The sequence below is a fragment of the Bufo bufo genome, chromosome 1, assembly GCF_905171765.1.
Source record: "Bufo bufo chromosome 1, aBufBuf1.1, whole genome shotgun sequence".
In the NCBI taxonomy this organism is placed as follows: Eukaryota; Metazoa; Chordata; class Amphibia; order Anura; family Bufonidae; genus Bufo; species Bufo bufo.
Window position 1 is genome coordinate 91,473,509 of NC_053389.1, and position 72,089 is coordinate 91,545,597.

Sequence of the window (72,089 nt, forward strand, 5' to 3'; positions counted from 1 at the left end):
CGCTAAGTATACTGGCCGTAAAGTCGGGGTCATGTGCATTCATGGGGACTTGAAAGACTATCCCACCGCCCTGGTGTCTCTAACCACGGGGGCCGGCAAGTGGACTCACAAAATGGCAGTTGCCACAAACTTACACTACAAACTTATAATCGGGAGAGACTTCCCTGCTTTCCCGGCACTGTGGCCTGCTACGAGGGTGACTGGTGCCCATGAGACAGGGGTAACCCCAGCAGAGTGGCCTTGCTCCGGAGGGAGGCCAGAACCCTGAGAACCCGAGGTCGAAGGGCCAGCGGTAGGGGTGACCGCCACTTCGGTGGAAGAGGGGGAGACAACCCCACTGAGTGAAATGGTGGGAGGCATGGAGGACTAGCAGCCGGGGCCTGAACTGGTAGACCTCAATGTCTCTGGGGTTAATTTTGGTACTGCCCAACACCGGGACCCAACCTTTTCCCAAGCCTGGGAAAATGTATTAATAAAAGATGGTGACCCACAACAACCGGGGGCCATGTCTATGTTCCCCCTTTTTGTGGTTCAACAGGAGATGCAGTACCGGGTAAATCAACTACGGGCTGAACATATTAATGCCCAAGGCGTATAGTGTTAGAGTTAGCCCACCAATATGTTCTTGGGGGACACCTGGGCCAGCAGAAAACGCAGGACTGGATTCTTTTACTGGCCCAGTGTGTTCAGAGAGGTAGAAGAGTATTGCAAGTCAGCAATAACCAGCCCCCAGCCACATTTTCGTAGTCCCCTGGTCCCTCACCCGATTATTGAGGTTCCATTCGAGCGGATCAATATGAATCTCATAGGCCCAGTACCGAAGTCCGCTAGAGGGCACCAACACATCTTGGTAGTCCTGGACTATGCCACCTGGTACCCGGAGGTGATGCCGCTGTGAAATACCTACGCCAAACTCATAGCTAAAGAGTTAATGGAGATGTTTTCCGGAGTGAACCTACTGTGAGGATTTGCTCTGGTAGGCAGGGTAAGCGGACGCAGTACAGAGGCAAAACAAGTTTGTAAATCAAAATGTCAGTGTTTATTCACACAAAAGGAAAAAGAACATAACAGTCTTGGTATTAATTCACACAATCAAAGTCCATAGAACAGACAAGTAACCTTGCTAGCCGTTTTATCCCCGGCAGTCCACAGCAGGCTTTAGGGGCCTGTTTCCCAGCATAAAGCCCTCATGTGGCTCTGAACCTTCCAGCACAGCACCATGCTTCAGATCCCAAGAGAGAGACTAGGATTCTGAGCCCAGCTGCCTATTTTAAGGATAGCCAGGTGCTGCCAAAACCCGGACCGGCACTTAAACTCCGGTCCGAAATTTGATCTCATCTGGCTGGAAATCAGCCCAGCCACCCATGTTGGGAGGAAAATACCTGCCTTCCCAAGCAAAACCCCTTGCTATGTCACACTACCTAAAGAGATTCGGACCCCTTTTATGTCAAAAGTCATGAGGGAACTCGGTAAACTACTACAGATAAAGCAGTTACGGACGTCCGTCTATCACCCGCAAACGGATGGCCTGGTAGAGAGGTTTAATCAAACCTTGAAAAACATGTTAAAGCGGGTAGTGTCTAAAGATGGGAGGGGCTGAGATCTTCTACTGCCCTATCTCATGTTTGCAGTGCGAGAAGTGCCCAAGGTCTCTACTGGTTTCTCGCCCTTCCAACTGCTGCATGGCCGACATCCGCATGGTCTGTTGGACGTAGCCAAAGAGGCGTGGGAACAACAACCCACACCGCATAAAAGTGTGATTGAGTATGTCACTCAGATGCAAGAGCGGATGGAGACAGTGTTGCCGCTGGTTAAGGAACATATGGAAGCAGCTCAGCGAACCCAGAGTAGAGTCTATAATCGCCAGGCTCGGGTTTGGAATTTTAACCCGAGTGATCGGGTTTTGGTTCTGGTATAGACCCTGGACAGTAAGTTTCTGGCCAAGTGGCAGGGGTCCTACAGACGGATCTCCAGTTGGTGTGCGGGGTCAGCCACTGATCCACCTGTGCGTTCAGGGCGGACAGGAGTGCTGGTCCGGTGTGACTCTCTGCTTTCAGGCAAGTCAACCCAAAGATGGCGCGACACTGTCGTATCCAGGATGTGGAATAGCCCCTGGGGAGCTGGGGGGTGCAGTTGATGTGGAGCAAGACTCAGCAGCAGAAGAGGACTCAGCCGAGGAGGCTAGCGAAGAGGATGGAGTAGAAGGAGGTGGCAGCAAGCCTGCCTGCAAGTCGTGGCGGTGTCACCAACTCCGCTGCAGAGCCACGCATTCCATGCTTGGCAGCCGTCAGTAGGTTTTTCCCAATGCGCAGTGTACGTGATATACCTGCCCTGACCGTGCTTTTCAGACCAGGTATCAGTGGTCAGATGGACCCTTGCCCCAACACTGTGTGCCAGACATACCATGACTTCCTTTTCCGCAATAGAGTACAGGTTGGGGATTGCCTTTTTTTGAGAAAAAAATTTGGCCGGGTACCTTCCACTGCGGTGTCCCAATAGCTACAAATTTTTTGAAGGCCTGAGACTCCACCAGCTTGCATGGTAAAAGCTGGCGGGCTAAGAGTTCCGACAAGCCAGCTGTCAGACGCCGGGCAAGGGGCTGACTCTGTGACATTGGCTTCTTACGCTCAAACATTTCCTTGACAGACACCTGACTGTGGGCAGATGAGCAGGAACTGCTGAAGGTGAGAGGCGGAGTGGCGGGTGGTTGAGAGGGGGCAAGGAGGACAGCAGTGGTTGACGTGGCTGAAGATGCTAGACCTGAAGGAGGATGGTGGCTTTGAGTTTCTGTGCTGCTTGTACTCATCATGTGTTGATCCCATAGGCGTTTGTGATGTGAGATCATGTGCCTTCGCAAAGCAGTTGTACCTAGGTGGGTGTTGGACTTCCCACGACTCAGTTTCTTTTGGCACAGGTTGCAAATGGCATCGCTGTTATCAGAGGCAGACACACAAAAAAAATGCCACACTGCTGAGCTTTGCAATGATGGCATTCTGGTGGTGGCAACAGCATGCGTTGATTGGCGTGCTGTCTGGCTGACCCCGGGTGCCGATACATGCTGTCTGACTGTGCCACTAGCTCCTTGCGATGACCTCCCCCTGCTTCCAACTCGTCTCCTCCTCCTCTCTGTCTCCCCATCTGAAATTTCCCCCTGTTCTTCTTCTCTTCGAGCGGGCACCCACGTGACATCCACGGACACATCGTCATCATCAACCGCTTCACTTGTATCTGACAACTCAGCAAAGGAATCAGCAGCGGGTACAACATCATCATCATCACACCGTACGTCCATGTGTGTAATGCTGCCTGACTGAGACATATCCCTGTTATCTTCATCCTCTGGCAATAATGGTTGCGCATCACTAATTTCTTCCAACTGATGTGTAAATAACTCCTCTGACAGATCAAGTGAAGCGGCTGTGGTGCTAGTGTTGGTGGTGGTGGCGGCGGGCGGGTTAGTGGTAACTTGAAAGGTGCCCGAAGCTGAGCTGGAGGAGGATGGTGCATCAAGGTTCCGAGCGGAAGCTGTAGAAGATTGGGTGTCCTGTGTAAGCCAGTCAACTATGTCCTCAGAATTTTTCGAGTTCAGGGTACGTGGCTTCTGAACACTGGGCATTATTCTAGGGCCAAAGGAAATCAGAGCACCAAGACCATGACGGCCCCTGCGGGGTGGCCTGCCTCTGCCTGTCATTTTTTTTTAGATTAGTGGTACTATGCGTGCAAGGTACTGTGCCACCCTATATGAGTGGTGGGCAGTGGGCACAGTACAGTCTGTGGGCCTATCACTCACTGGCAGGCAACTGCAATTATATTACAGAGGAAAAATTAAATGAATTTTTTAACAGCAAGGTACTGTGCCACCCTATATGAGTGGTGGGCAGTGGGCACAGTACAGTCTGTGGGCCTGACACTCACTGGCAGGCAACTGCAATTATATTACACAGTACAGTCTGTGGGCCTGTGGCCTCTCACACAATATATATATATATATATATATATATATATATATAAAAAATTAAAAAAAGCTGACTGATGTACCAGCCCTAAAAAGGGCTTTTTGGGGTGCTGTCAGGACGCTGTCCTTACAGCAGATGAGTCTTTGAGGACTGGAGTAGAAACAGAACACTGGCCTAACTAACGATTTCCCTATTAATTCAGCAGCAGCACTCTCCCTGCTCTAACTAACACTGCAGCTTCAGAATGAATCTAAGAGGGCTGCCGTCCTTGATTTTTTAGAGGAGGTGGGAGGGTCTGGGAGGGAGGGTCTGCTGATTGGCTGGAATGTGTCTGCTGACTGTGAGGTACAGGGTCAAAGTTTGCTCAATAATGACGTATAGGGGGCGGACCGAACATCGCATATGTTCGCCCGCCGCAGCGAATTCGAACAAGCGATGTTCGCAGGGAACTGTTCTCCGGCGAATAGTTCAGTACATCTCTATTCTGAAATGACTTCCGCAAACTTAATGAGGTTTCTAAGTTTGACGCATACCCCATGCCCCCAGTGGATGAGCTTATTGAGAAGTTAAGTCAAGCTCGGTATTTCTCTGTTTTGAACCTCACCAAAGGGTACTGGTAGGTACCCTTGACGGAGGCTGCCATGGAGAAAACGGCTTTCATCACTCCATAGGCGCTGTATCCGTATAAGGGCTTAATATAATCTGCAAAAAGGATATAAAATTAGCAAAGATACAAAACGAACAGCAGGTAGCAAAAGAAAGCAAAACAAATCCCAAAAAGTTTTTTTTAAATATATAAATGCTAAAAACCTAGGTCTGAGCAGGTAGGGTCCGCTTAATAATGGTAAAGGGGGGGTAGTCACTGAAGATAAGGAAAAGGCAGAGTTCCTAAATACCATAGGTTTTTTAGCTCTGTATATACAAAAGAAGAGAAAAGAGCTGATATCTGTGGCGCTGGGGTTGTTGGTACATCCAGTGATATACTCAATTGGCTAACTGTAGATATGGTCCAAGAGAAGTTAAATAGGGTAAATGTGAACAAAACTCCGGGTCCAGATGGATTATAACCAAGAGTGCTTAAAGAGCTCTGTTCAGTCATTGCTGTGCCCCTGTTTATAATTTTTAAGGATTCTGTAGGGACTGGTACAGTGCCAAAGTGATTGGCGCAAGGCAAACGTGGTGCCCATATTCAAAAAAGGATCAAGATCCTCCACAGGCAATTATAGACCATTTAGTTTAACTTCTGTTGTGGGAAAAATGTTTGAAGGAATCTTAAGGGACTATATACAGGAGTATGTGACTATAAATAATATTCTAAGTGATAACCAGCATGGGTTTACCAAGGACAGAAGTTGTCAGACTGACCTGATTTGTTTTTATGAGGGGGTGAGTAGTAACCTGGACAGAGGGGCGGCTGTGGATGTAGTGTTTCTGGATTTTGCAAAGGCTTTTGATACTGTCCCTCATAGACGCTTAATAAGTAAAGTAAGGTCTATTGGCTTGGAAAGTATAGTATTGGATTGAAAACTGGCTGAAGGACCGTGTCCAGAGAGTTGTGATCAATGATTCCTATTCAGAATGGTCCCAGGTTATAAGTGGTGTACCCCAAGGTTCAGTGCTGGGCCCTTTATTTATTTATTTATTAATGATATTGAGGACGGGATTAATAGCACCATATCTATTTTTGCAGATGACACTAAGCTGTGTCGAACTGTACGGTCTATGGAAGATGTCCACAAACTACAAGCTGACCTGAACACTCTGAGTGATTGGGCATCAACTTAGCAAATGAGGTTCAATGTGGACAAATGTAAAGTTATGCATCTTGGTAGTAATAATCTCTGTGCTTCATATGTCCTAGGTGATGTAGCACTGGGAGAGTCACTTATAGAGAAGGATTTGGGTGTCCTTGTGGATGGTAGATTAAATTATAGTATACAATGTCAAGCAGCTGCTTCTAAGGCCACCAGGATTTTGTCATGCATTAAACGAGGCATGGACTCGCGGGGCAGGGATGTAATACTACCACTTTACAAAGAGTTGGTGCGGCCTCATCTGGAATATGCAGTTCAGTTCTGGGCACCAGTACATAGAAAGTATGCACTGCAGCTGTAACAAAGTACAGAGGAGAGCGACTAAAATGATAAGGGGCATGGAGTGTCTTAGTTATGAAGAAATATTAAAATAATTGAATTTATTTAGTCTTGAGAAGAGACGTCTAAGCGGGGACATGATTAACCTGTACAAGCATATAAATGGGCCATACAAAAAATAGGGCGAAAAGCTGTTCCATGTAAAATGTGCTCAAAAGACAAGGTGGCACAGTCTCCAAAAGCGTCAAAGCTTCTTTACTGTGAGAACTGTGAATCTGTGGAATAGACTTCCTCAGGACGTGGTCACAGCAGGAACAGTGGACAGTTTCAAAAAGGGTTTAGACGAATTCTTAAAAGTAAAAAATGCTTATGAAAACGTGTAGAAATCTGAGTCTCACTTCCTTCTAGGATTCGCGTCCCCACCTATCCCTTGGTTGAACTTGATGTACGTTTGTCTTTTTTCAACCGTATTAACTATGTAAGGTATTACCCTTTGGTCCACATGGCGCTCCTGTCATGTTTCAAAGGCTAATGGACATTGTACTCCGTCCACATCATCGGTACGCTTTGGCGTACCTGGATGATATCGTTATATACAGTACCGACTGGTAAAGTCACCTACCTAAGGTACAGGCTGTGGTGGACTCCCTTAGGAAAGCTGGCTTGACCGCTAACCCAAAAAAGTGCGCGATAGGGTTAGAAGAGGCGAAATACCTTGGGTATGTCATTGGGTGCGGAGTCATCAAACCCCAAGTAAACAAAATAGAGGCCATACAGAATTGGCCCCGACCTGTCACCTCTAGGCAAGTAAAGTCGTTCCTGGGTATGGTGAGCTATTACATGAGGTTCGTCCCCTACTTTGCTATGATAGCCGTGCCATTGACAGGACTTTTGAAGGGACATAAGTCTGTGATAGTCCGCTGGCATGATCAGGCAGAAGAGGCGTTCTCCGCTTTGAAGTCGGCTCTGTGTGGTTCCCCGGTTTTGGCGACGCCCGACTTCAAGCGGGAATTTATAGTACAGACGGATGCCTCCGAGGTGGGCCGAGGTGCTGTACTGTACCTGGAAGTCAACTGGAGAGAGCATCCCATTGTCTTCCTCAGCCGTAAGCTCACCCCAGCCAAGACCAGGTACAGTATAGTGGAGAGAGAGAGTGCCTGGCTATCAAGTGGGCACTCAAGTCTCTCTGGTATTTGTTGGGGAGAAAATTTTGCTTGGTGACAGACCACTCCCCTCTCAGGTGGATGAGCCAGGCCAAAGACAGAAATGCCCGGGTCACCCGATGGTTCCTGTCTCTACAGAACTTTAAATTTACAGTGGAACACAGGGCAGGCCGGTTACAGGGAAATGCGGATGCCCAGTCCCGGGTACATTGTCTGGCAAGTGTTCACTCCCTCAGGTTTGAACAAAGAGGAGGGGGGGGGGTATGTGACACAGTGAAGCGTATGGTCTGTGAGGACAGGTATTTTCCTCCCAGTGTGTGCTGCTGGGCTGATTTGCAGCCAGGTGGGGTCAAACAGCAGACTGGATTTTAAGTTCTGATCCTGGTTTTGACAACACCTAGCTGTCCTTAAAAGACAGCTGGGCTCAGCAGCAAGTGGTCTCTGTTTTGGGATCTGAGGCATGGTGCCGTGCTAAAGGGCTGAGAGCCACACGCTGGGAAACAGGCCCCCTAAATCCTGCTGTGGACCATTGGGGATAAAACGACCAACAAGGTGATATTTTGGTTCTGTGGACTTTGCATTGTGTGAACTAACACCAAGACTGTACAGAGTCATTTTACTTTTGCCTTATGTGTGAATAAACACTGAACTTTTTGCTTTACAAACTTGTTTTCGCCTCTGTACTGTGTCCGCTTACCCTGCCTACCAGAGCAAATCCCCACAGTACTATCTGCATGTCTTGGTGTTCCTATCATATTTTATCAATCAGAAGTAAAAGTTACATTTTAGCTCCCTTTCGCCACTCCCATTTGGGATCTCACATTTACAGTCTTTACTTCGGTAGTATAATTGCTATTGATTTTCAGTTTAGTTTGTTACTGTGCTATCAGAGCCAAGTTTAGCTCATCTACAACTGTATAACTTCAATTCACTAAATTGCGAAAACTCAACTCTATAAAAAACTAAGTAAATAAGTTACCAAATTTCAATGACAACAGGGCCAAGGTTGAAAACATCACTTTTATTTAGTATATTATAAAAATGGTCATGGTATAAACAGATTAGAAGTAAAGTGCATAAACATCAGTTAAGGAAGCCTCTGTGGACACCAGTACAAACAAAGTTGAAGTAATATGAAAAAAGTGGAATTAGTGGGTACTTTGAGGAGATTGCTAGTGGATTAGCTTACAATTCTTTCCTGTGCTTGAGGATTGGCACCAGGTTGTGGGGGTGGGGGGAGGAGGGAGGGATTGAGAAGTGATTTGTGTTATCAGTTGTGTAGCATGATTTATGCAACATTCTGATGTCTTTTCTAGATGATACTTACCATTATTATGTACACAGAACCTATGTACAACTCTTATGTATGATTTATGTCTTCTTTCTGGACGATACTTACCAATATTATGTACACAAAATCTATGTACAACTTTTATACATGATATCATACTATTTCATATGAATACTCAATAAAAATGTATATAAAAAAAAAAAGTGGACCATTCAAAGATTTTTCAGTTATCCTGGAGTCATCATTTTGTTTCTTGTCGGCTTATTTTCTCCAATAGAGCTCGTGGCTTTAGGGAGAAAGGCACCAGAGCTGTGCCACCCCAATGATGAAACTCTAGATCAAAAAGTGGTGTTAGATTTGAACCTTTAAATTTCACTCTAGTAGTGAGGTCTAATCAATGCATTGTCCTGTTGTGTTATGTAAATCATTTGAGAATGCACTCAAAGTACTAGGAAACTATAGAAACCAAGAAGAATATAAAAATAGAAGATCAATCAATGAAAGCTCATTAATGGTTTTCATTTGTGTTCTGCCAATACTCTAAACCTGGTTCAGATCTGCCTTTCATCTACCAATCTAGACACTTATAATTACAGTGTGACCTTCCATACCAGGGCCTCTGTGTAAGAACAGCACCTTGCTCTCCAGTAGCTCATTATAAAGCACCCTGGGTATTACAATCTAGGAATTGTAAACCTGAAAATTAGTTATTTCAGTCCTTGCAGTCAATCTAATAGACAGTGGATACAATGGGATAGAAGTGGTCTCCCTTACCTTCTAGCCCCATCCCAACCCCTGCTGTTTTGCCATATAGTATGTCGTATTATCTAATCAGCTTCACTGAACAGACCTTGCTCTTCGAAATTTCTTCATGTAAATCTTTATACAGTATCTTTATTTTCTTCTCACTTGGTTCCACTGTATTTAAGAGCTGTAGAATACAAATTGGGTTTCTATCGCCTTCTGTTGTGGAAATATTATGGCTCTTATTGCAGTCCATATGTCATCAGTATTACTATTGATCTCAGTCATGTCTCCGCTAATCAGTGGCACTTTTGGAGCATTTAAGATTTGCCTAATACAGAAAGATAGGAAGTCGATGGATATCATTTTGTTCTTGCAAACTTTTAAAAGGAATGTAAAGAATAGAGTTGTCTTGATGAATATACTCCAATATTTAATATTCTCTTTCCAAGAAATAATGCATGAGTTCAAAAGAAGATATAGGGAAACATATGATCAGTTGTACAGACAAATATCTAAGTATACTAGGCAGTCCAAGAAATTGCACAGTAGCAGAAATGTAACTTTTACCGAAAATCATATGACCAGGAGCAATAGAAATGCCTGTGTCCTGCCCATAGAGTGAATGACAGATTTTGTTGTATGAGTTTGTGTGCAGAAAGAGTAGTCAATCACTCTTTGTGGGGGTAGGGAAAGCAGGGTTCACAGATGTTCTCTATGAGTCTTGGTATTGTTTGAACAGGGCAATAATGCTGAGTGGCTACAGTGGTCTCATGACCAAGAATGGATCCCAATTCTGGGACGCGAGGGGGCTTCAAAGGGAACATGTCATGTTCAACATGGTGTTTGAGCTGCAGGCAGCATGTTATGGAGCAGAAGAAGTTGTTCAGATTGAAGTATAGTTTTAAGTAATTTATATATTTATATTTCTGCTCATTCCGGGCTTTGAAGACAAGGAGGTGGTCGTATCAGTGATTGACAGCTATTTCTGCATGCATGGTGAATCGGTGATAGATGGAAGGCTTTTAATCACTGATAGGACCACTTTTTTTTTACCTCAAAGCCCAGAATGAGCATAGATTTAATGTATAAATTACAAGTATCTTTTCCCATAAAACTATAAATCAGCCTGCTCAATAATAAGATGTCTGTACCTTATATTGTATTTTCATGGTGACAGGTTCCCTTTAAAAGTTAAATCAGGTTTACTCTTTATAATACACTACTATTGGCTATTTTAGAGATAAGCGGACCTTTCAAGATTCGGTTTACCGTTTTTTTTTTGTTGTTTTTTTTTTAAATAAGAGAGAGATAGAAAGAGAAAGAGAGAGAGGACCCACAAGGCCAGTCAACAAAGCAAAGCAGACATTCTGGTTCTTTTGTCCTTCTAGAAAGAGGACTGACTTGCCTTGCATGTTTATTGAGAGAAGTGTAAGCTTGGTGGGATGTTCTAGTTCTCTTGGCTCACATTTAGTGAGGGTCTCTCTCTGGCTTATCTGAAATTAATTCTAAAATGTTCAAGTGGAATTGTTGATTTTTAAAGGAGTTGTCTGTTTTGTTATACTGATGACCTATCCTCAGGTGAATAGAAAGGCGCTATATTATTAAAATGAATAGGGACAACAAAGCTACAATTTCACTAGATAAACAGTAAGGAGAACACAGCACTCATGGAGGGCTGCATTTGTTCATATAGCTGATCAGCGGGGGTGCCTTTCAAATATAATTATGTAACCAAACGAAGAGAATAGCTAAGCCAGCCTCACATATGCAACTAGCTCTTTTAGGTGAAAAACCTTTTATCAGAGCAATGCAAATAGAAACATCTTTTCTAGTTGCAAGTCCTTGTGGAGAACTTTTGGTGAGCACTATTTCTATTATGGAGACCAGTTAATATATGTGATGACTATTGTAAGCTAGACACCTCTTGATTTCTGGGAAAGCTATATGCAAATTATCATATCTAATATATGCTAGCATCAGATAGCTTAGGAAAGCTAATGTGAATATCTTTCCCAGAAACCCAGAGGGGCATCGGCTGGTCTACAATATTGTGCAAACCCTGCATAATAGGCACTCTCCATAATGAGAAAGACAACACATATATTGTTGGGAAACACAGAATGGTGTACTGTGCTATCTCTTTCTCATGTCTCCGCAATTTGCCTAAAAGAATCACAAAAATTTTGCTATTGAAAAAGAATTGTAACTTTTTGGGGAATTCAGAATGGATGTTAAACCGGTAGAATCAATTATCTCATCCTTAGGCTATTTGTTTTAGAATTATGCCAGACAACCCTTTTAATCAAATCACAGAGTTTAGCATTTCCATCTCTATCTGATGCTTCCCTCAAATTAGTTTGCCTGAAAGACAAAATCTGCTAAAAATTTTAATTTTTAAAATAAAAACATTGTGAAGTGATATTAATTATTCAAACTAATTTGTATAGACTAAAAATAATAATAAAGTAGTAATAATAATAATAATAATAATAAAAAAAAACATTGGCAAATGGTAGTTAAAGTGGTTGCTCACTACTGGGAATGTTTTCAAAAGAACACCCAGTGTGGCCAGACCCAACATTTCCACCACTGATTCCCTTCACTGAGTTTTGGCTTCATCACTGCTCAGCTAGTTCTGAAGGAGCTAGGTCTCCTTGCAGCAAAATTGCTTTGATGTGGGTCATGTGACCACTGCAGCCAGTGACTGAGTGACTGCAGCGATGATGCGTCACGCATGCATCATGGAATCCAGTGACCTGACACATGGGTTACAAATCACTGCTGCAGCCAGTCATTGGTTGCAGTGGTCACATGACCCAAGTCAAAAGAGCTGTTAATCCGGGACCTGCAGAGTTGGTGGGGCAGTGAAGGAGCCAGAATCCAGGAAACATGTATGTATGATTATCACCATGGCTCAGGTATGCTGTGAGGTCTGTAGAAAATATCCCCAACCCCTTTAATGTTCAAATAATTCAAACTGGCATGTTTTCAGGATTTTTCTTTTAAACTTAAAGGGGTATTCCCATCTTCAGTTTTAATACTTACCTTCGTCCAGCGTGACTTCCACTTCCTGGATTCAGCTGGGCTTGAGTGACGTCTTCTCCCAGCCATGCCGCGCTTGCGCAATGTCCTGAGCGCGCACGCACTCCGCACATGCGCCATGGTGACTTATTCCTGGCCTGTACTATACTGGCCAGGAAGAAGTCATCATGGCGCATGCGCAGCGGTGTGCGCGTTCAGGACATTGCCCGGCCGGGAGAGAATCTTCAGTCTTCTGCACAAGCGCGGCCCGGCGGGATTCAACAGGAGAGGTGTCTGTAACCAGGGGAGACGAAAGACAACATCATGTAAGAGGGGAGGACTTATTTTCTCAAAAAGGGTGGAAATTGGGTAATAAAATGTATTTAGAAAAAATGATCACTGTCAAATCATTAACAGATTTAACAGTGATTAAGATGGGAATACCCCTTTAATTCCCTAAGTACTTAGATGTGCCCATTTCATTGTACAGTATAATAACTCACTCACCAGTTTCATAATCATACTTGCAATTGAATTTCTCATATTTTATTTAATTTATTCTGGACTATTTGCATCTTAATTCTATTATCTTCATTACACAGCGTAATCTTTAAATCATTTTCTACAATTATGGCGTGTACCTTGATTAATATAAGACCTGATAAATGAATGACATGGATGTCATTCTGCTGCTTGTGTCTACAAGCTAATGTAATGCATTTTATGTAGCAGATAGAATGTTAATTTCAGCTGAGCATGCTGTGCTAATGTGAAATAATTAATCATCTGTTTTGGAGTATATTCTGTAGTAAAACTGTCACCAGCAGACATGAAATGTGTTGCCTCCACTCCATAACAGTGAATCTTCAGAGCTGTTACAAAAATAAATTGAGTCCTAAGGTTTAAGGTGTCTCCTATTGACACATATGAGGCATTTTTTCAATGATTGCATTTTACTCATTGTACACTAAAAATCATTTTTTTCCAATTAGTCTATTTCTTCAACTGTTTTTGTGATACATAGAGTTTACAATCACTTCTGAGTTCGGTCAGCTGCTCACATGAAGCTATATCTCCGACCTCATAAACACTCAATGTAGCTAGGATTGGGGGGCTACCATCTCTCCTTGCAGAGAACACTTTAATTGGCAAGAGGAGACTTACATACATGCTCCTCTGGAAATCTGGGAAGAAAGAGATGCAAATAAGCTCTAATGCCACCAGTAGAGATGTCCCGAACTATTCGCCGGCGAACATCGCTTGTTCGCGTTTGCCGCGGCGGGCGAACATATGCGATTTTCGGTCCGCCCCTATACGTCATCATTAAGCAAACTTTGACCCTGTACCTCACAGTCAGCAGACACATTCCAGCCAATCAGCAGCATACCCTCCCTCCCAGACCCTCCCACCTCCTATCAAAAAGCAAGGGCAGCATCCATCTTAGATTCATTCTGAAGCTGCAGTGTTAGTGAGAGCAGGGAGAGCGCTGCTGAATTAATAGGGAAATCGTTAGCTAGGCCAGTGTTCTGTGTCCACTCCAGTCCTCAAAGACTCATCTGATCTGCTGTAAGGACAGCGTCCTGACAGCACCCCAAAAAGCAATTTTTAGGGCTAGTACATCAGTCTGTTTTTTTTTTTTCTTTTTTCTCTGTAATATAATTGCAGTTGCCTGCCAGCGTGTGTGTCAGGCCCACAGAGTGTACTGTGCCCACTGCCAGTGCCCACCACTCATATCTGGTGGCACAGTAGCTTGCATTTAAAACAGTAAAACAATTTTTTCTCTGTAATTTAATTGCAGTTGCCTGCCAGTGTGTGTCATCCCCACAGAGTGTACTGTGCCCACTGCCCACCACTCATATTGGGTGGCACAGTACCTTGCACGCATAGTACCACTAATGACAGGCAGAGGCAGGCCACCCCGCAGGGGCCGTCGTGGTCGTGGTGCTGTGATTTCCTTTGGCCCTAGAATAATGCCCAGTGTTCAGAGGCCACGTACCCTGAACTCGAAAAGTTCTGAGGACATAGTTGACTGGCTAACACAGGACACCCAATCTTCAACAGCTTCCGCTCGGAACCTTGACGCACCATCCTCCTCCAGCTCAGCTTCGGGCACCTCTCAAGTTACCACTCGCCCGCCTGCCGCCACCACCAACACTAGCACCACAGCCGCTTCACTTGATGTGTCAGAGGAGTTATTTACACATCAGTTGGAAGAAATGAGTGATGCGCAACCATTATTGCCAGAGGATGTAGATAACAGGGATATGTCTCAGTCAGGCAGCATTACACACATGCACATACGGTGTGATGATGATGATGTTGTACCTGCTGCTGCTTCCTTTGCTGAGTTGTCAGATACAAGTGAAGCGGTTGATGATGACGATGTGTCCGTGGATGTCACGTGGGTGCCCGCTCGAAGAGAAGAAGAACAGGGGGAAAGTTCAGATGGGGAGACAGAGAGGAGGAGGAGACGAGTTGGAAGCAGGGGGAGGTCGTCGCAAGGAACTAGTGGCACAGTCACCACCAGAATGCCGTTATTGCAAAGCTCAGCAGTGTGTCCAACACCCACCTAAGTACAACTGCTTTGCGAAGGCACATGATCTGACATCACAAATGCCTATGGGATCAACTCATGATGAGTACAAGCAGCACAGAAACTCAAAGCCACCATCCTCCTCCTGGTCCAGCATCTTCAGCCACGTCAACCACTGCTGTCCTCCTTGCCCCCTCTCAACCACTCGCCACTCCGCCTCTTACCTTCAGCAGCTCCTGCTCATCTGCCCACAGTCAGGTGTCTGTCAAGGAAATGTTTGAGCGTAAGAAGCCAATGTCACAGAGTCACCCCCTTGCCCGGCGTCTGACAGCTGGCTTGTCGGAACTCTTAGCCTGCCAGCTTTTACCATACAAGCTAATGGAGTCTGAGGCCTTCAAAAAAAATTTAGCTATTGGGACACCGCAGTGGAAGGTACCCGGCCAAATTTTTTTTTTCACGAAAGGCAATCCCCAACCTGTACTCTATTCAAAGCATGTCTGGCACACAGTGTTGACCACTGATACCTGGTCTGCAAAGCACGGTCAGTGCAGATATATCACGTACACTGCGCATTGGGTAAACCTGCTGACGGCTGCCATGCATGGAATGCGTGGTTCTGCAGAGGAGTTGGTGACACCACCATGACTTGCAGGCAGGCCTGCTGCCACCTCCTCTACTCCTCCTACTCCATCCTCTTCACTAACCTCCTCGGCTGAGTCCTCTTCTGTTGCTGCGTCTTGCTCCACATCAACTGCACCCCCCCAGCTCCCAAGGGGCTATTCCACATCCCGATATGACAGTGTCACGCCGTCTTGGGGTTGACTTGCCTGAAAGCAGAGAGTCACACCGGACCAGCACTCCTGTCCGCCATGAACGCACAGGTGGATCAGTGGCTGACCCCGCACCAACTGGAGATCGGCAAAGTGGTGTGTGACAACGGAAGCAATTTGTTGGCGGCATTGAATTTGGGCAAGTTGACACATGTGCCGTGCATGGCACACGTGTTGAATCTGATCGTACAACGCTTTGTGCATAAGTACCCAGGCTTACAGGACGTCCTCAAGCAGGCCAGGAAGGTGTGTGGCCATTTCAGGCGTTCCTACACGGCCATGGCGCACTTTTTAGATATTCAGCGGTGAAACAACATGCCAGTGAGGCGATTGATTTGCGACAGCCCAACACATTGGAATTCAACACTCCTAATGTTCGACCGCCTGCTCCAACTAGAAAATGCAGTCTACGAGTTTTTGTATGACCGGGGTGCTAGGACAGCCTCTGTGAAGCTGGGTAGTTTTTTGCCATGTTACTGGACGCTCATGCGCAATGCCTGTAGGCTCATGCGTCCTTTTGAAGAGGTGACAAACCTAGTCAGTCGCACCGAAGGCACCATCAGCGACATCATCCCATTTGTTTTCTTCCTGGAGAGTGCCCTGCGAAGAGTGCTGGATCAGGCCGTAGATGAGCGTGAAGAGGAAGAGGAGGAGTTGTGGTCACCATCACCACCAGAAACAGCCTTATCATCATCGCTTGCTGGACCTGCGGCAACGCTGGAAGAGGAGTCTGAGGAAGAGGAGGTAGAGGAGGAATGTGGCTTTGAGGAGGAGGAAGACCAACCACAGCAGGCATCCCAGGGTCCTTAACATACCACTCATATAGGGTAGCACAGTACATTGCACGGCGCACGCGCAGTGCCCCAAATTGGAAGTAAGAGAACCGACCAACCATCTTTTTCCATCACCCGGTTCCTAAAATCTATTCCATACACCGGCCCCTGATAGGGGACAAATCAGAGATTAAACTGGTAAGAACAGAGGACAGCCTCTGCGGAGCTGGGTACTTTTTGGCCGCGTTACTGAACGCTCATAAACAATGGCTGTAGGCTCATGCGTCCTTTTGCGGAGGTGACAAACCTGGTCAGTCAAACCCAAGGCAACATCATCGACCTCATCCCATATGCGTTTTTTCTGGAGCGTGCCCTGCGAAGAGTGCTGGATCAGGCCGTAGATGAGCATAAAGAGGAAGAGTTGTGGTCACCATCACCACCAGAAGCAGCCTTGTTGTCGTCGATTGCTGGACCTGCGGCAACACAGAGAGAGGAGTCTGAAGAAGAGGAGTCAGAGGAGGAAGGTGGCTTTGAGGAGGTGGAAGACCAACCACAGCAGGCGTCCCAGGGGACTTGTTGTCACCTTTCGGGGACCCTTGGTGTTGTACGTGGCTGGGTGGAGGAAGAGACCTTCAGTGACGTCAGTGAGGACAAGGAACAGGACATGGCTAGCTTGTTATCCAACCTTGTGCAAATGGGGAGTTTGCGGTTGTGCAAATGGACTGTTTGCGGTTGTTTGCGGTGCGTTAAACGGGCAGTTTGATCTGTCAGAGTTTGGTCTGTCACTGTGAAGTGGGCGTAACCCTTACACTACCTGATCGATACAACATCATACCTGATCGTATACACACACTGGATGTTTTAAAGCACGTTATTCCAAACAATTTAGGAATGTTATGTGATTTATGCCCTTTGTGTCAACTACGTAATTTTCCATGGGAGTTTTGCCATGGATCCCCCACCGGCATGCCACAGTCCAGGTGTTAGTCCCCTTGAAACAACTTTTCCATCACTATTGTGGCCAGAAAGAGTCCCTGTGGGTTTTAAAATTTGCCTGCCTATTGAAGTCTATGGCGGTTCGCCTGGTTCGCCTGTTCGCGAACATTTGCGGAAATTCGCGTTCGCGAACGGAAAATTTTATGTACGCGACATCTCTAGCCACCAGGTGTAAGACACCTATAAGCCTTCTACGGCTGATAAAGGTGTTCTCTGCAAGGAGAGATAGTTCCCTCCAAATCCTGACCTAGTCCTCTCACCCAGCTAAGCAAGTACTCTCTGCTCTGCATCATTGCTGAATACACACGGCTGAGTACATGATGACTGGATACATAAAAGCTGAGTACATAAGATGGCTGGAGGCAGACTTGCATACATGCAGTGCTGACATAAGTGAAAAGGCGATGGCCGTTTTACGCCTAAGCCTGAAGAAGCGCTTAGGCGTGAAACGACCGTCGCCTTATCACCTGTGTCAGCACTGTATGTATGTAAGTTCGCCTCCAGTCATCTTATGTACTCAGCTTTTATGTATCCAGTCATCATGTACTCAGCCGTGTGCATTCAACAATGATTTATTCAGCTATGATGTACCCAGCTCTGGAGGAAATAAAAGAAGATGGAGAGCACCCGACAGGGTAAGGAGGGTGATGAGGGACTGTTGGTGCCCCCCTCCCCCTCCCTTAGTTTCCCTGGGTAGGGGTTGAGGAATAGGCCCCGGGTTTATGGTAGTTGAAAGGAAGGTAGGGGGTTAAAGGAAATGTAGGTGGAGAGGGTATGGAGGAGGAGATGGTGGTAGGAGGAGTAAGGCAGGATTATATAGAGGAGGACAGTGGTTAGCACTTCCTCTTGTCAGGGTAAGCCGAGTTGGTAAGTGCTTACCTCCGGTTTGACTCTTCAGGATGTCCGCGGGTGACGAGGCGCTGCGCGCTTCTCTCTTGGCGCGGTTTCAGGCGGAGGGGGAAGGATGGCTGCGCTCCTTTTTGCGCAGCTTTGATCCTTCCTCTGCCTCCGCTCCTCTTGCTTCTGCTCCATCGGTTCCTCCGGAGACGCCGCTGGGTGAGTGTCACTCTGGGAGGGATCGGGGTCTGTGGCGCTCGGTGCGTAGTCACAGCCCCCCTGCTAAGTTGCGGCAAGTGTTTCCTGGCCGTTCCGAAGCGGCCGCTTCACGCGGTGGCTGTAGTTCAGGTCGGGGATTGGAGCCGGAAGTAGGCCGCAATCTAGCTCCTCCCCTTCCGCCTCCTTCATCTCTGGATATAGGAGTAACGGCGTGGCAGGCGAGCAATTTGGCGCTCATGGGGTCTAATCATTCTGGCGCTGTGTCGGCGGATGACCGCCCCATTACCCCACCGCCATCGCAAGCTGCCCCCCCCTTCCTTCCCCCTTATCTGCACCAATTATCTCCCTAGCTCCCTCTTATATTGGTGGTGCGGCTGGTAGCTCGGCCCCTCCTAATGGGGGTGCTTCTTTGGCGGTTGGTGCCGCAGTTTTGAGCACTAGTACTCTCTCCCCCCTTTTACAACCTCATCCCACTCCTACAGCGGCTTCTCCTGTTGGTCTGAGCAGAGTCAGGGAGAGATCTTTGTCCCCCACTCCCTCCAGAGAGGATAGGCGTCGGGGGAGGCGCAGCCGCAGACGGCGGCGTTCAAGTCGGCGATCCAGGTCATCCCGGTACAGTAGGCGGTCCAGATCTTCCAGGTGGCGTTCCCCGTCATCTTCAGAGGGATCCTCGGGAGCCTCGGAAGAGTCTGATCGTACACCGCGGTCCGGGCATAGACGACTGGTGATTGGTGAGAGTTCCAAGGCACCTAGCCTGGCTTCGGTGGCAGTACACAGGGATGCGGTGCCTGTACCTGCAGTAGCTCCGCCGGCGGTTCCGGCTTCTGGTGAGTGTCAATATGCGGGGGCATGGGGAAGGGGAGGTGTTAATGCGGGTTTAGAGTCATTATTAAAATCACTGTTAGATAGATTGCCTGTTCCCCCTGTCCCTTCTACGGTTCCGGTGATGGGAGTGGCGGAGATGCCAATGACAGCTTCTGGTCAGGTGACGAAGCCCTCAGTGGTTTTGGCTGGGATCCATAAAGATTCATGTTTTTGTGGTGTTAGTCCTTTGGGGGCTCATTTAGAGGAATCGGTGAGGGAGAAGATCTGGTCCCACCAATATGTAGACATATGGTCCCTGGTGTCAGTGGACCAACATGGAGTGGATAAGGAGAAATGTTTTGTGGACAAGCCTTATGATAAACGGTTTAAAGTTGCTAGAACTATGAATAATTGGTTGCAGGCGTTTGCGGTTTTGGGATGTGTGATGGGTCAGAGGCACCCGGAGCGGTGCGCTGAACTGTTTATTTATATGGACACAATTTATAGTGCGTATAAGGTGCATGGGGGTAGTGCTTGGTGGAAATATGACGAGGAATTTCGGAGGCGTCTTGCTTTGCAGCCAGAAATGGGTTGGGGTGTGAAAGCCACGGATGTCTGGCTACGTTTGATTACGGCGTCTCGGCCGCCTTCCTTTCCAGGGGTGGCCACTGGAGTCGGGGCCTCAGTCGCCCAGGCGCCAGTGGCCGTTAGACGCCCGGGGGCTTGTTGGTTGTACAACGAGGGGCACTGTAAATACGCAGGATTGTGTAGGTACAAGCATGAATGTTCAGCATGCGGGGGCCCCCATCCCGCGGGTAGGTGCCTTAGATCTCAAGGGAGAGGTGTTAAACCCCATATCCCCCTTGAACAGAAGGACTCCAGTCAGCGTGGTAAGGATGGCCCCTTGGTTAGACCGGTACCCCAATAAAGGGGCAGCGGACATTTTGCGGAAGGGTTTTTCGGAAGGTTTTTTCATACCGTTTATTCTCAATAGATCCCTGTTGTTTTCAGAAAATCTCAAATCAGCTAGGGAATATCCGGAGGTTCTCAGGGATAAGCTGCAGAAGGAAGTGGCAGCGGGTAGGATTATGGGTGCCTTTGTTCAACCCCCTTTTTCTAATTTGCGGGTTTCACCGTGGGGGGTCGTACCAAAGAAGGAACCAGGAAAATTTCGACTAATACATCATTTGTCTCATCCGAAGGGCGCATCAGTGAACGATGCGATACTTCAGGAGGAGTCATCAGTGTCGTATGTATCATTTGATCAGGCGGTGGCGCTAGTAAGGGAAGCTGGGAAAGGGGCTCTGTTGGCAAAATCGGATGTGGAATCAGCGTTTAGGCTCCTGCCTATTCATCCGGATTGTTTCCATTTGCTTGGGGGTTGTTTTGAGGGTTTCTTATATTACGATACCTGTTTGCCTATGGGCTGTTCCATTTCGTGTCACTATTTCGAGTTGTTTAGTTTATTTTTGGAGTGGGTGGTGCGTTTTGAGTCCGGTTGTTCGTCGGTGATTCACTACCTCGATGACTTCTTGTTTGTAGCGCCGGGGGGTATGGGAGTCTGTCAGGCTCTGTTATCTGCCTTTTTGTCGTTGATGGAGCGTTTTGGGGTTCCCATATCTGCTGAAAAGACGGAAGGTCCAGTGACGCGGTTGTCTTTCTTAGGTATTGAAATAGATTCAGTGGCTATGGTTTTTCGTTTACCGCAGGACAAGTTAGTTGGGTTGAAGGCTTTGATTGAGGGGTTTCTGGTGGTAAGGAAGGTGACTCTTAAGCAGCTTCAGTCGCTTTTAGGTTTGTTGTGTTTTGCTTGCCGGGCGTGTTTTTTCGCGGCGGTTATCTTTGGCAACACGGGGAGTGGTTTCCCCTCGGCATCGCATTCGACTGACCAAGTCGCTCAAGGCTGATTTGAAAGTGTGGCGTGAATTTTTATGTTCTTACAATGGCCATACGTGTTATATTTCACAGGAAATATCTAGTTGCGAGCTGGAGCTGTGGTCGGATGCAGCAGGCTCCTGTGGATTTGGTACGGTGTTGGGTAAGGAATGGTGTGTTTCTCCGTGGCCGGATGAGTGGAGAGATTTGGGGTTGGTGAGTAACCTAACATTGCTGGAGTTGTTCCCTATTGTAGTTGCAGTTGAGATTTGGGGTGACAGACTAGAGAATCGTCATGTGTGTTTTTGGTCGGATAATTTGGGTACGGTTCAATGTATTAATAGGTTGTCTTCTTCATCATTGCCGGTCCTAGCATTGCTTCGGCATTTGGTGCTAAGGTGCTTGGAGCGCAATATTTATTTTAGGGCACGTCATGTTCCGGGGGTGGATAACAGGATCGCTGATGCTCTTTCTCGATTCCGTTGGCAGGTTTTTCGGGACCTTCTTCCGGAGGCGGAAATGGATGGACGAGCGTTCCCGGATTTCCTATGGCGTCTAGTTCTCAACAATTGATGCCGTTGGTCAGCTCTTCGGTGACTCCGGCCACCTGGCAGGCGCATGGTAAGGCCTGGGCTGAGTGGTTGACGGTAAAAGGTAATAGGGAAGTGTCGGCAGGAGATAGAGTGTGTTTGGAGGTTACAATGGAGTGGTTGTTAAGTTTGCGGGGTCAAGGGGTTTCTGCTCCAGTTGCGCGGCGTAAATTGGCCGGGGTGGGTTTTTATTTTAAGCTGCGAGGATGGCCTGATGTAACGAAGAATTTCTTGATCAGGCAGGCGTTGAAAGGGTGGCAGAAGGAATATGTAGTGCGGGAGAGTAGGCGGCCGATTTCGTTTAGCTTGCTGGGAAGATTGGTAGAGGTGTGTCGAGTCGTGTGTTCTTCAGGGTTTGAGAGGGCTTTAGTGACGGCGTGTTTTAGCGTTGCCTTTTTTGCGGCTTTACGGGTGGGGGAACTGGTGGCGCCTTCCAGCTCGCGGCAAGGAGGTTTGTTATTGTCGGATGTGATTATGAATAATAATGCGCTGCGGGTCCGGGTTCGTCGTTCTAAGACCGATCAGTTCGGTAAAGGAGTATGGTTACCTATCCATCCAGTTGCTAGCGGGGCGTGCCCTGTTAGATTGGTTTCGGAGTACATGGCGGTAAGGGTGAGTGGGAGAAATTTTTTCGTTCATGCCGACGGGTTACCCTTGACGAAATTTCAGTTCGCTTCGGTGTTGCGTAGATGTTTGGAGCAGTTGGGGTTGGATCCGGGGGAATTCGGTACTCACTCCTTTAGAATAGGTGCGGCGACGGAAGCGGCTAGGGCGGGGTTGCCAGAATCGGAAGTTATGCGGATTGGGTGGTGGAGGTCGGCCTGCTTTGCGCGATACGTAAGGCCAGATTTGTTGGTGAGTGAGTTAGTTAAAAAAAAAAAAATATATATATATATATATATATATATATATATATATATATACAGTGGGGGAAATAATTATTTGACCCCTCACTGATTTTGTAAGTTTGTCCAATGACAAAGAAATGAAAAGTCTCAGAACAGTATCATTTCAATGGTAGGTTTATTGTAACAGTGGCAGATAGCACATCAAAAGGAAAATTGAAAAAATAACTTTAAATAAAAGATAGCAACTGATTTGCATTTCATTGAGTGAAATAAGTATTTGAACCCCTACCAACCATTAAGAGTTCTGGCTCCCACAGAGTGGTTAGACACTTCTACTCAATTAGTCACCCTCATTAAGGACACCTGTCTTAACTAGTCACCTGTATAAAAGACACCTGTCCACAGAATCAATCAATCAAGCAGACTCCAAACTCTCCAACATGGGAAAGACCAAAGAGCTGTCCAAGGATGTCAGAGACAAAATTGTAGACCTGCACAAGGCTGGAATGGGCTACAAAACCATTAGCAAGAAGCTGGGAGAGAAGGTGAAAACTGTTGGTGCGATTGTTCGAAAATGGAAGGAGCACAAAATGACCATCAATCGACCTCGCTCTGGGGCTCCACGCAAGATCTCACCTCGTGGGGTGTCAATGGTTCTGAGAAAGGTGAAAAAGCATCCTAGAACTACACGGGAGGAGTTAGTTAATGACCTCAAATTAGCAGGGACCACAGTCACCAAGAAAACCATTGGAAACACATTACACCGCAATGGATTAAAATCCTGCAGGGCTCGCAAGGTCCCCCTGCTCAGGAAGGCACATGTGCAGGCCCGTCTGAAGTTTGCCAATGAACACCTGAATGATTCAGAGAGTGACTGGGAGAAGGTGCTGTGGTCTGATGAGACCAAAATAGAGCTCTTTGGCATTAACTCAACTCGCTGTGTTTGGAGGAAGAAAAATGCTGCCTATGACCCCCAAAACACCGTCCCCACCGTCAAGCATGGGGGTGGAAACATTTTGCTTTGGGGGTGTTTTTATGCTAAGGGCACAGGACAACTTATTCGCATAAACGGGAAAATGGACGGAGCCATGTATCGTGAAATCCTGAGCGACAACCTCCTTCCCTCTGCCAGGAAACTGAAAATGGGTCGTGGATGGGTGTTCCAGCACGACAATGACCCAAAACATACAGCAAAGGCAACAAAGGAGTGGCTCAAGAAGAAGCACATTAAGGTCATGGAGTGGCCTAGTCAGTCTCCGGACCTTAATCCAATCGAAAACCTATGGAGGGAGCTCAAGCTCAGAGTTGCACAGAGACAGCCTCGAAACCTTAGGGATTTAGAGATGATCTGCAAAGAGGAGTGGACCAACATTCCTCCTAAAATGTGCGCAAACTTGGTCATCAATTACAAGAAACGTTTGACCTCTGTGCTTGCAAACAAGGGTTTTTCCACCAAGTATTAAGTCTTTTTTTGTTAGAGGGTTCAAATACTTATTTCACTCAATGAAATGCAAATCAGTTGCTATCTTTTATTTAAAGTTATTTTTTCGATTTTCCTTTTGATGTGCTATCTGCCACTGTTACAATAAACCTACCATTGAAATGATACTGTTCTGAGACTTTTCATTTCTTTGTCATTGGACAAACTTACAAAATCAGTGAGGGGTCAAATAATTATTTCCCCCACTGTATATATATATAAGGGGTTATTTTGGAAGGAGTTACATGTGGTTTAACGTATTGGTGTTTTTACTAATTCTTTTTCTTCGCAGGAGTCGGTCGTCCAGTGATTTGGTTGGTTGGGCAATCCTACATATTCTGGGCAGCGCAGAGGGCGGAATGCAGGCCTGGAGGTCGCAGCCTGGGATTCAGGGAAGTAGATGTGCAATGGAGAGGTCTTCGGGGGCTGAGATGGGCGCAAGTGTTACCAGAAGTGGTTGAGATTGGGCGTAGAACGGTGGGGCCGGTTATACTGATCTTACATGCGGGTGGAAATGACCTGTGTTCTCAGAGGATGTTGGAGCTAATGGCGTTGATAAGGTCTGATTTGGAGCGCTTCCCGGCGTTCTTCCTGGAGTTAGTGATAGTATGGTCAGAAGTAGTGCCAAGAATAGTTTGGCACGGTGCCAGGGACGGGGAGGCTATGGAGAAATGCAGGAGGACATTGAATGCCCGAATGTCCCGATTTGTGCGTTCAAAGAGAGGGCTAGTGGTCCGGCATTGGCAGTTAGAGGGCGATAATAGACCTCTGATGAGGCCAGATGGGGTACATCTCACAGATATAGGTCTGGATATCTTTTTGTCTGGTTTGTAGGATGGCATCGAACAAGCTTTTAGTTTGCTGGGTGGTGGTCGGAATCCCGTGTGAGACACGGTCCTCCTCCGTGGCGGCATTTGGAAATGAAAGATCGTGGTAAACAGTTATTGGCGAACGTACGCCCTGGGGACCCAGGGTGGTATACCGCATCGGAGAAATGGTTCGTGGAGGAGGTGGGGTTTTGATACTGTTTTTTGTAATAAGGAAACTATTTGCTGTGGCCGATCATAACCCAGTAAAAGATTGGTTTATAAACTAAGTTGTCCGAGTTTTATTTGGTCAAAGTTAAAAGGGGCCGGTGGCTTCCTTTTCCCAGTTTCCCTTGCCCCATCCTCATTTTAGTACCAGCAGTCTGGAGAGCACCCGACAGGGTAAGGAGGGTGATGAGGGACTGTTGGTCCCCCCCTCCCCCTCCCTTAGTTTCCCTGGGTAGGGGTTGAGGAATAGGCCCCGGGTTTATGGTAGTTGAAAGGAAGGTAGGGGGTTAAAGGAAATGTAGGTGGAGAGGGTATGGAGGAGGAGACGGTGGTAGGAGGAGTAAGGCAGGATTATATAGAGGAGGACAGTGGTTAGCACTTCCTCTTGTCAGGGTAAGCCGAGTTGGCCTCCCGCCCTTAGGTTTCAGATTTAAGTTTATATTATGTTTATTTTATACAAAGAAAAAAAAGAAAGAGAAATGGTAATAATGAGTATTGATGGTGGTTGTGGTTGAAAGACCAGTCTGGTTCATTATGTCTCTCTTTTGAGGTTCGTTGAAGGAGGAAGAGAAGTCACAGCTGGCGGCATTTGGAAATGAAAGATCGTGGTAAACAGTTATTGGCGAACGTACGCCCTGGGGACCCAGGGTGGTATACCGCATCGGAGAAATGGTTTGTGGAGGAGGTGGGGTTTTGATACCGTTTTTTGTAATAAGGAAACAATTTGCTGTGGCCGATCATCACCCAGTAAAAGATTGGTTTATAAACTAAGTTGTCCGAGTTTTATTTGGTCAAAGTTAAAAGGGGCCGGTGGCTTCCTTTTCCCAGTTTCCCTTGCCCCATCCTCATTTTAGTACCAGCAGTCTTGTGCCAATTGGTGAGTGCCACCTACACATTTTCTTTTTGTATTTTTTCAAATTCACTTTTGGGCAGAGCACCACGAGGTTGCTAGAGTAAATACACCACTTGCAAAAAGTGACATAGCCAGTACAGGCGGAGGAAGTTAAACGCAGTGCCACTCGGACTATTTTCTATCACGTTTCGTTCACTCTTTGCTCTGCACTGATGTGGGGCAATCACCCTGAAGCAACTGCTTGCAGATGAGGTGTTATTAATATTTATTATCCAAGTCATGTCTCAAGACCTATTTAAAAGGGTTGAACGTTGTCTTATAGGATAGCTGCCCCTAGATCTCGTGGCATTAGTAGCAAAGCTTGCTAGGAGCTCATTTACATTCCCTTTTCAGTGTAGCTAATCTCTCATCAAACTGGTTTTTAAACCCATGTATCACAAAAACTGGTTTTTGAAAGACCCCAAATTATTTTTCTTAGCCCAAAATGAGTAAAATGCAATAAAAAAATCTTTTTTCGCTGGAGGTGTAAATAACCTGCAAAGATTTTTTATTCAATTTACAAAAATGTCTTAAAAAAAAAAAAAGTAAAGGTGTTATTAATACATTGACCTTCTCTTTGTGGATTTGGAATTAAGGTAGGAGGTCAGCACATGATGGAATAAAAGTGAGTAAAGGTAATGTGTGTCTCTTCAGACACCAATTTGCACAGTTTTTCATTAGCTCAAAAAACTGCTGAAAAACCACATGATTTTTTTAGTTGGCCAGTTGGCCACCTGTCCATTTTGCAAATTTTTTTTTCCTGGCAATTATTCATGCATTTTCTACAAACAATGTTTTTGCCCTCCAGTGTTTTCTTCATGACTTATTTCCCCTATAGAGAAGAAAATGGCTAGAAAATACCAAGAGAGCCAGCATGCTGCATTTTTAAAAATAAGCCAGAAGACAAAAACGCCACCTAGTTAACAAAAATGCCACATGCAAAAAAAAACTCACAAAAAACACTTGCATACCTTGCATTTCATATTTCCTATAGACCTTCAGCTAACATCTGGAGCAGGTGATTAAATCACACACACAAAAAAAAAAAGTGCAAATACCACATAATACAAAAAAAAAATAAAAAATGCCAGCCAAAACCTAGATGTGAACCCACTCTAAATGTTCTAAATGTTTTGTTTGTGAAGGTACTGTATTTTGTTTTTATGGATCCATTTTTTTTTTTTTTTTTTTTACAGATCTCCAAATCCCTGCATTGTCAAATTATCAATTTTGGCTACCTACTATGACTGGATGGGGGAGCAGGAGAAAACAACTTATACATAAAACTCAATAAAATAAACTATGCAGAAAGTTTCTAAGCTCCCCCTCGTGGTAACCGTAAACAGCCAGACATTTAACATTTAACCAATTGTCTATGTAAGGAATTTAGAACTCTATAACAGAAAAACTGAGCTCCAAAAGCTGCAAATATGTGAAAAAAATAAATCTGTATAAAATGATAGTCCAAGAAATCATATGGTGGAAAAGTGGGAATATTTACTATAAATATAAGAAGAAAAATGAACATCTTGCTTTCAGAGGATAAATACATGTTATATTCACTTATTTGGCATTGGAGACTTATATGTGCAATTGTTTAATTATTGGATACACATCTGCAGTCTAATGCAATATCATATGCTGTATACCCAAAGTTGGTTCAAAATGTACGCATTTTATTAAAAAGGGTTCTCTAAAGGGGTATGCTGCCCGAAGCGATCTCACATTTGAGACACCCACCTGTTGGGAATGCTGGGTTCCATGATCCCCACTTAATAATCCAAAGTGGTGACAATGGCTGTATATAAGAGAAGATATGAAAGGCAGTACTTGAGTTAATGGGAACCTGTCTGGGTGAACATGGGGTGTGATCTGTGGGCAGCATGTTCTAGAGCAGGATGAGGTGAGCAGATTAATATATAGCTTCAGAATAACTTGTATTAATTTGAATGCGCAATGTGAGTTTAAGAGTCCAGTGGGCGGTCTTACTGTTATTGACAGTTATCATTGTAGAAGTAAAAAATATCTTTGTACCATGTTAACAAGTAAATAGAAGATATAAAAATAAGGAATCTAATTTTTATATCAGCTTTCTCTGTAAGTGGGCAAGAATTTAAATGAATAAACTGCAATTTATGTTTTTCTGACTTTCAGAGTAATATATATGCATTGTCTGGCGGGTACTCTTTCTCTTTATGGAGAGCACTTAGAATGGGTGAGATGTATTGTAGGCCAGACAATGCTGCCCTTGTTTTCTGGGGGAAATACACTCATCTAAAGAATTATTAGGAACACCATACTAATACGGTGTTGGACCCCTTTTGCCTTCAGAACTGCCTTAATTCTACGTGGCATTGATTCAACAAGGTGCTGATAGCATTATTTAGAAATGTTGGCCCATATTGATAGGATAGCATCTTGCAGTTGATGGAGATTTGAGGGATGCACATCCAGGGCACAAAGCTCCCGTTCCACCACATCCCAAAGATGCTCTATTGGGTTGAGATATGATGACTGTGGGGGCCATTTTAGTACAGTGAACTCATTGTCATGTTCAAGAAACCAATTTGAAATGATTCGAGCTTTGTGACATGGTGCATTATCCTGCTGGAAGTAGCCATCAGAGGATGGATACATGTTCTCATTCTGTTTACGCCAAATTCGGACTCTACCATTTGAATGTCTCAACAGAAATCGAGACTCATCAGACCAGGCAACATTTTTCCAGTCTTCAACAGTCCAATTTTGGTGATCTCGTGCAAATAGTAGCCTCTTTTTCCTATTTGTAGTGGAGATGAGTGGTACCCGGTGGGGTCTTCTGCTATTGTAGCCCATCCGCCTCAAGGTTGTGCATGTTAACAAATGCTTTGCTGCATACCTCGGTTGTAACGAGTGGTTATTTCAGTCAACGTTGCACTTCTATCAGCTTGAATCAGTAGAGAAACTGAGCAGATTGTGAAATACTCAGACCGGCCCGTCTGGCACCAACAACCATGCCACGCTCAAAATTGCTTAAATCAAACTGAATGTCAGAATGGGAAAGAAAGGTGGAGTTCTGGAAATTGTCTTGACCAGGACCACACCCCTAAATGCATTGAAGCAACTGCCATGTGATTGGTTGACTAGATAATTGCATTAATGAGAAATAGAACAGGTGTTCCTAATAATTCTTTAGGTGAGTGTATATGCAAATTACCATATCTTACTACTGTTTGAAAGACATGCTAGGAAAACCATTGCATTTAATATCATAACCATTGAATGGCCACACAGACCCATATAGGATAGACATCCCATAATACATCTCAAAATCATATATATATATATATTTTTTTTTTATTTAACTGATAATTTTTTTAAAACTTATCTCTATGTTCAATCAAGGCAAGAGGAAATATATATAGTGTATGTATATGTGTTGTTTCTAAAATTGTTAATAGTCATTTTGCATATAATACTAGTTTCATATATCTCTAGAGCATGAGTGACAAGGCAAAGCAAGGACACGTGGCCTGCATGTTTTCCAGCTTATTAAAGGTGCAACTCTGACAGAATGTTTAACCACCCCTGTAATAAAGAATGCTTAAACTACAATATATGTGTCCTTCCTTATTACAGCGTGTTATAATTTACTTAAAAGGGTCAAAATTTCTGTTATAGTGCTATGGAGTGAAAGTTTCTGTGACAATGCAATTACCGTTAAATCTAAATGCTTCACAATGTCAGAAATTGATATTTAAAGAGGACCTTTCACAACTGTACAAAATTAAAACTAACTAGATCAGTGGGCAGAGCGGCGCCCAGGGGTCCCCCTGCACTTACTAGTATGTCTGGGCGCCGCTCCGTTCGCCCGGTATAGGCTCTGGTGTCTGCGCTCCCTCTGACTGATTTCTTGTATGAGGCGTGTCTTGCTGCAGCGCTGGCCAATCGCAGCGCACAGCTCATAGCCTGGCTATGGGCTGTGCGCTGCGATTGGCCAGCGCTGCAGCAAGACACGCCTCATACAAGAAATCAGTCAGAGGGAGCGCAGACACCAGAGCCTATACCGGGCGAACGGAGCGGCGCCCAGACATACTAGTAAGTGCAGGGGGACCCCTGGGCGCCGCTCTGCCCACTGATCTAGTTAGTTCTTATTTTGTACAGTTGTGAAAGGTCCTCTTTAAAAAGGTTCTCCAGAATTAGAAAAGAAACAAAAAACAGTGTTACTCTCACCTATGATCTGTCGGGTATTGCAGCACATCCTTTTGTCAAATAATATGGCTTGTTGTGGGTGTTAATTATTATTATTATTATTATTATTATTATTACTCATATAATAAACATAAACATGCTTCCCACTCCAGGGTCATTTTTTTATTTCATTTTTTTTCTGAAATTTTGGTGTGTTTTAGTGTAAAATATAGCCGGTTGCAATCGTAAAGCCTGTCGATATTTTGTGCTGCCAATGGTTCAGGCTAGAGATGAGCGAATCGAAGCTGACGTAGTGGAATTTGTTATGAATTTCAGGAAAAATTTGATTCAAACTGAATGCGAATTTCCTCGCGATTCATGGTAACGAATTGCATTTTTCCAAAAATGGCTTCTGCACGTGTGAGGACATGGAGAAAGGAACTCAATGAAGGCAGGATCACCCATACTGAAATCAGCAGCAAGCCCTGTGATGTCACAGCCCGATAAATACGGCAGCCATCTTAGATTCTGCCATTCACCAGTGCAGGGAGAGACGTCTGCAGGCGCTAGGGACAGTGATAGAAAAAACGTCATTGTGCTAAAAAAAATGATTTACAAGTGCAGGGAAAGATTATTCAAGGTGTAGGGAAAGGATAGGGAGGAATCATTCCACAGCATTTATGTTAAACAGGGTTCATTCGGGAAGGTGACAGCCTGGGTAATAGGAACATTCCTAAAAGACCTTGCAGCACTGACTGGGCACCCAAATTGTTATTTTACAGCTCTGTAATTCCAGCAAAATGTTCTTATTGGGGTGCAATTGCTTTTTGATACAGGCATTAACAGGGTTTATTACAAGGAAATATTTATACAACATATTTGCCCTTGTGCGGTACACTTATCTGTAGTAAAGGCTTTTGTGGGCTGTTTAGCAGAAAAAGAAAAATATATTTGCCGCTCAGCGGTGTAATAATCTGTAGTAAAGGCTTTTGTGGGGTGTTTTAGTGGAAAAAATAAATAAAAATTTGCCGCTATGTGGTGCAGTAATCTGTTGTAAAGGCTTTTTTTGGGGTGTTTTAGCGGGAAAAGAAAAAATACATTTGCCGCTCTGCGGTGCAGTTATCTGTAGTAAAGACTTCTGTGGGGTGTTTTAATTTCCTTTTTATTTATTTGATCTAACAGTATGTCAAGCAGAGAAATGCCAGGCCCTGAAAACTGGAGTGGCAGAGGCCTAAATGTTTTTGGCGCAGGCAGAGGTCGCAGCAGAGTAAGGTGCCATGGCATCAGGGGTCACTTCGAGAGGCCTGAGCTCCCAATCTCAGCTAGCGGTCATGTCATGACCAGCAACCCAGTGGTTCTTGAGTGGGTGACTCGATTTTCGACTTCGCCGCACGTGACATCAGACACCCCCAGCCGAGAGTCAGTGGGTTCATCAGACACAACCCTTAGTTGGCATGGCCCTATGCCCTCACCTGTCCTCAACCTGCCTCTGTTCTTTTCTGTTCCCAGAGCCACAGAAGTATTTTATGCTGTGGGCTCAGCTCCACTATATAGTGAGGACGAGGAACTATAGGACAGTCAGCTCTACTTCCCAGCCAAGATATGGAGGAGACATCCGCCGCTTCCTCCACTAGGCAGGCAAGTAGTGATGAGGAGAGTGGAGTGGGAGCTGGTGTTATGAGCAGTCAGGCTCCTGACCCAGAGACCATTGAGGAGGACATCAGTGACGTGCAGACAATAGTCGATGATGATGATGTAGTTGATCGCACTTGGGAGCTGGGTGATGAAGAGGCTTCATCATCATCGGGAGAAGAGGGTGGCAGTTTGCCCGTGAGCCAACGGCGGAGCCAGCAAGTCTCTGGTGTGGCCAAGAGTCAGCAGGGTGTCAGCAGTGGGAGGTCGGGAGCCAAACGTGACAGGGGTAGACCATCTGCTTCTCGGAAGCCTACCTGCCCGGGAAGTAGCGTTGCAGGGGTTCACGGAGGCAGCGGCGGTAGCATTCAGTCAGTGCGTAGTGTTGGTGGTAAAATCAACTACTCTGCGGTGTGGCAGTTTTTTCTTAAGCCGTCAGAGGAGGTGAATGTGGCCATATGAAGAATCTGTGTGCAGAAGGTGAAGCATGGCCAGGGTACAAATGTTGGCACTATGGCCCTGCGTCAATATATGCAGTGTCGCCATACAGTGGCCTGGGAGAACCATGGCTCCGATATGGTGGTCCAGCCTGCTGCAGCAACCGTTGCATCACCCAGTGGCATGCACCCGGTTTCCAGAAATCAAGGCTCCACCACCTCAGCCGAAGGAAGCTGTCTGTCATTCACATCATCTGCTGGTTCCGATGCTCCTGCTCCTCCTCCTCCTACTCCTTGTCACTCATTCCGTCAGCAATTGATCACCAAAGCGATCGCCAAGAGAAAACAGTATGCGTGCACTATCCAACGGTGCAAAAGCTGAATTTGCTCCTGTCCAAGTTGCTGGTTCTGCAGTCCCTCCCTTTCCAAGTGGTGGACTCTGCATCTTTCAGAAAACTGATGGCCTGTTCTGAGCCGAGGTGGAGAGTCCCAAGCCCTCATTTCTTTGCCAAAAAGGCAGTACCCGCTTTGCACAAATATGTAGAACAGAAGGTGGGCCAGTCCTTGAGCCTGTCGGTGTCTGCCAAAGTGCACGGCAGTGCCAACATGTGGAGCTATAACTACGGTCAGGGACAGTATATGTCCTTTATGGCCCACTGGGTGAATGTGGTTTCTGCACAGTCACACCAGCAACTTGGCCAGGTGACGCATCTTTCACCACCACATTGCCATGCCGTTGGTCCAGCGAAAATGTCCGCCTCTGCCTCCTCATCCTAGTAAAAGAAATGCGCACTTGGTGGGATTTAACTTCACTTCAACGTTATATTGAAAAAAGCATGATTCCTCGTGGACTTAGACCTAAAAAAAGAAAAAACGACCACTCTTTACTCGGATACTTTTGTGACCCAGTGGCATAATATTTTATCTGATTGTTCTTTTAAACTCATGGGTCTGATAGTTTCACATGAGGAAGAAGCCTTATGTAACCTGAGAGAGAAAATTAAAGCCACACAAGAATCGATCATTCCTTTTGCTAACCTGGATACCTTTAAGGAAATGGATACCAGTTTTCAGGAGAATTTAAACAAAATGGAAGAGAGCCTTATGGCAGTTAAGCAGGGCAAATTTGCTTGTAATCTGCAAGATTATAAAGGGAACACGGTTTATAGCTAGTCGGAAATAAGAGCAAATACACCGCGCTCGATTATGAGAAAAAGCAATTGTGGAAAAAAATCTAGAGCTTTAAAAGTGTCATTCAGCTCAACAGATCCAGATTCATCTGATTCCGCTCCAGAGTCGCTGATTGTACGAGCTGGCAATATACAACAGGCCACACAAAGCGTCTTTTTTTAACAAGACGCCTCTATGAAAAAGAGGTAAAAAAACGCAGGGCCGGGAAACAATTGCTATCCATTGCGCTCAAAGAAACCGTGAGTAAATCACAAGTTGTGAATATTTTCTTCACGATCCCTAAGTCAATCACAGATCAATGTTTTAGCCAAAGGTCTCTCTTTTTCTCCTACCTATCATTTCAATTTATACCATACTACCATAGATGTTAACAGACTGGCCCGTAACCTCACGTTTAAAAAAACACTTTGCTCATGCTGAAAATGCTAATATTGAGATTGCAGGTACATTTACATTGCCCGAAAAAAGCCCTTATGTGCTTCTAGTATTACGGCTTTTTCTTTTGAAGAACTTGCAAATCTTTCCCACATGCAACAGTATCGTCCTCTTCAGAATGAAAGAGATAGTGGTGATTTTGCGCACAATTTTGTCACCTTTAATCGTTTTCAAGAACTTATTGAGAGGGACTTAGTCGCCCTAAATGAGGAAATATTTTCATGTGATAAAATTCACAAATGCAATAATTTAACTCAAGGGAGAAAAAAATAGCTTTAAAGGAGCTGATGCTTTTGAATGATATTGTTATAAAACAAGCGGATAAAGGTGGGGCTGTGGTGGTTCTGAATAGTTATATATATATATATATATATATATATATATATGGAAAAAAATTACCAGCAGCACCACCAAGCCAGAAGACAAGTAGAGAGGGTGCAATTTCCAAGTATGGTAACTGGTGCTTACCCACTGATACGGAACAAAGAAATCGGACTGCACTCCAATTAAATCTCCAGTGAAAAAAAGGTTTATTCACCCGGTGGCACAAGTATATAACAAAACCTTGCTATGTTAGAAGATAGTAATACTTATCTGGAACTTGACCACAACCCCACCCCCCAGTACCAACAAGAATTACTGCGTCTGTTGTCCTATGGCTTGGAAAATGGCTTTATAAACCAAAAACAGCTGGATTTTATGTTTATTCAACATCCAGTTATTCCAATCTTCCATTCCTTAACTAAAATTCATAAGGGTGGTTTTTCACCAGCCATGAGGCCAATAGTCGCAGGCATTGGCTCCTTTTCTGAAAGGCTGTCCGCTTGGGTAGACAGCATCCTGCAGCCTTTAGTTCAATCTACACCTGGTTATTTGCAGGATACTCAAGCGGTATTACAAGCGATTTTCTTTATTTCAAATGGGAACAGCATTTTTCTTGGATTACAGCAGATGTTACATCTTTATACACTGCGATTCCCCACGATTTAGCTATTGTTTCCCTCAAATGGTTTTTGAATATCTATTCTGATTTTTCTCCAGCTTTTCAGGATTATATTTGTCGGGTCGTGTGATTTCTGCTAAAACACAATGTTTTCATGTTTGCCTAGCATTATTTTCTGCAATTGACAGGGGTTTCCATGGGGGTGAAATTTTTTCGCCATCCATGGCAAATATCTACATGGCGTGGTGGGAGTGCCATTCATTATTTTCACCAAATAATCCTTGGAGTGGCTCCCTGAGATGGTACAGCCGTTACATCGACGACCTGCTGTTTGTATGGTCGGGCGATTGTGCGGCCGTGTCCTCTTTTGGGAGTTTTCTCAATAATAACCAGTGCCATTTGAAGTTTTCTATTTCACATGGCACTTCCACCACTGCCTTTCTTGATTTGTCCCTCGAGGGTGATTTTGTCACACAGCAGTTTTTTTTCAGCAAGTTCCGCAAGGATACGGCTGGTAATGCCACTCTCATGGCTACATCTTGCCACCCCCCCACATGTAGAGCATAATGTCCCTAAGGGAGAGTATATTGGAGCCAAACGAAACTGCTCCAAAGATGATACATTTAAAAAGTTGATGGAGGTTGTTGCCAATAGACTTGCAGAATGAAAATATCCCCCTTGGACCCTTAACATTGCAAAGGCAAATGTATTTACTAAGTCTAGAGAAAGTCTGGTTTTTCTGGAGGCCACGCGATCCGACAATAAAATATATCAGAACAAGTGTTATGATAAGACTGCACAATGTATTCCTTCATTTGTCACCAATTACAGTATTGAATTTCCGCAGATTTGTCGCATTGTCAGAAGGCATTTATCTGTCCTTAATTATGACGAGCAATGGTCTGACATCACCTCTGGTGGTGTCAAATACATTGCTAGCCGTACGCCAACTATAGCGCAAAAGATCAGTCCTAGTCTTTGAGACACAAGGGTATTTTTAAATGTGGCCATCGTATTTGCGCATGTTGCAATTTTATACAAATGGGCTCCTCTATATATTATACGGCCACACACACCACTTTGATCTGAAACAATATGCCAATTGCAACCCAAGTCATGTGGTGTACTGCATTACTTGTTCTGTATGCAGCCTCCAATATGTTGGCTGTACTACAAAGAGTTTAAAAGTGAGAATATGTGGACACCTTTCTGACATTCCACATACAAAAGTTAGAAATGTCTCAGCGGTCAGTCTTCACTTTGCGGTTTCACATCAGGGCAATACCGCAGGATTCCAGATTCAAGCCTTGGAGAGGGTTAATCCTCCCACTAGAGGAGGGGATTATAAGTGGAAACTTTTGAACAGGGAATACTATTGGATTTTTTGCATGGGTTTCTGTGTTCCAACAGGATTAAATCGTAAACATGATTTAATCCTGCATTACTGATTCCTTTCTACTAAGCATTTTAGATTTAATATGTATTTTCCGTGCGTCCAACTTTTTATGTATAATTGGCTTGTGTGCTCATTCCTGCTGATCGCAGTCACTTGTGATCCGCAGGATTTCAGCTATTTAAAATCCTAGCCAGTTAGCAATAAACTTGTTATGAGTAAGGATCAGTATCAGAGGATCCAAAATGCGTAGACCTGTTTGCTATGTTGGATTTTTTATGTTCTCGTGTGTATTGGAATAAAGAACATAATCTATTTTGGAAGCTGGACTTTTTTCTTCATTTTTCAAGTTTCCTATATCGCTCTTGGTTCCCAGCTCAGTCTGTGCCTCCACTACAAGTGATATCAGGTGAGCGCAGCCTTGGACTTTTGTGCTGCCTCCTCATCCTCCACCGTGTCCTCAGCCTTCACTGCAGGGACAATTCACAGTGCCCCTCCAGTATACTACATGTGCAGGGCATGGCGGTGTCACGCTGTTCTGCACCTCATTTGCCTTGGCAAATGGAGTCACACAGGGGAGGAACTGCTCCGTGTCCTTCAGCAAGAAATTTAATCCTCGCTTTCTCCGTGACAACTGAAAATCGGAACCATGGTGGCAATGTTCGGGAAGAACATGGTGTTGGTGCTGCGTCAAGGAGGGCTGAGCCATGCAACCTGCATGGCACACGTGTTCAATCTGATTGTCAAGCGTTTCCTAAAGTCTTCCACCCATCTGCAAGACATCATAAAAATGGCCAGGAAACTTTGCATGCATTTCAGCCACTCGTACACCACAAAGCACACCCTCATTGAGCTGCAGTGGCAGAACGGCATCCTCTAACTTAGGCTGATTAGCGACGTTTCCACCCGTTGGAATTCCACCCTCAATATGTTGGACCGACTATACGAACAGAGGACGGCCATAAATGATTTCCTAATGATCCAATATGACAGGAGTACTCCCCTGTGTAACTTCGATGTCAGCCAGTGGTCAGGCCCTTTGAGGATGCCACGTTATTTGTCAGTCACCAGAACTACGGGATCAACGACATCATTCCACTGCTTCATGTCCTGGAACATGGCTGATAAATATGGCTGGTCATGGGACTGCAGATGTGGCGCCTAGATCTCACAGCCACATGAGTCCTGTGGGGGCTGAACTGGAAGAGGAGGAGGAGGAAGACATTGGAGCACAAGCAATGTGTAGCGAAATGGGTGGTTTTTCTACACACGTGACAGGAGAGGAGGAGTAGGAGCAGCCGGAGTAGTAAGAAGGAGATGAGGAAAACGAGGCAGATGACCCAGGCACACCGTTGCAGTATGCAATGGAGATGGAGGCAGGGAGTCGCTCCGAATCACTTGGGCAAATGGCCCGCTGCATGCTCACTTCCTTGGGTAGTGTGGGGATTTGCTCTGGTAGACAGGCTAGCGGACGCAGTATAGAGGCAACCACAAAGTCTTAAGCTTAAACAGTTCAGTGTTTTATTCACACAAGGAAAAACAAAAAGTGACATTTTGCAGTCTAGGTGTTTGTTCACACCATGAAATGTCCACAGAACAAAAACCTTCACCTGGTTTGCAGTTTCTCCACCTGTGGTCCACAGAAAGCTTTAGGGGCCTGTTTTTCAGCATGCGGCTCCCAGCCCTTTTGCACGACACAAGTTTTCAGATCCCAAAACACACAGGGACTGACAGTGATCCACTGTTAGAGAGGAATAATCCACACACAGCTGAGACTGCTGGCTGGGTTTGATATAGGCCAGTAAAGACCCGGCCTGGAGTGTGGGGAGAAGCCACCCACCCAGCACTTTGGCTACTCCCAGTAAGAGCCGGCCCAGATCAGCTTACAGCCATACTAAAATAGCAACGTGTCAACCAGCACTAACTGCCGCTGACACTTGAAAATACCGGCTATTACTTCACCGAGGCCAGGAACCTCGGTGACACATACCTTCCGTAAACGACGGACCCTTGCACCTTCCTACGTACTTCCCTCTTTTGTTCAACCCTGAGGGGGTGAACACTTGCCAGACAGTGTACCCGGGACAGGGCATCCGCATTTCGCTGTAAGCGGCCTGCCCTGTGTTCCACTGAGAACTTTAAGTTCTGTAACAACAAGAACCATCTGGTGAACCGAGCATTCCTCTCTTTGGCTTGGCTCATCCACTTGAGAGGGGAGTGGTCGGTCACCTGATAGAACTGTCTCCCCAACAGATAATATCAGAGAGACTCAAGTGCCCACTTGACGGCCAGGCACTCTCTCTCCACTATACTGTACCTAGTCTCGGCTAAGGTAAGTTTGCGGCTCAGGAAAACAATTAGATGCTCCTCCCCATTGGTTTACTGAGAGAGTACAGCTCCGAGGCCTACTTCAGAGGCATCATTCTGTACCACAAACTCCCTCTTGAAGTCGGGCGTCACCAAAACCGGTGACCCGCACAGGACCGACTTCAATGCCTAGTGGTGACAGGTCAGGGCCAATTCCGAATCACCTCTATTTTATTGACTTGGGGTTTTATGACTCTGCGTCCAATGACATACCTGGGGTACTTAGTCTCCTCTAACCCTATCGCAAATTGTTTGGGTTAGCAGTCGGTCCAGCCTTCCTAAGGGAGTCCACTACAGCCTACACTTTTGGTAGATGACTTTCCCAGTCGGTACTATGAATGACAATATTGTCCAGGTAATCTGAAGTGTACCGACGATGTGGACGAAGTTCAATGTCCATGAGCCGTTGGAAAGTGCAGGGGTTGTCTCCCCTCTTCCACAAAAGTGGCGGTCACCCCTACTGCTGGCCCTTCGGACTCAGGTTCCTAGGATTCTGGTCTTGCCCCCTGAGCCGGGCCACTCTGCTAGGGTTACATCGGTCTCACAGGTATCGGTAACTTCCGTATCCGACCATAGTGCCGGGAAACCGGGGAAGTCCCTCCCAATTATTAGTTCATACTGATATTTTGTGCCAACGGCCACCTCATGAGTCCACTTCCCGGCCACCATTGACAGAGAGACCAGGGTAGTGGGATAGTCCGTTAAGTCTCCATGAATGCACACCACGCCGACTTCTCGGCCAGTTTACTCGGCGGGCCGCACCAGGGCAGCTCTTACCATGGACACCAGGCTCCCTGAATCCAGCAGTGCCACCGCCAGAGTGTCCTCCACTTCCACCTGGGACAAGTGGCTATTGTCTATAGTCTCGGAGGTACCTGTGGCAAACAGCTTCCTGGCATACAATGAGTGGCGGTAGCCATATTTGGTATCCATGGGTTCACCCCGATGGGGACAGACGGACCTTATGTGTCCAGGCTTCTGACACCGCCAGCAGACCACCAGAGCTGGGTCTGCAGGGGGTACATCCCGGGCGGGTTTTGCTGGCACCTCCCGCCGAGTCTAGGGTGGAGATTTCCGGGGTTTCACAGGCCCCCCTCCCAAAAGAACCCCCCTGTCGTTTTCTGGTGGCCTCGTAGCGCTCCACCAGGTCGACCATCTCTAAGGCATTACCAGAAGACACCTGGCCGATCCAGTGCTGGAGAGGGTACGGCAAAGCCCTCCAGAACACATCCAACCAACAGATGGTCCAGCATAGTAGATGGTCCAGCATAGTAGTCAATATGTTAGGCTGCAGCCATTTTTGCAAACGGTGTAGCAGATCATAATATTGTGATCTGGCGGGTTCTGCCGGGTTAAATTCCCACTGATTCCCCCCCACTAGGCCCAGACCAATACATTCACCCCCAGTCTTGCCAGGATCTCACTTTTTACGGTCGGGTAATCAGACGCTTGTTCATCGGGTTGATCGAACAACACTTGCTGGGGTCCATATGCCAGGAACGGAGCGTCGATCTTAGCCCACTGGTCTCTGGGTAACCTCTTCCTCACGGCCACCTTTTCGAACACCAACGTCATCCGAGGGGGTCATCTTAGGTATCACCGCAAGGACCGCTTTCCGGGCATCGTGGATGTTCTGGGACGCTCCTGCTGCTTGCAACGACATCACATGTTGTAATTGCAGCTGGTTAGTTTCCTGCTGCTGCTTGTTAGCCTCCCGCTGCTGCAAGTTAGCCTCCACAAGGGCTTTCACGACCACCTCCATTTTGTCAGGGGACACGTGCTGTAACCTTGCTGGCTTAATATAGGACATACACTCGTGCCCAGGAGAAACAAAAACTTTTCAGCCTTCAGGCCTGCCTCACTGCGTTTGCCCGCATACAACACCAATTGTAAGGATTTGCTATGGTAGACAGGCTAGCGGACGCATTATAGAGGCAACCACAAACATAGAAACATAGAAACATAGAATGTGTCGGCAGATAAGAACCATTTGGCCCATCTAGTCTGCCCAATATACTGAATACTATGAATAGCCCCTGGCCCTATCTTATATGAAGGATGGCCTTATGCCTATCCCATGCATGCTTAAACTCCTTCACTGTATTTGCAGCTACCACTTCTGCAGGAAGGCTATTCCATGCATCCACTACTCTCTCAGTAAAGTAATACTTCCTGATATTACTTTTAAACCTTTGCCCCTCTAATTTAAAACGATGTCCTCTTGTAGCAGTTTTTCTTCATTTAAATATTCTCTCCTCTTACCGTGTTGATTCCTTTTATGTATTTAAAAGTTTCTATCATATCCCCTCTGTCTCGTCTTTCTTCCAAGCTATACATGTTAAGGTCCTTTAACCTTTCCTGGTAAGTTTTATCCTGCAATCCATGTACTAGTTTAGTAGCTTTAGTTTAGTAGTATGGTCTCCAGTACTGCGCACAATACTCCAAATGAAGTCTCACTAGTGCTCTGTAGAGCGGCATGAGCACCTCCCTCTTTCTACTGGTAATGCCTCTCCCTATACACCCAAGCATTCTACTAGCATTTCCTGCTTCTCTATGACATTGTCTGCCTACCTTTAAGTCTTCTGAAATAATGCCCCCTAAATCCCTTTCCTCAGATACTGAGGTTAGGACTGTATCACTGATTTTATATTCTGCTCTTGGGTTTTTACGCCCCAGGTGCATTATCTTGCACTTATCAACATTAAATTTTAGTTGCCAGATTTCTGATCATTCCTTTAGTTTTCCTATATCCTTTTCTATTTGGTTTATCCCTCCAGGAACATCAACCCTGTTACAAATATTTGTGTCATTAGCAAAAAGTGCGCTTTTTGATTTTTTTTATCTTGTTTATAGTAAAAATTAACTTTTATTTATTACCTTTAATAATTAGTGAAAAACTTATTGCTAGCCTACTTAAACTATAAGTTTAAAACTTTCACTGGTGGACCTACTTATCAAAAATTGCAGAATAATCCTACTACCAAATTTGTACAAGAACTTAAGAACATATTACAGCAGGCAAAAGAAAAGAACTTAATTACCAAAGAAGAGTTCAAAGTTCTGTACAAGCCGAATCCAGTACTTGCAACATTTTACGCCATCCCCAAGATACACAAAAAACGACAACCAATTCCTGAGAGACCTATAGTATCTGGGAATGAGAGTTTGTGTGAGGGAATAAGTGGCTACGTCGATGAGGTGATATCCCCATTTGTCCCCAGTCTAACATCACACCTGAGAGACACTAAGGACGTGTTGATTAAATTGAACAACATACATGTAGAACATGGAACCTCATTAGCAAGCCTGGACGTTGAGGCGTTATATACCAGCATACCACACTCAAAAGGCATTGATGCAGTCAAGTACTATCTAGACACAAAAGGCATCCATTACAAAGACCATAATGAGTTTGTTCTGTCACTCTTAAGTTTTTTACTCACTCACAATTATTTCGTTTTTGATAGCGATTTTTATTTACAGATCACCGGCACCGCAATGGGCACCAAATTTTGCAAACCTCTATTTAGGGTGCTGGGAGGACAGAATTGTGTTCACTGATGCACACAGTCAGTACACTAAATATATCACTTTTTGGGGTCGTTATATAGACGACGTTCTAATACTGTGGGAAGGTGCACAAGAAGAATTTCATGAATTTATTAAAATTCTCAATATTAACACTATTGGTTTAAAATTCACGGGTGAAATCAATAAAAACAAACTCAATTTTCTGGATGTAGCTCTAAGCCTTTCAGAGAATGGTAATATAGAAACAGAAATCTACAGGAAGCCCACGTCGAGCAATAGTCTTCTCCACTGGTCCAGTTACCACCCAATACCCCTGAAAAGAGGAATCCCAGTAGGCCAGTATTATAGAGCAAGAAGGAACTGCTCAACAGAGGAGAGCTTTGAACATGAAAGCAAAATCCTTTATCAGAAATTTTTAGAACGAGGTTACCCTAAAAAAGTCCTACATAAGGCGTATCGGAAGGCAAAAGACAGGGACAGAGATGATTTATTAAAGAACAAAGGAAAAACTAGCAGTGACAATTTAGTGCGCTGTATAGGCACATTTGATATAAAACACCAAGAAGTTAACAATATCCTAAAAAAATATTGGAATATTCTAAGATTGGATGAAGACATAAAAAGTGTCATCACAGAACATCCCTCGATTACATATAGGCGAGGAACCAATCTGAGAGAACAACTAGTTCACAGCCATTTTCAGAGGAATTCGCAATCCACTCAAAAAACTACATGGCTAACCACTAAAGTGTCATACCCATGTGGAGATTGCCAATTCTGCGGCAGAATGCTTGCATGTAAAGAGTTTGAAAATCCGGTGGACTGTAAGAAGTATAAAATTATACAATATATAAATTGTAAAACATCAGGAGTAGTCTATGCCATACAATGCGGCTGTCCCAAAATCTATATAGGGAAAACCGTACAAGCACTCCGGAGAAGAATATCAAAACACCTAAGTGATATTAATTTGAAAACAGACACCACGCTCTCTAGACACATCCAGGCAGAGCATGACGGCAAAAGTGATAGTTTGAAAGTATGGGGGATAACCAAAATCAAAGCAGGCCCGAGACAAGGGGATATAGATAAAAAATTACAGCAGGAAGAAACCCGCTGGATATATAGACTCAGAAGTCTTTCACCCCTAGGCCTAAATGAAGGGTTCACTTTTGCATCATTTTTGTAAAAATTATCCTAATAAAAATAATAGAATAAAACAACAATGAAATAAAAGACCTTCTTGAATTTAATAATTTGGAGAGTGGCATATTTATAATTAAAAATCATATAAAAATTATAATGTAAACATCTTACGGAGTCTATATAATGCTAAACCCACTGGATAATCCACTGTTAGCTGACAGATCTGTAGAAAAATAACAATCATAACTAATAATAGCCCAAATTAATACCTGGAAGAGATGGAGATGGTAGTGAGTGCGTCGCCTTCCTGGGGATCCAGATGATGTTGTTTGGACCTGTAAGGAAAATAAGAAAAGAAAAATAAGTAATAAAATATAACTGTATTAAAATCATGTAATCTACAGCTATACAGTTGAAAAGCGTTCAAATGAAAGATAACAATGAAATCAAGACAGGTGGGTTTGGCACACGAGAAGTACCATATTAAAATCAATAGTAAGAAGGTACTATACATTATGTTCGTAATAAAAGGATTAAAAGAAGGTAGAAAATTACCTAAGGTCTGAGAGAAGCGCTAAAAGAAAGACAAGCAGGAAGAGAGAACAGATAAAAACATCCAAGTACAGAGACATGCGCAGAGAATCAACATGGTCAACAAAATCTCTAAGTACAGCGACATGCGCAGTACCTCACTCCAGCCGAATTTATACATCTTAACATCAGATGATCGGCGAATAATCCAATACAGATAGACCAGCCAGTGAATCCAAACCGCAAAGCTCTAAGTACAGAGACATGCGCGGGAACTGAGCGAGATCGCGCGAGCAAATACGTCAGAGCTGGGCGATACAAACAGCCTATTAGAGATCACGTTAGAAGCAACAGGGACGAACTCACTAAGGAGCAAGACCATTGGTTGAAACATATCGCGTCATTCCAGTGGGAGTTTTTAAATATACCCGGCAACTCCACTCTCCTCATAGACTGCCCGATCACCTGAGGACGCCATATCCATGGCGAAACATGTCGGGGGGCAGCATCTAAGTTTTTAGAACACAGTGGACCCTTTATGAGAGTGCTTGTTATAGAACAGCTAGTCTATAGTACAGCAGGTGATTGCGTCGCCAACAAGGCAGCACAGCGAGAGACTGTACTGTCAATTGAATCAATCTAGGAAATAAGACAGGCAGCAGGCAGTTATCGCAGCATCTGCAGTACTATTAACGCTACAATACAGCGCCAATAGGCACTAAAACCAAGCAGCCTGCTAACAATGTTGTGAATAACTGTGGCAAAACAGTGGATACTTATATCCAATTCAGCATACTAAGAGGCAAACAGCCAGCTGAATCTAGCCACAGTCACCATTGTCAAACGGCTGCCAGTTGATCAATATATTTAGTATAGCACTGCTCAGGTCCACCAGTGAAAGTTTTAAACTTATAATTTAAGTAGGCTAGCAATAAGTTTTTCACTAATTATTAAATGTAATAAATAAAAGTTAATTTTTACTATAAACAAGATTACAAAATCAAAATGCGCACGTCAAGAGTAGGCAGCCAATAGTCTTATGACTAAATGTAAAATACAATAATAAGTGCCTCTACGTACGCTGGGTATACACCTATGTAATAACTGATTAGCAAAAAGACACACCTTAGCATCGAGGCCTTCTGCAATTTCGCTGATAAAGATATTAAACAATATGGTTCCCAGAACAGATCCCTGCGGTACCCCTCTGGTAACAAGACCATAGTCTGAATATACTCCATTGACTACAACCCTCTGTTGTCTGTCCCTCAGCCACTGCCTAACCCATTCAACAATATGGGAGTCCAAGCTCAAAGACTGCAGTTTATTGATAAGCCTTCTATGTGGGACAGTATTAAAAGCCTTACTAAAGTCTAGATAAGCGATGTCTACTGCACCTCCGCCATCTATTATTTTAGTCACCCAATCAAAAAAAATCAATAAGATTAGTTTGACATGATCTCCCTGAAGTAAACCCATGCTGTTTTAACTTAAATTTTTAATCTTCAATGTTTTATTCACACATAAGGAAAAACAAAAAGTGACATTTTACAGTCTAGGTGTTTGTTCAAAGCATGAAAAGTCCACAGAACAAAAACCTTCACCTGGTTTGCAGTTTCTCCACCTGTGGTTCACAGCAGGCTTTAGGGGCCTGTTTCTCACCATGCGGCTCCCAGCCCTTTTGCATGGCACAAGTTTTCAGATCCCAAAACACACAGGGACTGACAGTGCTCCACTGTCAGAGAGGAGTAATCCACACACAGCTGAGACTGCTAGCTGGGTTTGATATAGGCCAGTAAAGACCCTGCCTGGAGCGTGGGGAGAAGCCACCCACCCAGCACTTTGGCTACTCCCAATAAGAGCCGGCCCGGATCAGCTTACAGCTATACTAAAATAGCAACGTGTCAACCAGCACTAGCTGCCACTGACACTTTAAAATACCGGCTCTTACTTCACCGAGGCCACGAACCTCGGTGACACATACCTTCCCTTAACGACGGATCCTTGCACCTTCCTACAGTAGTGACAGCCGAATTGTCACCATTCGGCAGAGAAATGACTTCTGGCTCTCCACCTTGTTGGACCCTCACTACCAGTCCAAAATGGCTGCCTTATTTACACCCGCTGAGAGGGAGGACAAACTGAACTACTAAAGAGACATCCTTTGTAGTCAGTTGGCCGCTGCCTATCTGCGCGATCGTCCATCCTCTCGCAGGTATGACCAGGGGTGCCCTCTGTGCTCACGATCCACTGCCATGACTGCTGGGGAGGGGTGGGGAGGCAGCAACAGTACCAGCTCCATCAGCATCAGCCTGAGTCTAGAGTCGCTGATGAGCAGCTACCTTCACCCGCATAGTGAAGAAACTACTCACCAGCAGCTAGACATAGAGCAGGACCTGAACCAGCAGGTGGTGGCATACTTGGACAGCATTCTGCCACCTCACATTGAAGATCTGATGGACTACTTGGCAGCCAAACTAGATTTGTGGCCGCAACTAGCAGAGTTTTCCCTCGAAAAGCTGTCCTGCCCGGCCAGTAGTGTGGCATCAGAGCGGGTGTTTAGTGAGGCGTGGGCATAGTTACCGCAAGAAAAACTCACCTGTCCACCCAAAATGTGAAGAGACTGACCTTTGTCAAGATGAATCAGGCGTGGATCAGCCAGGATTTCTACCCACCAATGCCTGATGCATCAGACTAGATCATCAATGGTGCCACACCAATTCTTTGACAAAAGAGACCGATTTCTTCTGGCTACCTGCCTCAGCTACTATTCTGATGCTGCCACCCACCTGATGCCACACATCTGATGCCAAGTTCTCCTTCTTTCACCCACCATCTTCATCGGGTACTGGTATTGCCACCCATCTCAACACTGTCACCATGCCACTCTGGTCTCCTGATGATGCCACCACCTCCAGACTCTGTCATTGTGAGACTCTGTGGTCTACTCATGCTGCCACCATCACCACACTATGTCATCTAGCCACTCTGTGGCCTCTTTATACTGCCGCCACCTACAGACTCTGTCATTGGGCCACTCTGTGGTCTCCTCATGCTGATCCCACCTCACTACTTTGTCATAGGGCCACTCTATGGACTTCTCATGCTGTTCCCACCCTCCCCACTTCATGACTGGGCCACTATTTTGCCCTTTTGGCTAGGCTGACATCATCATTTATTTTACCCTTCTTCTGATCTGTACAAAACACAGAAGACATGCAACTATTTTGTTCACGTGTCATCTCTGTTTTGGATCCACTCCTGTTTTTTTGGCATTAGCAATACTGATGGATTACTGACCAAATGTTGACTGAATGAAGGCGGATGCTCCACAGACAGGACACAATTTTTGTGAGTTATTGTTCTGATGGATGAGAGGATGGGCAAAATAATCAGTGAAGTCGACACAAACTTACTGCTGATACCATCTCCACTCTGTCAGGGGACTATAAATGTTTAATAAAACAGGTTCTGTAGACATCTATGTGGAATCAGCTGATGAGGGTGTAAAAGGAGTGCGCTTCTTCTTGGCGTTAACATTGACCTGTAAGGCTAAGTTCATACTGTACGTACGTGAGTTATTTGGTCAGTTTTGGCCCTGTGACCGCCCAAGTAACTGAAGTGTGCAGTGATTCTAAGTGCGACGCCTGTCATCTGCAGGTCATACGTACTCACAGTATTCTTTCACAACCAAAGCAGACTCCCTATGTGTGTTACTGCAAGGCACAGTATTCTATACCATTATAAATGCTCTCTACAGCAAGGAAATAGCAGTTTTTTATGAAATTTGCCGCAAGTTTATTCAGATTAAACCAAATTTTTCCAAAAAAGTTCGGCGAACCAGCGAATAAAACTTTTAAAAAATTTGCTCATCTCTAATTCAGGCAGCATGTAACATGAAACTCCTAACAGTTTTTTTTTTCCAGGTTTTTTAAAATGTTTGCATTTACAAAGCATTCAGAATACCTTCAGACCCTTTCACTTTTTTACACTTTGTTATATTGCAGCCTTGTGCTATAATAAAAATAAAAAAATATCGCATTTTCCTCCATCATTCTGCACTCCAAAATGGAAAATTGAAAACAAAATCTCTTATTTTTTTTAAAAATGGAAAAGCCAACATTGTGCATGGACATAATTCATATCAGAGCAAAATCTAAGCCATGAGGAGGAAACAATTCCCTGTAGAGCTTAGATATGTGATAAGGCTGGCCGCAGGTTAGCCTGGATTTGTGGGAGGGACCTGTACCTGTTTTAAGCGGTCCACTTCTCCCAGGCAGCACGTCGACATTCGGACATCGCTACTTCCGGGTGTGACGTCATCACCAAGCGTCCGCTAGTGTTGGAGCTCCTAGACGCCGGGTGGTGCTTTTCGTTTGCTACAAGCTTTTTCCAGCGTTGGTCTTTGGTCAGTAAGGTGGGGTAAGCGAAGCAGGGCAGGAGGTTGGGAGGGTAGGGGGTAGTGTGCGGCAGGATCGCTTTCCCTTGCGATCAGGCACGTGCGGTTTTCAGGTTTGACACCGGGGGGCAGCATTGCTACACGCACCTTTGCCGGCTCAGCTCCGCTGCCCATTCGAGCCATAACACTCTGGGGCTGCAAGTTACCGGGGCACAGCTGCCTAGGCCAGTGGCTGGGTCCCTGTGTCATTTCTGTGCATTTCCAGCAGCGATTCTGTCTGTGCACACGTTGACCTCACATACATATTCCACCTACTTACCCCATACAGGTAGTCCGCACATGTGACAGTGGCGATTAGAAAAAAAAAAAAAAAAAAAAAAAAAAAAAATGAAAATTTTTCCTTTAGGGGGCGTGGTTATAAATAAATGAAAAAAGAAAAAAAAAAAAAAAAAAAAAAAGGGTTTTCTAAAGGAAAGATTTTCATGTTGCCTGGTGGAAATCATTCCGCTAGCCTCTTGCAGACACCACTAGCATAGGTATATTCACCAACCACAGCCACACTCTCGCACGACAGTCAGAAACACTTCGTATCATCTCGTAGAATAGTGTCATACGTCATACGGTCTGTTTTCCACGACTCCTATACTTACATACATTTTACCTACCACGTCTGTAGGTTCGATAGCCCGCAGTATTCGTTTTTAATCAGTCTGCCACGCCACAGATTCAGACAAACTCGGGCTCGCTTCTTCCGTCAGTGGAAACGACTATCATACTTCACGTGAGCCTCGTCGACTGCTCCTCATACGTTCATTCTGTCGGGGGAGGGGGGTCAGGTTCAGTCACTTATCTGTCGGCTTACGGGCTGCAGGTCGTAGGGTTAACAGGTTGTTTTTTGTTTTGTTTTTTCTCCCTCTTCTTTCTTTCCACGTTTTTTTTTTGTTTGTTTTGTTTGGTGTTTTCTTTCTTTTTTTGTTTTCTTTAGTCATCATGTCTCAGCCATCAGACATCGAGGAGTTTGTGTCTTTGCCTCCGTCTCCAAGAGGGTCCGAACACGGCAGCACTCTATCCATCAGGGCTTGGACTGTGCCTAAGTTAACGGCAGAGTTACTCAGGAGAGGGATTCCGTTCGCGGCTACTGCCAGAAAGGCGGAACTTTTCAAGTTGCTGTTTCCCGCTACACCACAGGCCGGCCCGGCTTCTTCCGGTGACAATACCACCATCACCAATTCACTGGTGCAGATCCACTCGGTCTTGAACTCGCTCACTAGTTCCATTCAGGATTTGCAAGCCCGGATGGAAGTAATGGAACAGCATCGCATTCCCCCCCCAGTTGGGCCGGCTGGCGGCGCGGCATCTTCAGCTGTGGTCACAGGTACCGTGCCGTCCCTACTTCCAGCACCTAACCTGTCCCAGGGCGGGAGAACGCCTTCAGTGGCACCGGTATATTTCGTTAGGCCCAGCATCAGAAAGGACATATTAGAGCGCAAGGATGTCAATCTGGCATCCTTGTTGATTACATCCCACGATGTAACGGAGAATAAGTCCTTCGGTTGCAGCGAGATGTCGGTAGTACTCAAGGCCAAAGACCCCAGGCTCAGCCGCAAGCTGACCCTGGCTGAATTCGTCCTGGCTTTCAGTCTTTTCAGAGACGTGTTGTGCTCTGCCAGCCCCAATAGGAGAGAGGAGTTGGACATTTACCTCTACAGGGTGGTAGACTTGGCTCATAAGTACGGGGGCGCAGCATTTTATGACTACCATAGGTCCTTCTCGGCCAAAGCGGCAGCCATCTGGTCCCAGTTCCAGGTAGTCACGGACTGGAGCGACATTGACATGGAGCTTTTTTGCAGGCACTTCGCCAGCCTGAAGTCCCCGGTGTGCGCAACGTGTCAGTCTCCTGCTCACACTACCGCCTGGTGCCCTTTGGCCGACCTCACTGCTGCCCCCAGTACCTCCAGAGGTGGGATCAACCCGGGTCCTAGCCTGCAGGCTTCCCAGTTTGATAAGCTGGGGAGACCCATTCATTACTTGGGCAAAGCACAGCTTTGCAACAATTTCAACTATGCGGTATGCAACTTCAGCCAGTGCAGGCTCCTGCATATTTGTGCTACATGCTTCAGGGCACATCCGGTCACGGTCTGCACCGTGAAGCCGGCATGACTGAGCCGGGTGAATGTCGAGGTCCTTGACAACCTGCTGCGGCTTCATCCCGTTCAGCCGTTCCGCGCTTTTCTGGTGGAAGGTTTCTTACGGGGATTCCACACTGGGCTCATAGCCTTGCCTCAGCAGACACATGAATGCCCCAATCTGCAGTCGGCTTCCAACCATGCTGATCTGGTGGATCTGCTGCTGGCAAGTGAGCTGGAGAAGGGCTTTATCATCGGTCCTTTCCAGTCTTCTCCATTTGGCACGTGGAGGGTGAGCCCGGTAGGGGTGGTGCAGGGTAAATACTCAAATAAATTCCGTTTGATTTATGACTTGTCTGCTCCACATTCTTCCCACGTTCCTAGTCTCAACTCTCTGATTCCGTCTGAAGAGTTTTCATTGAAGTATACTTCCGTGGATCAGGCTATCCAGGTCATTCTACAGTCAGGCAGGGGCGCTTGGCTGTCCAAGGCAGATATCTCTGATGCGTTCAAACTGCTGCCCATTAGCCCATCTCTTTGGCAGTGGCATGGCATCAGATGGAGAGATGCGTACTATTTCGCCACAAAGTTGACGTTTGGTTCCAAGAGCAGCCCCAGTCTGTTTGACAAGTTAGCGCAGGCTCTGGAATGGATTTTGTTGGAAATTCAGGGTTGCCAGAATGTCATCCACTACCTGGATGATTTTCTGTTGATAGAGGAACCCTCACGGGCGCCTGCTGACTTGCAGGTTCTCTTGCAGGTGTTCGAGGAGTTAAACATTCCGGTGGCTGCCCACAAAACGGAAGGGCCTGCGCAGGTTGTCACATTCTTGGGGATCTCTCTGGATTCACGCACCATGTCGGCAAGTTTACCTTTAGACAAACTCGATAGGATCAAATCAGGGGTCCGTTCCTTGCTCAGGTCTCAGGTTTGCACCAAGAGAGAATTGCAGTCTCTGTTGGGCATGTTGAACTTTGCCATGAGGATCATTCCTCAGGGCAGGTCATTCATTTCAAGGTTGTTAGTCTTACTGCAACAGACCAGTGATTTGGACGCATCAGTGCATCTTGATACTAACGCCCGGGCAGATCTGTTCATGTGGGACGGATTTCTTGGTGGGTGGAATGGCATTTCCATGTTTATTCCGAGGGCCACTTCTGATTCTCCACACGTATTTTCAGACGCGGCTGCCTCGATTGGTTTCGCGGCCATATTCGGCCCTCACTGGTTCGCCAGCTCATGGCCCACACACGTGCTACAGATGCCGGGGTTTTCTCAGACGTCGGCATTGTTCGAGATCTATCCTATTGTGGCAGCCGCCATAGTTTGGGGGCGTAGGTGGTCGGGTCACACGGTGGTTTTCCACACTGACAACATGGCGACCGCAGAGATCATTAACAAGGGTAGGTCCAAATCGCTACTCATCATGTCTTTCATGCGTAGGTTGACCTGGATAGCTCTGGATCAGGGGTTTCATTTCCATGCCCAGTTTCTGGACGGGGTCAGCAATGTGGCGGCTGATGCTTTGTCCCGTTTTGACTTTACACGCTTTTTCTTACAGAACCCAGAAGCAGACGAGGTGGGCACCCCGGTACCGGACTGGCGGCGGCTGGTCTTGGACTAGACTCTCTGTTGGTGGTTGCCAGTTCTCTCATTACGAAATCTTTGTCCACCAGTACTTTGAAGTCATACCGCCGAGCATGGGTAGTTTTCTTAGACTTCCAGTCGGTATACCCTAGGGGTGACGCTGGTCAGGTCAAGTACATGGTGGCTTTCATATCTTACTGTCACTCAGTACTAGCGTTATCCTACAACACCGTCAGGCTATATTTGGCAGGGGTGCAACATTTTTTGGCACTTCAAGAGCCAGATAGACCCTCCATTTTTTCAGCTCACCCGATTAAGGCCATCCTCAGAGGCATCCAGAAAAGCCAGGTCACGGGCAAGCCGAGCCGTCAACCTATTACGGGGGTCACATTTCGTAGTCTGTCGGACGTCCTCTCGTTGTCACCGTTCGGGGCCCTGCCCAGCCTGGTGATCAAAGCAGCGATGTACCTGGCCTTTTATGGGTTTCTCAGACCAGGTGAGGTGACACAGGCCAGACGAGGGGCGGTGGCTCTCCGCAAGGGAGACTTAGTCAGGATGGGCAGTATCTTCCATTTGCAGTTGCCTCACAATAAAACCAGGCAGGTAGGTCTTGGCCATGTAGTTAAATTCTTCCAGACCTCAAACACCTGGTGTCCAGTAGCAGTCTTGGACAACCTCGCGCTGGCCCTTAGTTTCCACGGCCCCACCGACCCGTTGCTACCATTCCCTGTTGAGCCACTCACGACCAGCCAGTTCACCAAGCATATCCGTACCCTGTTGGCCAGTATTGGAGTGAATCCGGCGCAGTTCTCGGGGCATTCTTTCCGCATTGGTGCGGCATCCGCAGCGTCCAAACATGGAGTTCCTGCGCACATCATCAAGCACTTGGGGCGCTGGCGCTCAGGGTGCTTTGTCCGGTATATCCCGGAGCCTCTGGCAGAACTGGTCCAGGCATTTAGTACGTTGGCAGAGTAGCACGGGGGCCATCCTTCCCTCACTGGTGGGTTTTTGCCCCCTTTTCCAGGCATACCGACCTAGTGAGGCCAAGGCACACCTCAGGCCAGTTAGGTAGGGGGGGTGGTGGTTGGGCGTCCTCCATTCGCCAGGTCCTGACCACAAGTGATAAGGCTGGCCGCAGGTTAGCCTGGATTTGTGGGAGGGACCTGTACCTGTTTTAAGCGGTCCACTTCTCCCAGGCAGCACGTCGACATTCGGACATCCCCTGCCCACCCATGCCCATTTCTTCAGGCAGTCATCCAACTTTCACATCCAGGGTATGCCCCCTTTTCCAGGCATACCGACCTAGTGAGGCCAAAGCACACCTCAGGCCAGTTAGGTAGGGGGGGTGGTGGTTGGGCGTCCTCCATTCGCCAGGTCCTGACCACAAATGATTGTATGGAGGCACAGATCTGGAGAAGAGTACAAAAAATTCTGCTGTACTGAATCCTCCCAAGTCCAGAGTGGCTTCCATAATTCTTACATTAATGTAAGAAGTTTGTAACATTTAGGACTCTACCTAGAACTGGCCATTAGGGGATGTTAGGGGAGAAAAGCCTTGGTAAGAGAGGGGACCAAGAACTCATTTGTCACTCTGGCTAAGCTCCAAAGATCCTGTGTCCAAATGGGAGAAACTTCCAGAAAATCAACCATCAGCACTCCACTAATATGGGCGTTATGGCAGAGTGGCCAGAAAGAAACCTTTCTTTAGTAAAAGACACTACGCACGTTGTCAAAACAACACAATGGTTTAGAGACAACTCTGTGAACGTATTTGAGTGGCCCAGCCAGAGTCTTGATTGAACCCAACAAAACATCTCTAAGACCTGAACATGGCTGTCCATCAAAGGTCCCGATTTAACCTGACAGAACTGCAAGGATCTGCAGGGAAGAATGGCAGAAAATACCCAAATCCAGGTGTGCAAACCTTCTGGCATCATACCCAAGAAGACTGGAGGCTGTAATAGCTGCCAAAGGTGCTTCAACTAGGGTTGGAATACTTATGTCAATGCAAGATTTTAGTTTTTCATTTTTTTATAAATTAGCAAAAATTCTCATTTCTTATGAGGTACTGCGTGCAGAATAATGAGGGAAAAATTAGCTTTTTTTTTATTTTAGCACAAATCTGCAACATAGCAAAATGTGAAAAAGTGAAAAGGTCTAAAGACTTTCCAAATGTATTCTCTCTCTCCCACCTCCCCTCAAAAAATACTTTCATTTAATTATACTGCTGATTTTCTGTTATTACAATGCAGTTCATTGTGAGTGCTAAAATAAGCTTCACATGTAGAGCTAGGTTGTTAAGCACCTAGGGCGTAACTAAACTGGAAAATAGTAAATGCACTTTAAGAATCTTTTTTTATTTAGTTCTGTTTTTGTAGTCTATTGCTGGTCTGCAAATGGTTAAGGAAAATAAGTTAGGATTAATGGACTGTATATCTCTCATTTATGTGAATAAATCCAAACTTTGGTCTTTTTAGGAAATCTGAGCTATTTGCTTTGATGTTGCATTATGACAGTAATAACACTCATGAAAAACTTTGTCAATGATGAATAAGCACCAACATTAGTGTTGGGCGAGCATGCTCTGCAGTCAATACGCAGCCAATAAACGTGCGTGGAGGTATTGGCACTCACTGTAATGCTGTAGCCATGGTGGCTACTGGCATTACAGTGATTGGCTGGCCGTAACACGTCATCGGGTGCTATATTGCACCCGATGACACGAGTTTGGATCAGTCTTAAAAAGCAAATTGGAAGAGCGAGCACTCACACTATGGCATCTACTAATATTTATTGGAATGAAATAAGATAAAATAGATCTGTCTATTGGCTAAAATAGACTAGCACATGAAAACATATAATAGCATAGAATAAAATGTATAAGATTTGATCAAATCAAGGCTAAAATATAAGCAATAGTAATATATAATAGACCGCAACAATATAAGCAATGGGAATATGCAATGGACCGCAACAGATTAGCAGCAAGTAGCAACAAAGTAACTACTGGTGAATGGAAACAATTGATGGTATAATAGTAGCCAGTGGTGTGCGCCACCAATAGAGACTGTATCTATTATGGTGCAATGTGCTATTGAATAAAGATATAAATATAAAGATAAAAATAAAAATATAAAGTGTCCAAAGTGCAAAAATAGTGATGATGTCACTCAATCCTAGGAATCCAAATCAGATGAAAGTGTCTAGATAATAGTAAAAAAATAATGAAAAAATAATGAAAAAAGTTTTTTTCTCTGTGAAGCTTTGTGTCACTGTGATTTAACCAGTGATAAAATCCACATAAATAGGTGTAAAAACAGCCTCTTTTGCGGCTATAAAGGATTATCACACCACTTGAATTGTCCCGTTTTATCAGCTCATCCACACAGGATGATGAATATGCGCTGCTTGAAGGACTCGTGGTTTTTTTAGACAAGATCCCAATCAGCAGTCCATATCGGACAGTCGAGCTGAATGCGTGGATTATATAGAGTCCTTGAATAGGAGAAAATTCTTACCTCCTTCCACGTTTGGTTCAGGGTAAAGCTTCTGGCTATATGCCGATAGTGCTCTGGAGACGCCAATACGGCCTCGTTGTTCGTGTTGTACACTGCTCTCACCTGGATCTCGCGGTGATACAAGCAGGATTTCCGTCCGGTAAGCCGAATCACTTGGCTCAATTTAATCAGTTGATTATATCCAGAATGTTCCGATTTAGTATATACCCAATGTGGAGTCTAGCATGGCCATGCAAAAACTGGTTGTAGTGGAGGTTTTACCAGAGAGTCCAATGTCCCAGACGCGTTTCGGGATGATTCCACATCCCTTCCTCAGTGGTCATATCCGGCACTCCCCACCTCCTCCCTTTTATATCATTTCAAGATCAAATCCAAAATGTGGTGACAAAATCCAGAATTCTAAGATTTTTCAATTTTTCACCTCTTGCGGTTCTGATGCGGTTTTGTTGCGGTTTTACCGCCATCAGTGCGTTTTTTCTCTTTTTCAATAGTACACATTGCGATTTCATACTATGTCTAATATGAGCTATACCTCACATTATAGTATAGTTTTTATTGCATTTCTCCATTAATAATGCGTTTTTTCATTTACAGTTGCTTCCATTGTGCTCATATACTGAATATAATATAAAAAATAATAATAAACCACAAATATAATTTAATTTATCTATCTAAAATGATAAAAATTGGAAGTTAGTCATAACTAGCAGCAGAAATTCCTCTAAAAATAGCAGCACAAATTTATATGGATAAAATAACGATGCCAACAAATCACAGCCAGCATGATAGAATACAATCGATATGTTGACATAATGTCAACATATCGATTGTATTCTATCATGCTGGCTGTGATTTGTTGGCATCGTTATTTTATCCATATAAATTTGTGCTGCTATTTTTAGAGGAATTTCTGCTGCTAGTTATGACTAACTTCCAATTTTTATCATTTTAGATAGATAAATTAAATTATATTTGTGGTTTATTATTATTTTTTATATTATATTCAGTATATGAGCACAATGGAAGCAACTGTAAATGAAAAAACGCATTATTAATGGAGAAATGCAATAAAAACTATACTATAATGTGAGGTATAGCTCATATTAGACATAGTATGAAATCGCAATGTGTACTATTGAAAAAGAGAAAAAACGCACTGATGGCGGTAAAACCGCAACAAAACCGCATCAGAACCGCAAGAGGTGAAAAATTGAAAAATCTTAGAATTCTGGATTTTGTCACCACATTTTGGATTTGATCTTGAAATGATATAAAAGGGAGGAGGTGGGGAGTGCCGGATATGACCACTGAGGAAGGGATGTGGAATCATCCCGAAACGCGTCTGGGACATTGGACTCTCTGGTAAAACCTCCACTACAACCAGTTTTTGCATGGCCATGCTAGACTCCACATTGGGTATATACTAAATCGGAACATTCTGGATATAATCAACTGATTAAATTGAGCCAAGTGATTCGGCTTACCGGACGGAAATCCTGCTTGTATCACCGCGAGATCCAGGTGAGAGCAGTGTACAACACGAACAACGAGGCCGTATTGGCGTCTCCAGAGCACTATCGGCATATAGCCAGAAGCTTTACCCTGAACCAAACGTGGAAGGAGGTAAGAATTTTCTCCTATTCAAGGACTCTATATAATCCACGCATTCAGCTCGACTGTCCGATATGGACTGCTGATTGGGATCTTGTCTAAAAAAACCACGAGTCCTTCAAGCAGCGCATATTCATCATCCTGTGTGGATGAGCTGATAAAACGGGACAATTCAAGTGGTGTGATAATCCTTTATAGCCGCAAAAGAGGCTGTTTTTACACCTATTTATGTGGATTTTATCACTGGTTAAATCACAGTGACACAAAGCTTCACAGAGAAAAAAACTTTTTTCATTATTTTTTCATTATTTTTTTACTATTATCTAGACACTTTCATCTGATTTGGATTCCTAGGATTGAGTGACATCATCACTATTTTTGCACTTTGGACACTTTATATTTTTATTTTTATCTTTATATTTATATCTTTATTCAATAGCACATTGCACCATAATAGATACAGTCTCTATTGGTGGCGCACACCACTGGCTACTATTATACCATCAATTGTTTCCATTCACCAGTAGTTACTTTGTTGCTACTTGCTGCTAATCTGTTGCGGTCCATTGCATATTCCCATTGCTTATATTGTTGCGGTCTATTATATATTACTATTGCTTATATTTTAGCCTTGATTTGATCAAATCTTATACATTTTATTCTATGCTATTATATGTTTTCATGTGCTAGTCTATTTTAGCCAATAGACAGATCTATTTTATCTTATTTCATTCCAATAAATATTAGTAGATGCCATAGTGTGAGTGCTCGCTCTTCCAATTTGCTTTTTATTTAACTTCATCAATTGAGGTTGGGTGTCCTCAATTTGAGTTTGCAGCACCTTACCACCCACAATCAGCAGTGAGCCACTCCATTCTATTGATTACTTGGATCAGTCTTAGTCAGGGAGAGCTGTGCTGAAAAAGGGACAGATAGTGTAGGGAGTGAAATAGTAATATTTTAATGAAAAAACTTGTTAGAGACCCAAAAGTCCTTTTAAGGACTATTGTTGTATCTGGCAGCAATATAATTATTAACTCAACCTGTGCTAAATTGTGTGCAATTGTTAGTGACCCAAAAGTCCTTTTAAGGACTATAGTTGTATCTGGCTGCAATATATATTATTAGCGCAACCTGCGCTAAATTGCGTGCAATTGTTAGTGTCGCATCTGATAGTGACACAACCTCTGCTACATCTTTTATTTTACATTTGCGCAGCCTAAATATCTGTGACATTCAGCGCAATTGTTTGGCCGCTGGTGACAGTGACATTACCAGCGCTACATCTCTTGTATAACGTTTGTGCATCCTAAATATCAGTGACATTAATTCAGTGTAATTTTTTATTAGGCGCTAGTAACAGCGACATTACTTGTGCTATACCTCCTGTTTAACGTTTGCACATCCTGAATATCAGTGACATTAATTAAGCCAAATTCTTTATTAACCACTGGCGACAGCGACATTACGGTACTTGCGCTATACCTCCTGTATAATGTTTGTGCATCCTAAATATCTGTGACATTAATTCAGTGCAATTTTTTATTAGCCGCTGGTGACAGCAACATTACTTGTGCTATACCTCCTGTATATCGTTTGTGCATCCTAAATATCAATGACAATTCAGTGTAATTTTTTATTAGCCGCTGTTGACAGCGACATTACTTGCGATATACCTCCTGTATAACGTTTGTGCATCATAAAATTATCTGTGACATTCAGTGTACTTTTTTCATAGATGCTACAGACAGCGACACTATTTGTGCTACATCTCCTGTTTAACGTGTGCGCATCCTAAAAATATCTGTGATATTCTGTGTACTTTATTCGCGCATACACATACAAAACCTGTGCTACTGTATGTGTGACATACGTGCAAGCATATATACCATTTAATATGTGCAAGGCGAGCATTAAGGGACAGGGAAGTGGCCGGGCTGCTGATGGTGCACGCAGAGGCTGTGGCCCTGGGCATGGTAAAACTGTACCTGCTGCCACAGCACAAGGAACACACTCATCCACAATACCAACTTTTATGTCTCAGTTTGGCACCAATCTCAAACTCAGACCAGTGTGACCAGGTGGTCGGTTGGATTGCAGCAGATAATGCTTCCAGTCGGTTAAGCACCACCCTGTCTTCCACCAAGTCCAGGCTCAGTAGCCAAGAGTCTGGTCAACAGAATCCTCACTCTGATACTCCTTCCTTCCACCATGGAGAGTCTTGGCAAACAAGTGATCCCACAATCGGATATTCCAAGGAGCCGTTTTCATCACCATTCTATGATTTGGGCCTCTCGCCAAGCCCGCTTGAAGAGGGACATGAGGAGATCTTGTGCCCTGATTACCAAACTCTGGAGCATCCACAGTCAGAAGAAGATGACGGTGGGGAACGGCAATTAGTGTTTCACGAGATGGATGATGATGATGATGAGACACAGTTGCCAATAAGTCAAGCGCAATTAGTCTCTCAAGAGGTTCATGATGAGTATGAGACACAGTTGTCAATAACTGAGGTTGTTGTTAGGTCAACAAGTCAGGAGGATGAGCAGAGTGAGGAAGTGGAAGAGGAGGGGGTGGATGATGAAGTCACTGCCCCAATCTGGGAAGGTGGCAAGCCGAGCGAGGACGGCAGTACAAAGGGGGAGGGATCTTCAGCACCGCAACAGGCTGGAAGAGGCAGTGGGGTGGCAAAAGGGAGGAGGTGGGCCACACCAAACAGGCCCGCAACTGTTCCCCTGAGCACCACCTTGTGGCAATCTCCCTTGCCAAGGGGTAGGTGTTCCGCAGTCTGGCGTTTTTTTGAGGACAGTGCAGACGATAAAAGAATTGTCATTTGCAACCTGTGCCGTACCAAAATGAGCAGGGGCATCAACACTAGCAACCTCACCACCACCAGCATGATCCGCCAAATGCCATCAAATCACCCTAATAGGTGGGCCGAACGCCTAGGTCCACAATCAGTCTGCTGGTCACACCACTACCTCCTCTTCCTCTGTGTTACTTGCTGGCCAATTCCCTGTCCAAGACGCAGGCCCGGATGCACCTGGACCTTCGCAAGCACCATCAGCTAGCACATCCACTTCTGTTTCCCAGTGCAGCATAAAAATGTCTATACCCCAGGACTTTGAATGAAAGGGCAAATACCCAGCCACCCACCCACAGGCCATAGCACTAAATGCGCACCTTTTCAAATGGCTGGCCCTGGAAATGTTGCAATTTTGGCTTGTGAGACACTGAGGCTTTCCGCAGCCTGATGGCGGTGGCCGTCCAACATTACTCTGTCCCCAGCTGCCAATATTTTTCACGGTGTGCAGTCCCAGTCCCGTAACATCACCCGTGCCCTGACCAAAGCAGTTATTGGGAAGGTCCACTTAACGACTGACACATGGACAAGTGCTTTTGGCCAGGGACGCTACATTTCCCTGACGGCACACTGGGTGAACATTGTGGAGGCAAGGAGTGTGTCTTAACCTGGGATGGCACAGGTGCTACCGACCCCAAGGATTGTGGGACCTACTTCCATCAGGGTTACTGCCACCACCTACGTTAGTGGCTGCAACCCCCCTTCTCCTCCACTTCCACCTCTGAATTATCATCTTGCAGCACCAGTCAGTAGCGGGAAGCAGTGTAGCACTGCAGTGGGGAAGCTTCAACAGGCCGTGCTTAAACTGATCTCCATAGGTGACAAACAGCACACCACCACAGAGCTTTGGCAGGGGATAAGGGAACAGACTTTGCTGTGGCTCTCGCCACTAAACCTAGAACCAGGCATGGTTGTGTGTGATAATGGCTACAACTTGGTGGCGGCTTTGGAGCTCAGCAAGCTCACACACATACCATGCCTAGCCCACATGTTCAACCTAGTGGTTCAGCGGTTTCTCAAAACCTACCCCAATTTGCCTGAGCTACTGGTGAAGGTGTGCCGCGTGTGTGCCTAATTCCGCAAGTCATCAACAGCTTCAACCCATATGGCAATGCTGAAGCAGCACTTGCAATTGCCAGCTCACCGACTGTTGTGCGACGTGAGCACGCACTGAAGCTCAACGTTCCATATGTTGGCCAGGCTTTGTGAGCAGCAGAAGGCAGTAGAGGAATACCAGCTGCAACATAGTCATCGCCTTTCCAGTCAGCTTCCGCTCTTCACAAACGACGAGAGGGCATGGATGTCTTACCTCTGTGAGGTTTTAAGAAACTTTGAGAAATCAACACAGATGGTTAGCAGCGATAACGTTATTATCAGTGTAACCATCCCACTTCTGTGTCTACTCAAACACTCGCTGCTCACAATTAAGGCAGATGCTTTGCATGTGGAAGAGATAGAAATGGGGGAAGACAGTACACAGGGTGATAGCCAGACCACCCTCAGTTCGTCTTATTAGTGCGAATTAGATGATGATGAGGAGAAGAAGGAGGAGCTGGAGATGGTTGCCTCCGCTACAGAGGGTAGAACCCATGGAAGTTTTATTCCATCTGTTTAGCGTGGATGGATAGAAGAGGAGGAAGAGAATGAGGAGATTGAGAGTCATCCTCCTGATGAGGACAGTGAAGTCTTGTTTGTTGGGACTCTGGAACATATGTCTGACTTTATGTTAGGCTGCTTTTCCTGTGACCCTCGCGTTGTACCCATTTTGGCCAACACCGATTACTGGTTATTCACCCTTCTCGACCCCCGTACAAAGATAACTTCTCATCTCTCATTCCTGTGGTGGAGAGGACGAGCAAAATAGTGCAATACCAGAAAGTCCTTGTGGAAAAATTGCTCCAAAAATTTTCAGCTAACAACTCTGGCTGCAGAGTACGTAGTTCCTTGGCCAACCAAGGAGGGGAGATGAGGGGAACACATAGCAGTTATAACAGAGGCAGAGCAACATTCTCCAAGGCCTGGGACAGTTTTATGACACCCCACCAGCACCTCAACCTGATGCGTGGCCTAGTCTCATAAGGAGGGAAAAAGTTTGGAAGATGGTGAAGGAGTGCGTAGCAGACCGTGTCAGCGTCCTCAGTGATCCCTCTGTGCCTTACAACTATTGGGTGTCCAAGCTGGAGACAAGCTCTACGCCTTGGAGGTGCTGGCCTGCCCCGCCACCAGCGTTTTGTCAGAGCATGTATTTAGTGCTGCTGGGGACATAATAACTGATAAGCGCATCCGCCTGTCAACTGAAAATGCTGACCGGTTGACTCTCATAAAAATTGCAAGGCCTGGATTGCCCCTGACTTCTCTACTCCTCCAGATGAAAGCGGTTGAACATAAAGGAACTCTAAATGTGGCTTTTATGGTGTATCGAATACACTGTATTCCCATGCTCCTCTTCCACCACTAAAAATTGTATATGGTTCAATCTCCCTTTTCTCGTCGTCGTCCTCCTCCTCCTCCATCATATCAACATGCTTATTAAGCTGCCCTCGCTCCTAATGGTTTAGAGGGTCAGTTCAGCAGCAGGCCCTCACCCATAATGTTTTAGAAGGTCACCAGCAGGCCCTCGCCCATAATGTTTTTGAGGGTCACCAGCAGGCCCTCACCCATCATGTTTTAGAGGGTCACCAGCAGGCCCTTGCTCATATTGTTTTTGAGGGTCACCAGCAGGTCCTCATCCCTAATATTTTAGAGGGTCAGATCAGCAGCAGATCCTCACCCCTAATGTTTTAGATGGTCAGATCAGCAGCAGGCCCTCGCCCCTAATGTTTTAGATGGTCAGATGAGCAGCAGGCACTCGCCCCTAATGTTTTAGAGGGTCAGCTCAGTAGTAGGCCCTCGCCCCTAATATTTTAGATGGCCACATCAGCGGCAGGCCCTCGCCCCTAATGTTTCAGATGGTCAGATCTGCAGGTCCTTGCTCCAATAGTTTTCGAGGTTCACCAGCAGGCCATCAATCATAATTTTTCAAGGGTGTGTAGGATGTCCTCCTTTATGTGTAATAAAGTGTGTATTGTAGTGCCGATTCCTTGTCATTTTTGGCATCCCTTTCACTTAGTGCATAGGCTTTATGAGTGTAGGAGTACCACTACCTGAACAATTGTACCACAATGTGAATGAGGCCCTTCTTTATGTGATATACAGGTTGTATCGAAGTGCCTCTTCCTTGTAATTTTTGGCAGAACTTGCACTTTATATACAAGTAAATATACAGGAAAGAATGTTATCTAACAATTTTTCCTCTAAAATTGATTTTAACTTCGGCCTTCTGCGTATTATTGTCAGTCTGTAAAAGTGGCGTACTACTCATTCCCAGCAGCGACCTGGGAGTCCAAGATGCATCCAGACATCCTCCCCATGCTGTTCCAGAACTATTTCGGTGGTGTTTCCATCAATTTCTGACCTTTTCCTGTGAACCAGACACCCTCCCCTCTTCAGAACAGGGCGTGCCTGGTTTAATGCTCTGGCTCTCCTATTGACTTCCATAATGCTCGGGTGCTCTGTAGAGCACCCGAGCATCCCGAGGTGTTCTACTCGAGCACCCAAGCACTTTGGTGCTCGACCAACACTAACCAACATGTTTATATCTATGATACCAAAACAAAACTGTACAAAAACAGCTTTTTGATCTTTTTAAAGCAACATATATGGATGGAGGGAGCTATAAAAGTTGATGTAAGACAGAAGTTCATCCAAAGAGTCTTCATACTAGCAACCATTTAAATAAAAAACAGACACTTGTTGGTATTGTGAGGATTTGCTCTGGTAGGCAGGGTAAGCAGACGCAGTACAGAGGCAAAACAAGTTCGTAATTTAAAATGTCAGTGTTTATTCACACAAAAGGCAAAATAAAAACGACTCATTACAGTCTTGGTGTTAATTCACACAATGAAAAGTCCATAGAACAGACACGTCACCTTAATAGGCAGTCCACAGCAAGCTTTAGGGGGCCTTTTTCCCAGCATGAAGCCCTCATGCGGCTCTCAATCTTCCTGCACAGCACCATGCTTCAGATCCCAAAACAGAGACTATCTGCCAATTTAAAGGACAGCCAAGTGCTGCCAAAACCTGTACCGGCACTTAAACTCTGGTCCGGTATTTGATCTCACCTGGCTGGAAATCAACCCAGCCATCCATGTTGGGAGCAAAATACCTGCCTTCCTAAACAAAACTTCTTGCTATGTCACAGTATATATAGTATGTTACTGCATTATTTTTCCTTTGAATGTCCACTATAGTTCTACCTTCCTTTTGAGAACAAACTATGTGTCAGGATCTTGTAAACCCTCCCCAGAAGTAGAAATGACTATTCTCTGACACTTTGAGACAAATGGGCCTATGAAGGTCCAGAAACAACATTGCCAATCTATCTCTATGCCAAAGCTTATTGAAGCTTTCTATTATGTGCCCTGGTGTTTGCCTGGCCAGCCATGAATCCTGAAAGATCTGGTATCATGGCTCCCAAAAAGCAAGCCAGCGGGATCAGAAACCATGTGACAAACTCTTTGATGGTTGCTAGAAGAGTTCTATAACAGCCCAACACCAAGATCAAGAGTACAATAGAAATATGTGCTTAAAGAGGACCTTTCACCGATTATTACACTATGAACTAACTATACAGACATGTAGAGCGGCGCCCAGGGATCTCACTGCACTTACTATTATCCCCGGGCGCCGCTCTGTTCTCCTGCTATGTCCTCCGGTATCTCCGCTCACTAAGTTATGGTAGGCGGAGTCTGCCCTTGTTCTTCTGTAGCGCTGGCCAATCGCATTGCAGAGCTCACTGCCTGGGAGAAAATAACCTCCCAGGCTGTGAGCTCTGCGCTGCGATTGGCCAGCGCTAGAGCAGAACAAGCGCAGACTCCGCCTACCATAACTTAGTGACTGGGATCTCTGCCTACTATAACTTAGTGACTGGAATCTCCGCCTACTATAACTTAGTGAGCGGAGATACCTGACCGGAGGGCATAACGGGAGAACGGAGCGGCGCCCGGGGATAATAGTAAGTGCAGGGAGATCCCTGGGCGCCGCTCTCCATGTCTGTATAGTTAGTTCATAGTGTAATAATTGGTGAAAGGTCCTCTTTAAAGGGGTTTCGCCACTTCATCAAATAGCATTTATTATGCAGAAAAAGTTTTCATGGTTACGACTAGGGATGAGCAAATTTTATGTTATGAAATTTGTTTGCGCTTTGTTTGGTGGTCAAAGCAGAATAGCGTTATGGATTCCATTACCACGGACCATAACGCAAATTCTGTTATGTAGGAGAGGACTCCCCTGCCTAACAGAAACGGGACGGAACCGTTATGCAGGCCATATACTTCTATTATGACGGAATGTATAACAGAATGCCACTAAAGGCATTCCATTATACATTCTGTCATAGAATTTCATTATGGTCTGTGGTAACGGAATCCATAACGCAAAATGTGAAATTCGCTCATCTCTAGTTTCGACCACCCTGCAGTCCAGCAGCATTGCTGTGCTTGTACACTATAGAAAAAAGTACCAGCTTACGTGAGCTCCCACGGTCCCAGCCACCAGAGAGGCTGGCATTTTTTCTTATAGTGTGCAAGCAGGAGCACCACTGATGGATAACAGGGTGGTAGTAACCATGGAAATGAGAAGTGTATAATGTGATAGAAAAATCTATCTAGCCAGCAAAGGAGGTAATATGGATAATAACAATACATTAGTAAGTGGAATCTAATAAAGTCAGCAACAGAGGCAATACGGAGAATCACAATACATTAAGTGCCTTGTATTATTATTGTCTACATGATAAATGCTTTTAGCTGAAGCTTTTTTTTATTTCATTTAAAAGAAGGGTCATTTGGATGTTTGATTTTTCTTTCTTGATTTTCAAGAGCCATAACTTTTTACTTTTCTGTTTAACTAGTCCTAATGTATGAACATAAACAATGCTTTTTGGGTTTTGTTTTTTTACGGCATTTCCTGTGAATTCAAAATTAAATGACGACTTTATCATGTGGGTCAATACAGCAATATCAAATTTATATACAGGTAGCTTTAAGTATGTGTGACTAGGTTTAAAAAAAATTGACAGCCTGAGAGCTGTAGTTTCGCTTTGTACAATTTTGAGGAACATATGCATTTTTGATGAAATTTTTATAGATTTTTTTTAGGTACAAGTAGAGAAGTTTTGAAAAATGTGATTTGGCAGCTTTGCTGAACTTAGTCAAGAAATTAGATTACTTACAAATTACTTCATCATGAATCGCCTTCCATTGTGTGGAGCGGGCGGAATGACAGGGAGCAGCGATTGCCCCATCATTTAACTCACATTTAGGTGCTGTGCTCATGAATTAATCCAGGGTTAAAAAAAGATAAAAAATATACTCACCTCATCCGCTTCATTGCGAAGAGGCCGTCTGCTCCTGTCTTGATTGAAGAAAACCCACCAGAGGACCTGCAGTGAGGGGGAAGACATCGCCACGTGATCACATTGGCTGTGTGCAGCATGATTTCACCACGTGATCCTGCTGGTGGCACACAGCGATATCACAGTGATGTCACCGAATGCAGCCAGTGTGATCACGTGGTGATGTCTGCATGCTCACCTCAGGTCCTTTGGTGGGTTTTCTTTAATCAAGACAGGAGCGGGTAAGCTCTCTGCGATCGAGCGTATTGTAATTTTTTTGTACTTTTAGAAAAAAATTTAGGAAAGTTGATTCGTTATCACGAAGCGTGAGTAAATTCGGCTTTGTGGCAAATCCAATTTTCCTGAAATTCTGATCGAAATCTGCTTCGTATATTTCAATTTGCTGAACAATAGCTACAAAGTTTATTTTTTTCATCATGGTGTTAGTGTCGTGCAGGATAAATAACTTTTATATTTTCATATACAGCTCAGACATTTTCATATACAGTGATACCAATTATGTTTACTTTTTATTTTTATATGTGATATTTTTAATGATTATATTTTATAAATTATTTTAAAAACATGTTTTACTATATTTTGTGGTCCCTCAGGGACTAACATGCAATGGATTGTTTTTATAAACTACTTTGATTAAGAAACATAGATTCATTTACAAAAGATCAAAGTCAGATGAAGAAATCACAATTTTAAGATTCAGGCTAAGTAAGATTTTTAATGCTCTATGGTTACTAAAGTTATACATTTCCATGAAGAAATATTTAAGATGGTAATTTTCTTTCTAGGACAGTGGCCTTTGCTGAAGGCAACTCATTGAATAATAAATGCTATATTTAAACGAATGTTGGTTTATAATTTCCTCCACATTTCTTACATTCCCCCAGCAAATATTTCTAGCGGGGACATGCTTCAGGAATAGCTACAGGTATGTCATTACCAGTTCACTACTAGACAACTTTCTATCTATGGAAAAATAGTCATTTTGATATCCCCTTGAAACAGGTATACCAACTCGATGAAGTTAGCCCCTATCCATTCATTCTCTATAGGACTACCGCACATAGCTGGATACAGCACTTAGGTGTTCCAGGTATTCACATGGGGATGAATGGAGCTGCAGTGCACATGCTGGATAACTTCATCCGGTCAGAACACCTCCTCACTGACGGGAAGATTTTGGCCTTCAGGATGCAACATATTTTCACATTTTTACCTTACCACATTGCAAGAGCCTTAACCTCTTACATTTTTTTTCCTGCTTCTGCGTGGAGTATTGTTTTTTGTATTTCCAGATATATTCATATATATATTTATAAAGAAAAGAAAAATCAACTTTGCTATTTTTTTAAACTTCTTTCAATCATCCCTTTAAATAACAAGTGTTTATTCCACTTGTAATGATTAGGAGTAAAGATGAGCGAAGTTCCGAAAAATTTGATTCGGCAGCTTCGCCAAAGTTTGCCAAGAAATACAATTTGTTACCAATTAATTTGTCACAAATCACTATATTAAAGCACCATTCAGGCTATCAATCATTGGGACCGTTTTTAGCGGCAGCTTAGGGTACTTTCACACTAGGGTTGTTAGAATCTGGCAGGCAGTTCCGTTGCCGGAACTGCCTGCTGGATCCGGAAATCCGTATGCAAACGGATATCTTTTTTTTCCGGATCCATTAGACTTATTCATTGAAATACCGGATCCGTCTTTCCGGTATCATCCGGAATAACGGATACGGTATTCAATTTTTTCAAAGCTAGAAAGAACTTCACATGCACAGAGCGGAAAGCTTGATTCGGCGATGCGGCAATATCCGGAACACTTGGTCCTGGCATTAATACATTTCAATGGAAATTAATGCCGGATCCGGCAAGTGCAGTAGTGTTGCAGAATTTGGGCTGGGAAAAATACTGCAGCAAGCTGCGGTATTTTGTCCGGTCAAATAACGTACAAGGGACGGTACGGAAGACATCCGGATGCATACTAAACGGATTGCTTTCTATTCAGAATGCATTGGGACAAAACTGTTCTGCCCAGCAGTGTTAGGAAAAATCATTACAGATCACATTTTTCTCAGTTTTGCTATTTCTGTAGTGATTAGTGTGGTTATAGCACCATCTAGCTGAGTTAAATTGTATTACACTTTGTTTTTCTTGTTAGAAAGACTGCTGCATTGTGGGTATTGCAAAGCATTATGGGAGTGCAAAGCATCCTGGGAAAGAGAAGTCTCCAGGACACAGTACAGAGCTGTCCTTCTGCATATCTCCTTCTCAAACTCCACCATCCTTATAATACATATCTGGTGAGAGATCTATCTTTGTTTCAGGGACATTATGTTATGCAGAGCTGTTCAGCTAGTTATCATTGTTACTCAGGGAAGTTGTTATAACTGTTAGATGTTAGACATGTAGTCCTATGTTAGGCAACCATTTTACCATGTGCTTCAGTGTTATGCAAATGTTATAGTACATGCTATGCTATATACTTATTCATGTTATTTGTATTCCTATAGTTTTACCAATCAATCAATCAATCAAATACTGCTGTTTTTCAAATAAACAAGTTAGACTACTAAGAACAGTCCTCTTATTTGGAAGATAGGAATAGTTTATGCTGAATGTTAGACTGCACACTGTGTGAATGTGTATGAAGACAGAACAAAAACGGAAGCATTTTTTTCCGGTATTGAGACCCTTTACCGGATTTCAATATCGGAAAAGAATAACGCTAGTGTGAAAGTACCTTTAAACAGAAGTGCACGGCCATTAAAAACAAAAATACGCTAGTTCAATATGGCCTTTTGGGTTTAAAAAAAAAATTACTCATCCACTTGCTCCTCTCTTGATTGAAAAAGACCTGCCGAAGGACCTGTGCTGAGCGTGCTGACAAAACCGCACTCTCCCGGCATGATCACGTGGTGATGGTGACATTGTCATGCTGAGCACAGGGCCTTTGGCAGGTCTTTTCCACTAAAGAGAGGAGCGGACTTCTTCTGAGCGAGCAAGTAGATGAGGTATTTTTTTTTTCCTGTTCTTTCCAAGACTACTCTAGCCATGATTTTAGGAAATTTTTTTTTTACTAAACTTCGGATTGAATTTCGCTTTTAATGCTTCAATTTACTCAACACTAATTAGGAGGATATGAAATATATATAAATTATTTTGCTCTTTAGGTCACTTTTATGATTTTTTATATTATTATAAGTAGAGATGAGCAAATTTCATGTTATGAAATTTGTTCACGCTTTGTTTTGTGGTAAAAGCAGAATTGCGTTATGGATTCCGTTACCACGGACCATAATGCAAATCTTTGACAGAATGCCTTTAAAGGCATTCCGTTATTCATTCCATTATAATAGAAGTCTATGGCCTGCATAACAGATCCGTCCCGTATCCGTTATGCAGGAGAGGACTCCCCTGCATAACGGAAACGGGACGGATCCATTTTGCAGACCATAGACTTATATTATGACGGAATAAATAACGGAATTCCTTTAAAGGCATTCCGTTATGCATTCCGTCATAGAATTAGGTTATGATCCGTGGAAACTGAATCCACGCTATTCTGCTTTTACCACCAAACAAAGCGTGAACAAATTTCAAAATATGAAATTCGCTCATCTCTAATTTTAAGGCATTGAAATTTGTATCTGATTATGATTATATTTGCATAAAAATTGCAAGGTACAGTATTCCCTAACAGACAATTAGAGATGAGCAAAGTTTTAAAAAATTTGATTTGGACGCTTCGCTGATTCCCCCCCCCCCAAAAAAAAATATAAAAAAAAATAGAAGAATCTGCTATTTCCCAGCTGCAGGGGGCATGTATCTCTGTGTACATCACTGTGCATTGCAGAAAATGCATAACTAGTCCGTTGTGAAAGAGCGCTCTCCTTTTACACTGTCTACTGATTCCACATAGATTTCTACAGAACCAGTTCTGTTACAAGCTAATGTAAGTAGTGGGCCCATGAAAGAGTGGAGAGTCGGCAGTATGTTTGTGTTGACGTCACTGTTTATTTTTCTCTTCTCTGATCCGTCACAAAAACAACCCCAAAAAAACGGATTCTAGTGGAATTACTTATGCAAAAAACTATGTGAACACCCCAAAATCTGTAGTATCAGACAGCAGTTTCATCCCAATTACAGAATCACGGATGAATGGAATTTCTTATGTACAAAAACAATGTGAACACCACTAGGTGTAATAGAGTGGTTTCTCTATTAGCCAAGCTTTACACTGTTCTATTGACCCCTGCACTCTCCCTATAGTGTGGATAAAGCCTCCCTAGTATCTCTCTACACTATCTCAGTGCTGTCCTTGAACTGAAAAGTTATATTTTTCAAATATCTTTCCTAATCACTTTCCATAGCACTTGAAAATGGCAGAGACCGGGCAGGATGAGGCTTTTTATAGGGCTGTGACATCACAGGGGCTGACTATCTGCTGATTGGCTGTCTGCATGACATTATGAGTGATCCCTCCAGGGCTTCTTACATTTACTTTGTAACATGTGCAGTGGCCATTTTGGAAAAAAAAAATCAGATTTGTTAATATGATTTGAGAGGAAATTCAGATTCGTGACAAATCAAATTTTTCCTTAAATTCGGATCGAATTCTACTTCATCAACTTCAATTTGCTCAACATTACAGCTAATATCTCAGGACGGCACTGAGGGTCCTTGTGGCTTAGCTAGCATGGAGGCACATCGCGGGACTGCTAAAGGATGTGGAAGGGATTTTAATTTCTTCTTCTGTTTGTAACAAAAATCCAGACTACTTGGGGCAGCTCACTGCATAGAGATATTTACAGATTCCTTTTAAGTTCATTGGTGACTGTATACATTTTTACCAATGGAGTTCCCCCTAGGGGTAGCTACAAACAGCCAGTTTATTCTTATCCTATAAAAGGGAAGCAGCTTGTTGACCAGGGCCGTGAAAGCGTGCATATGCACGCATGCGCAGTAACTCCCATACCGACCTCCTAGTATCTGCATTGCAATGGTGGCTGTAACCATGGAAATGAGCAGGGCTGGCTCCGGGTCCATGTGGGCCCTTGGGCGATAAATCTCAGTGGGCCCCCACACAGTATAATGACCCCACAGTGGCTCTTCATTCAGAATAACGACCCCCAGTGGCCCCCCATTCAGAATAATGACCCCTAGTGGCCCCCACACTGGAGGTTATACTGTATGGAGGGGGCACTGGGGGTCATTATACTGTGTAAGGGTCCCTCACTAGCTAAAACTGACTGGGTTCCGCAGTATATTTTTGTACGAACCCCACCCCCCAGTGGGTTCACATCACATTTTTTTTACTATGGGACTGTATGATGAACGGCTGCCACTGTATATAATCAGTCTGAGACATATTTTAATGTATACGTTTTTGGTATACATTAAACGGATGGCAAAAATGTGATGTGAACCCAGCCTTAGTGCCAGAATAAGCAATACTATAAAGCGGAGCAGAGAGGTGAGGTCGCCATGTACTGAGAGAGCACAGCTTTATCCTAGTGGCCGGCAATCTGCAACTTTTCCACGCTCATGCCAGGTCTATAAAATGTAGCGTGGGCAGGGAATGGGATACAGTTATAGCCATACAGTGACTGGATACTTCCATACAGTGACCAGATAAAATAAAACCGCTTAAAGAGATTGGCACTAGTGTTGAGCGAGCATGCTCGGCCGAAATGCTGTTCGGCTCGAGCATCGCTATGCTCGGCACATGGCGGTACTCGGCCGAGAGTCTCCTCCCTGCACGTTTCGCGGATGCT